Genomic DNA, 55528 nt, shown 5'->3' with positions numbered 1-55528 from the left:
TTGGTGCAGATTTTAGACTCCTTGGAGCCGAGGTATGCTTTGATAGAACCAACTCATATTTGTACTGTCTGACTGGAATTCAAAACTTTATAGCTTTTCCTAATTGCCACACTCAAAGGTCGAATGTAAAGCTGGCTATCGTAGAGAGAGTTGAGACGTGATATTTTTTAATTGTTGGGATAATGGGCCACATTTTCAGGCACTCGCTTCAGGACTTTCAGACATTGGGGGATTTGCATCTCAGCTCATTTCTTGCTAGAATGTAGACTGTCAAAGAAAGAGGACAGGTACACTAGAGCATGTGCCTGAAAGGAAGGTGCTTGCTGTCTCACAACCCAAAAAGCAGAGCTCCAGACTGTGCTATTTTTACTACTTTGTGGCAAAAGCAGCCACTATCACCTGCCTCCCCCCCAAAAAGAACCCCCTTTTATGTATGATTTATGTTTATTCATAAATACTTTAGGAAATGTGGATCCCACGAAAAAGACACTCTTCCACTTTACCAAACAGTCATTACTTCACTGCTTCATGGAGAGTGGATTGCTTTTAAAGAGGTGAGAGGAGATGGATCCATGCCAATTCCCACAGTAGCACACCCACTCACCAAGTTATTCCTCAAAATCCCACTTAGTTAGGCAGGTGAACCCCATGTCTCTGGCCTCAGAAATACCAGACATAGACACCATGCCCTGTGTGATCTCTACAGCTGACTGCATTTTGCACCTGTGCCCTTGCTTCCCAAAAATAAAACTGCACACAAGACCTTGAACGAACTTTCCCTCAAGCCATGTTTCATCCTTCTGTCATCTTTATCATCATCTGGGGTTTTTTTTTCATCGTTCGTCATGTCCTCGTCACATCATTTATCTCTATACTGACCGTTTATCTTGGAGATAGCAAGAATGAAAGACAGACAGACAAGGATAAAGTCCAGGGTTTCCTCCAGAAAAATTGTTTGGCCCAGCGCTCGACAGTACCCGGTCACCTACAGTCATGTAGAATTCCACTTACTGCAACTACTGAGTGTAAGAGAAGAGACAGCAAGAAAAGGTAACTTTTCTGAGCTCTCTAGATTTGCAGATACCTGGTATTTTTTGTATTTTGACTGGATTTCAGGCCTTAGACTCTGCGCTTAGTTGCTCTCTCATATGGCAGAAGAAAAACAAGAACAGCCTGTGCAAAAGAGAAAGGTTATCAAGGCTGATAATAAATCTGGTTTTCTTCAAACAATTTGCAGGTCTTTGACTGCAAAGTCCAGCAGGTCTCTAAAGGCTGCTCCCCACAAGCTTAGAGTTCACCTGAGAAGGTCAAACTGAACAACATTATACTTCAAACATCTAAATTTGCTTTCCAGCTCTTCATCTTTTTTTTTTATCAGCTATTATTGCCTGAAAAAAATGACCACAGGTATGAAATCTGTCATTATTTATCCTCCCTTACATATAGTGTACTGTGCTCAAGAACAGTAGCTGCAGTGGACATCTGGGCCTGTGCAGGGTGCACGGTTCCTCGTCTCTGCATCCACTAAAATCCCCCATTGTGTGGTTGCTGTGTCTGGCAGGAATGCCAGCCTTTGAATAGTGGACCTGTGCCCTATCCTATATATCATTCCTTGACAGCTCATTGCAATTTTCTGTGGGAATCATTATGACAGATGAGATCGTTTGCAAATGCAAGCGCCATATCAGGTGACTGGAAGTGGTCAGAAATGAATTATGTGGTACAAAGAGGTCCTGGAATAATTAAAGTTGCAACAGAGCACAAGCCTCTCCTGCATTCAGTCCTTTCACAAACATTTCATCATCTTAAGCAGTTTGAATTGTGGCTACTACAGTACACTAACAGGATATTTTGTGTATCACATCAGAACACACTTGTTTGTTTTGTTACAACAATCACTTAAGTTTCTCCTCCACAGACTAGCCAGGTTTGTTCAACAATATATACACAATCGCTTCAAACTTAGGCCAAGAAAAGATGTTGATTTGGGTGCACTCCACTGAAGTACAAGATAGAACAACGAGCATATGGTACGATGCTTCTGTTCCTGTATCAGCGCCTAATGAAAACACACAAACGTGGTTTTCTGAAGGCAGACGCTTGTAAACTGTGATTCAACTTTCAGCCTGCATGAACAAAAGAGGCCTTTCCATCTGATTTCACTCTTTCATTCTGTCACTCTTTCTGCCTTCCCTTCTTTTTTGCCCTCCTCTCTTAATTTGTTTTGCTACCCTATCTCCCTCTCACACATTCTCTCTTTGTCTCCCAAACACTTTTTCTACTAACACAACTCCATACTTTTCTCCCTCACTTGCTTTCAATTAGTCCTCTTGTCCGTTTCTTATCACCTGGCCTTAATTCCTCCTCCTCTGCCTTCATCCTTTCAATCCTAGGTTCCTTTTTAATTTTCCCCATTTGATTTTCCGTGTTTGCTGGCACAACTCCTCTCTCTCATCTTCATCCCTTTGCCTCATTATCTTTCTCTTCTCCTCATCTGTCAGTCTATCTCCCTCCCTTCCTTGTTCTGTTTTTCATTCCTCTCTGCGCCTGCCCACCCACCTGTCTCGATTTACTATTTGCACATCATTGCACTGTCATCCAACCATCCATTTCTTCATTCTTTCTTTTGTCAATTCTCTCTTGAGTAATTTTGGTGTTTAAACCCCACAAGGAATTGGGGGGAAAAAAAAACAAAAAACAAAAAAAAACTTTTTTCTTTTTATTTCAAAAAAATCGAATATTGTTTCCAGTCAGCACAGAGGATCAACTGCCATTAATGTCACTTCATGAAAAAAGGATTCAGGAACCTCTCTCTTTGGTTTTCCACGTGTCACAAAGAATCTTTAGATATTTGAAAGACTGAAAATATGCACATTACTGCTGGTGCGCAGTCCTCTTTACAATGTGCGAATTTGGTTAGCGTGTGACAGACTAGCTTGTCCACTGTCAACTTCCAAAGCATGTTTGGAGTGATTTTTGTCCTCAATGATCCTTCACAGCACAAGTAGACAAGAGAGCCAGTAAAAATGTAGATTTTTCTCTTATTTGCATATATTTTATTATACAAGAGTGATGAGAGACATTTAAAATATCCTGCTATGCTTGAGTATATAAATTCAGGTGGACAGTCATTATTACAAGCATATTAAAAAGCTTCAATATAAAGTAGGACAACATTAGTGCACCAAAACACAACAGCCTTATAACAAATAATAACATGGATAAATTAGGTTTTATGAAGAAAGGGAAGCCGCACCAGTATCTGAGAGTACTCTTGTAGTTTATAGTGGTAGGTGGAGGTGAAAGCCTATTATATCACCAGAAAAAACAAAGCAACTACAAGTGATGTGCAAAGGCCAGTTATTTAACTAATTTTTCATTTAGCTGCACATGACAGCAGAGACACTTAACCTGGCACGTTTCCTCCAAAGCCAGAAATGGATAAACACATATTGGAACGTTGAAGTTTTAGGGTTAAACAGTTAAGATTTCAATGATTCATTTTAACACTAAATAGTTACTTCAACTTCTCTGAGATGTAATTAAAGTCCACGCATATTTTAGTGCTTATTTGATTCTAGAGTCCTTCACACCTCCACCAGTCCACCATCATCATAACAAGATCTCAGGTTTGTGACTCTATGCATAGCTGTCTGGTTACAAAGAGAGAAGAATTATAGGAATACAACCAACTTAGAGGCTACACAGACTCAATTGCAGCCAGTCCTCCAAAAACCCGATAGCACAAGACTCCACAGCAGGATGTGCAAACTGAATGACTATTGGTTGATAAGCTAGCCTGAACAGGAAATGCCACCCAGCTACAAGGAAATTATTTTTCTATTAACAGAAACATGAACAAAAGTCACCCATGATGTCAGTTGTTGCACATATTTTTGACAGTAGCAGTAGACAACAATACCATGTGGACATTAAAGTCCCTTACCTAAACACTGTCTCACACACACACACACACACACACACACACACACACACACAGGCCTTCAGCCTATCTTTAACCAATCAAAATGAGCAACAGCATGTAGATATGACTTTTAAGGTGACAAAAATTGACTTTTTGCATTTGACTACTTAAAAAATGAAAATTGTACTCTAGAGACTGTAGAGTTTTATAACCCCCTATAAAGTATTGAAAAGAACTGAGTAAAAGTTCATTCAACATTGAAGCCACACAAAGAGCAGCTAGGATGAAGTTGCTACACTGGACTGAGCTCTGAGTAGCACAACAGGACCAGGTGTCACCCGATCCCCTCGTCCACCTCGGCGTCATGTCTGTCGGATCTCGAAGCAAGCAACCAAGAAATGCATCACTCAGTTCAAGAGCGAGGCTCAGACTAGAGGATGTTTTTTTCCCAGAAAAGCCATCTCACGAGGGCATCTGGTCACAGTTGAGGTTTGCAGTTTAAGAGCGTGACCACTGAATTGCTGTTTCAACATCCAAATTATTACTTGTGTGCTCTGATAAATACAGTGGGTAAATTCAAAATATTACATTTTCTCTTCTTTTTTTTATTGAAATGAGGTCATTTTAAATGATCTATTATGGATATCAAGTGAAATAAGACCTTTAATGATTATGAATTTTCTCATCTTCACTGCCCAGCAGCACAAACAAGTGATAAACTCACTAAAAGAGCACAAAAGTGGTGGTGCAGAACTGACTTCACATAGAGCTCAGTTGAGCTTGTTTTCATTGAAAACAGAGACACTACAGGATGTCTAGCATCTCTAAATGCCGCTGTATGGATGGACATGGCACCTACCACCTATCCGTTTTGTTTTTTTGTATACCTGCTCTTTTATATACGCATACAAGTGTCTGAGCGAGAATGCATCATACATCTGCCCCACTGTGACTTCTTGGCCATTTGAATATTGCAGTTATTTGATCGAGCTGTGGATTTCTCCCAAGTGGAATAATCTTGTGATCCGTTCATCTTCATGTCAACTTCAGACAGGCACAAATAATGTCTTGTGGTGGGAGCGGCACAGCAATTTTGAGATGTTGAGAGTGCTGCAGACTGCACTTACAGTAGCTCAAAGAATGCTACCAGGTTTTATAGGCTATACTTACTGCTTTGATCTGTCGATGTGATCTCTACCTTATACCACAGTGTCATTTAGCTCAAATAAATTCATGAGTAACAGTGAAAATAGCTGGGCAAAAAAAAAAAAAGGGGGGGGGGGGGGCATTGAAAGGTAGCAAGTAGATGACAACCAAGAATAATTTCTCACTAGGTTTTCATGAATTTGACTGTTTGCTCATAAAAATTAAAAGCCTGCACTGAATTAAGGATGTGGGAGGTAATGGGAAAGAACAGCTAAAATAATGGGCTTCCTACCACTTTAAATAAAGTAAGGAAAGTTTGTGGCAAGACAAAGAAAGACGGAGTGTGTGCCAGTGGGCAACGATCAGGCTGCGAGTGATAGATATAATATATGATGGCAGAACCAACTGCCCCACAGTTTAATAAAAGTGACATTTCTTTACACTGAAAATCAAGATATATTGACCTCCAAAAGTGGTGGTGCTGGCTCTCTGCAGTCCCATAATTCATTTGTAGCGGCGTGGTATTATTCTTTATGAACACTGGCGTTAAGTGATATTATAACCAAGCTAAGCTTCTCTTCCCACCTCTGCCCTTATTTTTCTATTGATCTGACACACAGATAATGCAGTGAAAATGTTTCATTTCATTTCATTTCACTCAGTAGGGGGCAGGGATAGCTCAGTAGGTAGAGTGGTGGCCCCACGATCGGAAGGCCGGGGAATTTCCCCATGGGGATCAATAAAGTACACTTTCTTTCTTAATACCTTTCTCTGTTGTTATCCGTTTGCGTCAAAAAAACGAGAGGATTAAAAACAAATTAAGAGAAAAGGCGGCTCGGGTAAAAACAAAAGAACAACAAACTCAGGATGTGACACGAATATCCTATTTGAGTAGATCACATCTACTATGATATCATTCATTCAAATGCTTCAAAAGGAATACCCAATTTCCATGTATGACAGGAACAAAAACCTCATTCTGAACTCAAAGACAGAACAAGAACAGGAAAGGCACTCAGAAAACAGAGGTGAGTGAGCAAGAGAACAAAGCAGAGCAAAGAAGCTGATGCCATCTGTCTTGTTGTTCTTCATTACAGCTGTTGCACATATGTACACACGCCCACACACAAACATCCTCTGAGTACACCACCACCTCCAGCATCTCTCGCTGCAGGACACCAGCAGTATTTTAATGTAATTCTGTCCCGAGATGAACAGAAAGTAGAATATGCCACTTTGGGACTTGATAGAATTGCAAATGGCAGTGAGAGCAGACAGAAACAGACCGGGGGTCACACTCAGAGTTTGTTCGTGGCTTGATCAGTAGAATTCACCGACAGTACGCGCAGCGTCATATGACATTTGCGGGACCTTTGTTAGAAAATGTCATGTTCTGTGTTCATATTAGCTGAAGACACTGTTTTACAGTACCTTGGTGAAGAAAATACAGCGCCATGTTAGTCAGAGAAAAAAGTGCATGGGCTATTTCACTTTTATCTTGTAAATAAAGCCTGCTTCAGCATTTCTCTCTCTATGAGCACCTATGAAACTAATGCTTCTCACTGAGCAGGCTGGACTACTGTAACAGTCTGGCCCCGATCAGCTACAATTAATTCTGAATTCTACTCCCAGGTGCTAACCTGGACCAGAAGGAGTGAATACATTACGCCTATTTAAAGGCCTTACATTGGAATAAGTATGAAACTTCAACACTTAGTCTTTCAGTTGTTCCAAAGTGGTGGATGACAAGATAACTGAAGCAGATTTTATGCTCTGAACCAGTGCTCCACTGCTTTATACCCTCAGTAAACATTTTCTGATGAGTTTAAGGTTTCAATCCTTGTTAAATACATAATGTTCCATTTGTAAATGATGGTCTTTGTTCCAATAAAAAGGAGGATAAAGCAGTGGGTGCACTACCATCTCACTGATAAGTTACCAGCCTAGAGCACAGTGTCAGTTTCTCAGTCAAAACCACACGTTTCTCATGACGGTTTCAAAATTTAAGATAGTGACAAAGACACTCAGCTAGAGGGTACAGAATGGGACTTTGCAAAGGAATGGTGAAACATACTGAAATATTTATAAGAACATTTAAGCACTCTGAAGAGGGTGAAATGCCACACTTACCTGCCAGAGTCACAAAATCATGATTCCTCATAGGTGAAGCTCATTAAAAGAAAGGTAAACTGATGTTAACTAACATACGGTTGGTGGGCACACGGGCAACCAATTAACCAAGGCTTGAAAGTTACTGAAGCTCTCTGTCCGGCAGCACTCAGGGACAACAGTGCCACCAACTCATTCAACAGGATGTACCAAAGAGGAGGAAGCTTGTTATATTAGGTTCGTGGGTATGGTCAAGTGAGGAGGTTCTGGAAGGCTCTATCACGGTGGGGTAGGCCAGTGTGTTTATGAAACTGACCCAACATGCAGACACGGGAGAAATTAACTGGTGTTTAAACAAAAAGCGAGCCTTTATTGTGGCTGATACAAAAAACCCTGAAACCCTGAAAAACAAGGTGAGGTGAAACAAAGGCGAAACTAAACTGAAACCTAAACTGGGAAAAACTAACTATGAAAACAACAACGAGAGACAAGAACATGAAACTGAACAGGAGACAAAGTAACTATGAAATAATCCAAACATGAACCTAAACATTGGGCCGCATAAACTCTGTGACTTAACATGAACACACACAGACGACCCAACAAAGAAAAGCAGGAGACAGAGGACTTAAATACACAAGAGGATAATGGGGGAAGTGGAAACACCTGGAGAGACACAGCTGACACAAATGCACATGAGGCCACAGGGGGAAGTTGAACAAAACACACTGAACATGTAAACACTAGACCCTTCAAAATAAAACAGGAAACATGGAGAGACGTAGACATGACACACAAGCTCCACAACGTGGACACAACTCTGGAAACATGACACATAACAATGGAGACCTAGATGAAACAAAAACTAGAATAAAACTCAACTAAATCCTAACTAATAATAACACAAGAACTTATGGTGGTATAAGATGTCCTTGAGAGGCCCTAACCTGCACAGCTTAGGCCTGGCTGATCACCTCCTGGCCATCTCTGCCAGCAGGAGGCGACACTGCAGCATATTTTCAACTACTGCCAAGGAGCTTGGAAGAGTAATGTTAGTAATGCTTGTAATTCTAACACCATGGCCAAGTTTTTACCGGCATTAGCAGATATCATCTGCTCGGATAAACCACAACAAACAGCAAAAATCGGCAAACCGTATCAGTTTGGTCCACAGAGGGGAGGAGTAGCACCCCCGACACAGTATACAGCGTGGGCTGCTGGCAACAGCAAGAGACTGGCAGCTCCTGGTTGACCTAGAGACACGTGAGGTTCCTGGACATTATTATAAACAGGGAATATGTCCGGGGATTAGACCAGAGGTGGCCGTGCATTCGCCTGTGTTGCACCCTACCTCTGGAATAGTCTCCCTCAAGCTATTTCCGCGTCTCAATTCAAGCTTTTAAATCTTGATTAAAAACGTATTTATTTAGCCTAGCCTTCCCGGCTTCCTAGAGCCCGCATTTGTAAGTGTACTCAAATGTATTTATTTATTTTGCTCTGAATTATGTTTATAATGATTTAACCTTCAGCCTTTTGGCTTGTACCTACTGTGCCTGGTGTATTATTGGTTAGTTATGTCTCCCACCTGTCAATATATTTGTATTTGTATCTGTTATTGCTCTTAATTGGTTCTGTGAAGCACTTTGGCATACCTCTGGTTTTTGAACGTGCTATAAATAAAATTGTATTGTATGTCACACTCAGGCCAGCAAGTCATACTGCTGGAGCTGACCATCCCTTGAAAAAAAGAAACAATTGGAGGAGGTGCAGGAAGGAAAAAAGCGCAAAAATATGTGGCACTGGTAGCTAATCGGGAGAGGCAGGAGTGGATGTGAGCCTGTGGAGGTGGGATGTAGAGGCTTTGCAGGTCAGTGTCTACACCCATACCTAAAGTTCTTGGCAATCTGCAAAGGAGTAAAGCCATCAAACTACAGAAAAGCTTTGGCTCAAGAGGAGTGATATGTTGTGATGTGTACCTGGAGACAAGTCAGGGCCTGATCACCCCCAGCTGTTTTGCCCAGGTGATGTTAAGACATGAAACACCCAATGACTAGCAGGCGCACCATTTAGAATGCGTCCAGGTTGCACTACAAGGTGTAAGCTGGAACAGTAATCGCTGTACCATCATTGTGAGTTATTGTGCGATTTCCATCCCTGCGGTTGATGTCTTTAAACACAAACTTAATTGCTATGCTTTCAGACAGTCAATATAAGTTACCTCTAGAGCTACATCATATAAAATGATACAAAATTATTTATCCAAATTGCTTGACCCTTGATGACGTAGTAACTGCAGTGCTGCCTTTGTAAGCACCATAGACAATTAAACATTCGTATCATTTTGTATATGTAACAACGAGCCAGTTTAAAGTAAAGTTTGTGAAACTTCAAAGAGAGGAGAAGCATTTTTCTGCCGGCCTTCAATTACTTCAGAATCTCTTCTTCTAGAAAGACAGACAAAACCTGTCTCACACTCAACAATGTGATCTACAATAAGAAGCCATGAGGTAGGAAAAAAAGAAGTACAAAGTAATTCTCGGTGTTATACAGCATTGCAGTCTCCTGCAAATTGTTCTTTAAGGACAAGCAGAGTTTTCGCTTATTTCAATTATCTTATCCAAAAAAGAAATTTATCTTGCTTTTTTATATCCCAGAAGGTCTTTTGTTCAATGTGGGGAAAAAAATTCACTTTCCCTTTTAAACTAAATGTCCTAAACAGAAGTGAAATGAATCAAACCTAAGCTTTATTCCAGTACAGTATTTCTGTCCAAAAAAATCTGATATTCTGTTTGGTTTGTTCAGAGAGGAAAAATCTAAACTCTTCTGACCTACTTTTTTTTAATTTACCAGCACTAAGACTGCAAACAGTGCCAATAATTTTAGCACTTTGGTGGCAAAAAAGTCCAATAAATACAGAACGAACAGACTCAAATATGAATTTTAACTGAAATGAATGAGATTCCTTCTTAATTAAACTTGTTTCACTAAGTCTGCAAACTTGTTATTTTAAAAAGCAGTATTATTAGTACTGATAACATTTTGTGGTAGAGATCTAGTAGCTGTTGTAAACCTACACTGTTATCCATATATCTTTAAAAGCCACTTCAAATGAACACCAGTCTTTACTGACAAAGATATATATAGGTATACTGAACCTGAAAATAAACATCATTGCACAAGAAAAGCTAACTTAAAAAATTGTTATGAGCTACACACATCGTACAGAAGAGGTGCCCCAACTAGCTCAAGAAAGCATGCTTAATTAACCATTGTATATTCTTTTGGCTTGGTCTAAAAACATCAACTTTACACTATCTATTGCTGAAGGTGACCTGGAGATCTTTGCACTCATTGATAATTTACTTGCAAGTCTGAGTAATGTAATGTCCCGGGCGAGTCTGGAGTCTATAATGATGAGCACATTAAATGTGAAGCAGTGTAGATGTAGGTCACCAACTTAAGAGTACATCTCACTCTAACAAGAAGGTAATGTCATTGACCTGCTCATCCAGAGCACATAAGGGTGCAGAGTCCTGATCAAGGCCACTTTGGCATGGAATCAGCAGTGAGGAATCGAACCACCATTGCCAGATGATCCACTGTACCACTGGACTTTGCTGACGGTATAATTTAATACTAAAAGATTAGGACAATGGCATTGGCAGCCTCACAAATCCAATTAATAATTCTCAATAAGTGAGCATAGAGAAGTCAATCTCACTGTCAATATTTCCACCATATTAATTCATACAATTATGGTATTCGTCTTGTAATGAATGTACAAGAATGATATAATAGCCAGCAGAGTCAGTTTCCATGCATCTCAAATAAACAGCAGAATGGAAGCCGCAGTAATATTCAGTTTGACTGGTAGAACAGTAATAGAGTCAGTATATATGAGCCTTATGATAAACATCTACCTTATGGCCTCACTTATATATTCAGCATTCTCTCTGGACATTTACCAACACACACACAAATACAGATAGTTTTCCAAACTCCAACACATAGATATGGCCGAACTAACAATTTGGCATAAAATCTGTTTTAAAGGGTAAGAATTCAGTTTATTTTAATAGAAAGCGTTTTAATGTTGGGAATTTTATTTAGAAATTTCAGTAACTGCTTGGGTTAACATACCTTTAGGCTTGCCAGGTCACCATTGGGCCGCTTCTCTCCAGTGTCGTGCAAACAGTTCCCAACCACACCATCTTGCCATGTAGCTGGCAGCGGTAGTCATAGGGAGATCCGGGACTTCCAAAGCAAGCTGGTGGGCTTCTCCAACCAAAACTTGCAGCAGCAGGTGGTGAACTGGTTCACATGCTGTTACACATAGTTTATCAAGGCTGCAGGGGAGAAAAACAAAATCTGAGATGAGAATTGTGGCTCCGGTTGTGGAGTTTGATTAAAGAGCAGAATGAGATCTTTTGGACAGAAAAACTGCACCATCAGTAGAATAAATTCAACCCTAGGATTTTCTCTGGATACTAGTATTGGCAGTGACTGTGTAGAGGCGCATTTATAGCCTGATTCAGTCACTGTAGTTTGCAGTCATCAACCATAACTCTCATAACTCTCCAAGCTTTCTTTTAAAGCTTGGAGAGTTAGGTTTTTCTTTGGATGATGGCTGCTTTATCACAAATTTTGAGTCCAGTTCTTATATCTATCCATTCTTAGAGGGTTTTTAATCTATTATTGAGACACCTAACACTAGCATATGAATCACTGAAAAATAAAAATGACTCCTAACTCAAAGGATGAACCAGATTTGTCTTTACTAAAAAAAATATTCCCATTTCTTCAGTTGAATCTATGAGAAATACCAAAGATAATACAGTTTGACAGGCATAATTTTTTTTCGACCAACAAGGACAAAAAAGTGGTACCCCTATAGATAGATAGATAGATAGATAGATAGATAGATAGATAGATAGATAGATAGATAGATAGATAGATAGATATTTCAAATATATTTCTGGTTAAATCATCATCAATAAGTACAGTATAAATGGTGATCCTCTCAAAACTGATGGAATTAAGAACACAGACAAGTACTGACAGATTTTGAACCACCATCCGGAAAGCAACTGATTGGCAGCAGCTTCATTTTTCAGCATGAATATGATCTCAAACTCACTGCCAAAGCAGTAAAAGCATACCTGGATAGAAGAACATGCAATGGCCTCTCCAGACCCTGGACCTCAACAATATTGAAGCAGTGTGGGATCATCCTGACAGACTGCTGAACGAAAGTTTACAAAAAACAGCTTTGGTTGGAAGCACTTGTTCTTGAAGACAAGTTAGAGATTGCAAAAAAGCTTTCCTAAGAGATTTCAGGCTGTGTTGAAGAATAAAGGTCGCCAATTTGAACTGAACTGAGTTGTACAAACAAAATTTTCTGTTTTCTTGGCAAAATAAAGAAATGGAGGGTGGCTTAATACCTTTGCACACTATTTTATTTCTGTTAGTTGATTTTTATCATTGTTTTTCCTTAATCTAGTATAAGCAGTTCCAAAGAATATTAAAACAAATATGTCATACTGCAATACCAGTAGAGTAAACCACATATGTTACTCAGCTTTATTTAAATCAAATCGAAAAGTGACATCAACAATGGAATCAAAATAGCTAAATTCTTATCAAATCTCGTTCCTAACGGTGTCTCTTAAAAATAGCTTTTAATTTCCGTTAAATTGTTTTCTCAATTACATTTCAAAGGAAATGTTCTAATCTGGAAGGAGTATGACTTTCTCCCAGAGATACATCCTTCTTAGCTCCATATTTGAAGGAGGAAAAACTTGTTCCAAATCGCGTCTCCATTCGGGGTAACAGGCAGGGGGCGCTAAAGACTATCTCAGCTGTCACGAGAGACAAGAGTCACAACAGGTACAGGTCACTAACACAGAGAGCCAGACAGCCATTCATGCTCATATTCACACCTACGCCCAATTTAGAATCACTACCTAACGTAGATGTCTCTGGACTGTGGGAGGAAGTCAGACTATTCAGAGAGAACACACGCGGGAAAAATGCAAACTCAACAATCAAACCTCTTCTTATTCTGATGCTCTTAACCGCTGCCTCACTGAGCTGCCTGTGTTTATGACCATTTATTTTTAAAACTACAGGGCTTTAAAGTATAATGGTTCAAATTAAAATATACCCCCAACAGTTTTATTGGTTGTAGTAGCCCTGGCTCATGTATTTGTTTGTTAGGAGGGTGATAAGTTCTGTTTCATCAAGCTGTTGCCTGGAAAGGAGCAGCGGCAAAGGTAAATTCATTAAAAATGTATTTGTCAATGAACAAATGGACTCCTTGAGTCCTTGAGTCCATTTGTTCATGCTTTACTAAGAAAACCTGCATTTTTGCTGAATATGAATTAAATCCTTATACGAGATAGAGCTGCAAATTGATATCTTGCACAGTTTATATCGTGGCTTGTAGTAAACACTGTTTTGTCATTTTAGTTTTATGGGACTTCCTTTAAAGTTGGTCACAGGTAGAGCAGGGCGATATGGCCAAAAATATTTATCACGATATATATTTGAAAATTTGCGATAACGATATAACTGACGATATAATTGATGCGAGACAAAATACAACTCCACAACATTACTAGCGCAAAAAGACAACCTTCCATTTATTTTCACGTAAACAAGAAGCTGGTTTTTATGTACACTAAAGCTTTATAAAAATGTATCAGTGCAAATGCAAATTCCTTGCTGAAAGTTTAACCCAAAGGCATTTCCAGTAGAAATGGGCTGACATATCCTGAGCATAACCATGTATAATATCCACTGAAGTTAAAAAGAGGTGCTTTGCAACATTAAACTGCAGTGTGCAGTACGCATTTTTCGGACCATAAGGTGCACGGGATTATAAGGCACATTAAGCGAAACAAAGCAGTCAGATAAATCAAACTTTATTAAACTCATTCTTCTTGCTTCCTCCACTTCTGTACCATTGATTCATTAATGTTGAATTCTCTGGCAGCTGATCTATTCCCATGTTGTTGCAGTATATTAATGACTAACCTCGTATTGTGGATGGATTATCTCAGTTGTTCTCCTGACTGAAGTTTGGTCCGTTTACAGCATCCGGACATGCGATTGCATTTGTCTCTAACCATGAGGAACCTTCACGTTAACTTTTATAAGTGGAAAAGTGTTAGTGTTCGTCCTCCAGCTTCACTGTTATGTTATGCTAACATAGCTGTGTCGCTAGCGATCACGTAGCACATCATTATATACCAGCTAGCCCAACTTCAGTAACCCTACAAACGTCACTGCTGTTTAGTTTCCTGTCTTCATTTATGTTGGAAGTGATAGCAGAGCTGTACGTTTGAATTTTTTCAGAAATCTCTCAGTCAGAACGTGCTATATCATGCTTAGGTAACTAGCGAAACTAGCGAGCTAACTTCCGCTAGCTTCCTGCTAACTTCTAACTCCGTTAAATGTAATAACTTTTGTTTTCATGGATGCCTGGAAGTTAAACTTCATAGTTACACCTGGTAAAGCAGCAATGCTGATCGTTTTATTAAAGATGAAATAATTTAGACAGTTTTCAACTCTCAGTGATGCTGCAGTGTTGTTTGACCTGAAGTCAAATATACAGAGTTTGGGACCCAGATTACTCCCAGATTTAAGAGCATCTTAGTCCGACAAATACGACAATAACAACGGCCGCTTGCATGTTCTGCAAAAAAATGTGCTTTGTTGTGTATCTGACGGACAAACACCAAACCAGTTCCACATCATGGAAGTTGCACCATTTTTACAAACCAATTCTGGTTCCTCAACAATCGGCCATGTGCGTATGAAAACAAAGGCACTGCGCATGCGCGTTTTACTCCCATTCTATCGCGATATTTCATTTTCCTATCGTTGCCTAACATTATACCGGTATTACCGTGAACGGTATAATATGGCCCAGCCCTAGTCACAGGAGAGAAAAATATTTGCTGTGTGTGTTGAATGGATTGGAGGGTGCTTTACCTTAACTGATCCTGACCTAAATGCTGTTGGGTTTTTTTTTCTTTAGCACAATCAGACCAAATCGCTGCCCTCAAGCCAGCAAAAAGCCCTTGCTGTTCATAACTTTCTTTCTGCTTGTATTTATTTTCCCTTAGTGTGCTGATCAGCAATACTTGCTTTCCCATTCATCCAGCTCAGTGGCAGTACAATCTTCTTTGGCTTTTGAACATATCTGCTGAAACAGTTGGAAGCTAAATGTTTTTCTCAAGTACACATTAAATGGTAGTTTCAAAGCAATAATTTTTGACTACTAGAGGGAAGAAAATACAACGAGGGCTGGGGATTCCTTTTATGAACTTTTTTATTCATGGAAAATGCATCAAATTACTGCCTGATAATATTTACTGGCTACATCAAACAGAAACAGAGCAACATGGACATCCCACAGGAGTCCGCTTTCTGTCTAACTTTCAAATATACTTCAAGTCTTTAAAAGCGTTTTAGCCCTAGTTTGGTCTACTGACTGCTGGGAGTGCTGAGAAAGCTATCTAAGTCCCCTGGGCTTGCAGGAGCTGTGACTTTTATCACAACACCCTCATTTACTGCAGCACCATTTCATTCTGGACAGATACTGCACAATGAGCAAGCTGGCTGGGAGTGGTTGTTCACATTCTTATATGGGAATCTAAATATAAACATCAGAATCAATAAGCTGAAAGCTAGAAGCTACAGCTGCAGAATGGACAGTGGCATCAGACACCTTTAACCTAAAGTGTCTAATTTATGAGCAATTAAGTAACTATCTTCTGGAAGAGGATGCTAAAGGGGTTAAATTCTAAATTTTGATTAATTAGCATGCTCAACTCTTGCACTTCTATAACCCCTGAGCCACTGATAAACACTCAGAGTTAACATAGCATGTCCATGTGTGTCTACAGCAGGTATTTATTCTCAACACACAGCCCATATGGCTACTAATTATAGTTTGGCACAAAAGAGTTCAGCGAGTCCACATTGGAGTCAGGCATGGATACCTTGCCACTGACTTTTCTGTAGATCTGAGAGGCATCAGCTGTGAATAGCACTAACAATACCCTCTGTGACATCACCTCTGTGATGTCGAGCACATTTTACAGATCATGGAGCAGGACTGTTGAGCTGAGATCACAGCTACTGAGAAAGGCTAAACTCATGCCTGATATAACTTCCTGTGGTCTTTTAGCCACGCCTGCTCCTTTTATGAACAATTAGAGATGTTTTATAAAGGTTTTTCATTGCTTCACCAAATTAAACCCATTAAATCTGCTCTCTCTCTCTCTCCCCTGCCTTGCACTGTGGTTGCTGTGTGTTGTTATTATTGTGGGACTGCTTTTCTCTCAAACTCCACCACCTGAAGGTGGGGGGAGATGCCACTGCCATGTTGACCATATGGCCGGCTTATTATGCACTGGCAAAGCATCTTAATGAGAGTCCACAAACTGACAGACACATTCTTTTGAGCTCACACTGCACGTACATATGGACAAAATGCACATGGACACACACAAATAGACGGACACATTAACATTCAAGTACATGGCTCCATAGCTGCACACATACAGGAAAAAAAAGCACACGAAGATGAAAGTGGCATGGAGAAACTATTGACCCACACAAACATTCATGGATAGAATCCATTTCTTTGCATACACACATGAAACTGAAAATCATTCAAGCATAAGCACAGGATAAACTCAAAGCCCTGTACTGACACCCAGTGGTAACAGTCAAACAGGGTTTCACATGAGCCCAGCAAGAAGAAAGAAGCTCCGTGTTGTTACGTGTTGCTAAAAATGGTGGACTTTAAACCATGTTCAGCCCAGAGATTAAAAACGTTTCCACTAATGTTGAACCCCAAACCATAAATCTGGATTTAGACCAAATTAGAAAATAATAACAGTGTAATTCAACATTCGAAAGTGTGATGCCTACTGAGCTTTAGGTGAAAACAACATAAGCATTATCAGTATTTTTGGCATTCACTGAGTCAATTACAAGTAAAGTAGTTTATTAATTATGAAGTATTAGAGCAGCTCTCACAAAAATACTGGCAACATGTGAGTTAGGTGTATTTAAAAGCTAGATACAACCACAATCATGACATTACCCACTGTTTTGTTTATGGCGCCACTTTCTACAGTAGCAACTGTAGCATTTCCACACTAGCCTCTTGCTATTCCTTCCTTCTGCTCTCCTGTGCCTTCGGTGGTGAGAGCAGCACCTAATTCTTGAAGCACATATCTGTAATATTTTTTCCTTGCTTTGTGGTATATCTGACTATTTGCTGTTGAAGTTGAAACCGCTTTTTGAGTTTCATCGTGTTCTTTTATTCACTTTGTCCGTAGTTTGAGTTGGAATGTTCTGTACTGTTTTCACTGTGCACCTCAGGAAGAATAGTTCTCGCTGCAGTAACAGTCAACGGGGATTTAACCTTAAAATAATAAAAAATAGTAATAAACAGAAACACAGAGGCACCAACAGCTGCAGTTCCTCAAACAGCCACTTGTAGCTTTATCCACATCCAGCTCAGTTCGCAGATGCTCTCATTTTAAACGCAGGATACTGATAAGTAAATTGATAAGTAAATTTATATAGCTGATTCCTATTTCATAATTCCCATAGGGTAGTGACTTTTTTTAGATAACTCAGCTCTTTGGATTTTGAAGTTTTAGCCATCACTCACCTCAATAAACGTAGTCACTTAACTGGACACCTAACACCTATTTCTGCTATTGGTGCCTTTTTGAGGCATTTTTATTGTGAGACAAAAAAGCATGCCCTGACTGATGATACGGCCTGCTTTGACAGACAACCAGTCCAAAAAGTCTGTATTTGTTGAGTGAAATTCTGATATTTTCTTTTTATTTTCATGCAGTTACATAGGACCCATTAGCAGGTTCTAATTATGAAAATTTCACACACAAAGCAAAGTGATTACATTTCAAATCATCAAAATAATAGGTTTCAACATAGTTGTAGACATCTTTCATATACAGCCTTGGTGGTAGCAACATATGACTTTACTTTTTTTTTTACTGGCAGATTTTCTGTCAGGTCATTTAAAAAATAGTAGATTGGCAACGATGGGATGAACCAACATAAATTATGTACATGATCTCTGCTTTCAGTAAAAGGATTGACAGCAGACCAAATATTCAGGTTTACCTCTAATAAGTACACAAAACTCATTCCAAAAATACCATAGCCGACATCTTGGAGTCATATCCCAGTGATGACATTTAGCTGTACTGAGAGGAATTACTTGTTCATCTCATGTAGATGAGACCCTCTAACATATTAGTAGTGCCCCTCTGTGAAGCATTGTTATCGCCCAGGGTTAACTTTAGTCATTATCAGTGTAACAGTTACTTAATGCACAAAGGGTGTGTACACAAACAGTGATCCAAAAGCAGCTGTACGAGAAGTATAAACAGGCTAGAGTCCACATTTGTGCGTACCACTTGAACCTTGTACCACTTTACCGCCCCTCATAAAGAAGTGGATAGATAACCAGAAATTTCTGATCAGTGACAAGCTTTGAGCCCTTTCCATCACCCGAACAAGCAGGAACAAATTCCTAGTTTGTTTAGCTTACTCATGATGAGTGATTACAGCAACCTTTGGTCGTGGTTAAATATCGTCTCCTGCGAAATCCACACAAACTTCCTGGTTTCCATAGCTTTCATAAACTATGATCATCAGAGCACATACATGCGGGGGTTGTGCCTTACTGTCTATATGGGTGTCACTTTCATAAACTGTGATAAGGCACAAAATAAATCAGATGTACAAAGGACAAACTCCCTGACAGACCAACGGAGCGAGGCAGCTGGGTCAGGCCAATTATTAGCATAGGCATTTCTAAATTGAATTTTACACCTGTGTGGAGTCTTGATTTGGCATTTCACATCATTTTATTGATGTTTTACTTCATTTTAAAACAGTAGCTGGTGTTTGATTTTGTATTTTATTTTTTATTTTGGGTTGACACTGAAGGCAGACTTTTTCAAGAGCTTCAGCAGGGTGGATAGTTGGACACTTAAGAAAAGATTTAATCATAGGGCAGTTATCAAGGTAAAGAATCTCTATGTTTTACATTTAAATATGTGTCGATTAAGTCAATGCCAATATTGTTTAAAGATTTTTTTTTTGTCTATGTCCTGAACATGGTTTAATTTAAAATGCGTGCTATAAAGCCAGTTTTTTAAACTATCTTTAAACGATCTATTTTAGGTTCCTGGTTGATGCAGTGGAGTAAACAAGAAGAATGGAGGATCTGAGAGAAAGAGGAAAGAAACGAGAAGGAAGGCACAGGTAAAAAATCTTCAAGAGTGTGTGTTGCATCATAAAGGTTATGTGGTTTCATTTCTGCTTTAACTAATGGCACAGATGTGAAACTGAGCATAATATGTGACATGAGAGGAATTTAAATATGGAAATCACATTTATATGAGTGACAGGCCACGAGTCCACCAACCATGCTTTGATCTTAATTAACCTGCTTGATCAAATACATACAATGGAGGAAGAAAGCGGTCTTGCAGACACTTTCTTTCTAGGCAGTAGAAATCCATCTTCTCCTCTGGGTCTTTTATGCTTTGTGACCCATGCGGTGTTTAATAAAACTGGCTGTGTGCTGTGGAAGCATGATAACTTGCGGTGGGAGGAAAAAAAGAAGGAAAATATGAATAAAAAAAAGAAACAATTTCACCTGATTAAATCAAAAGTAACATCTGTATTGATAGGGTGACATAAAAACAAGAACACAAATATTTTAGAAACATCTCAAAAACGTGTTTAAAATGAAAGATTGTATTGTTATTTATTAAGCCATAAAAACGAAATTCATGTTGAATTACCAAATAGCTCGCTGGACTTCTCTGAGAAGTCGGAAATTAATTCAGTATAACATTTAACCACTAAAACTAATTTTCTATTCAGGAATGGAAGGAAATGACTGTAATTTGGCCTTTTAATCAAAAAAATAATAATGTGCTTTAAAAATATCATTTTGATTGCAGAGCTTGAAGATAGTGGTGAATTAACCTTTACAGAAACATTAAAAATGTGTTTAGTAATTAGCAGTACTGTTAATTTAGGATATCTGTGGCATCTGTGGTCTAATAAATTTCTTTAGCGCTGTATCTTTGCATTTTCTCCTTCCCTTATTATCGAAATTTCGGAATCGTGTGTAACGTAAGCTTTTTGGTTTTAGTCTATGTTCACTGTAAAAACATTGCCTCTGATTTATTTCTACCACAGGAACTTACTGAAGTCAGACAGTTAGTGAATTTGTTTCCTAAATCAGGGTCAGTACATGTTATTCTTTAACTGACCAAGCTGCAGCAGGAACGTGTTTCATGTCATCACGGCGGCTTTAAAGTTGTTTCCTATTTGCTGCGCTGAGAATGAGACAGAAATACATTCAACACCACATGCCACTTTGAACCAGGCAGCTATTCAATTTCCTGTCCCTGGATACGCTATCCAGTTTTATTAACCTCTTCATCATTGTTAGGAGGTTAATTGTTGGTGAGATATGTGTTGGTAATGGATATTACATATATATATATTATTTTTCACCATAAAGTATTGTGTTACCAGGTTTCCATTTGATATAATTCACAGCCAAGAAAACAGTTAATTTGTTCTGTGCACTGCTGTGCTTCGCTTTATTGCTGTAGCTGATATCATCTCCACTGTTACTGCCTGCTGTTAGGGCCTCCATTTCAAATGTTAAATACACGCTGAAGTTGTAATTAAATTCTCCATGTAGGTATATCTGACACAAAAATTATGACACTGTCTCTGAGTTTAGCTTTTTTACACCACCCTTGTTGTGATTATGAAGTTATAAAGAAAAATAAAACAATATTTTATCAGCAACTTTTGATTTGAAAGCCTCTAAACTTCCACTAAACTAAACTAAAGCTAGGAGTGGTGTCTATAAAGTTTTTAAATATTAACTACTTTTATATAAATCATTGCAGTTAATTGTTTCCCAATTTATTAAATGTTACGCAACTTTAGAGAGTAATATAACTTGACTAGAAGGTCACAGCAAAGTGAGCCAGTGCACCAGTTTCCAAACTCCTAACATATGGCAGCCAAACTGTGTGACAGTTTTAATTTTTAATGGGGAAAAAAACCTTACTGAAATAAAAGATTTTTGAGCTTTAATGGGCCATGTAATCGAGTGCACTCTTAAACAGGGGTACGCCTTATGACATTATGATGTGATGGAGCCAAGTTGAATCTGGGTGATTACAGTCTGCAGATAATCATACAGTGTGATAAGTAAATATTGTAATCTGAAGTTTGTTGTCATAGTGAGTCATTCTTGTAAAAACTTTTTGAGTCTGGGGAACTGAAGTCCTTTCCTGATTTTGCTGGTCTTTTCAGCACAAATTGCTCTTCATATAAATCTACCTCACTGACTGGATTACCAAGGCTTCGAGCTGCGTCTTTCCACTGTTACCATCTTGGTGTTTTTGGGGGTGTTTTTGTTTTTGACTAATAACCTGTGATCGACAAAGCTTTGGATAATGCTCCTTTTTTTATAGGGTTAGGGATAATTTACAAAAAGAACTTGAATCAAGTTCCTCCATAAACTCATAAGGAAATGATTTACTGACGTCACAGAGCAACGGAGCTGAGAGCTATTTTTTTAAATACCTCTCCAGAAAGCAGGAAATCTTTTTTGAATAGTTTTCACCATAGGGGGCCGCGGTGGCGTATCCTAGTGAGCTTTGGGTAGAAACATCTGAAAAGTTAAATTTCTTCCATCAATATCGTGTCTAATGAAGACTCACTAGTTTCATAAATACACAAAAAAATAAGTAGCTTGTCTGCTCGTCACTTGCCATTGGGGGAAAAGCTAAAGACAGCAGACTTTTGTTTTCTCACTGCTTTTAAAAAGTTAGATTATCCAGTATATCGATATCAGATTTTTTTACTTCCTAAAAACTGCCACTGTCATTTATCCTAAAAATCCAATAGTTATCAAGCGTCACATAATAATAATAATAATAATAATAATAATAATAATAATAATAATAATAATAATAATAATAACAGCTATAGTGTAATATCATTAGTCCTTATATAACAACCTTCTGCCAGCATCAATCCATTTTGTACTACACCTTGACTTAACAGTATTTCAGTTGCTATGGCAAAGCCAGAGATCACAGTGTAGCATAATCTCAAGGTAAAAAACCCACACCCTGATAATTATTCTGCACTCTGTATTAATCATCGGGGTGGCAGAGATGGTGACGTTTAATGTGCCAGGAAACACAGATATCGAGTGTAATTATGGCCAAAGGGTTGCTTGAGAATCTCTTAGCTTAGATGCCTGTTTGCGTGCCAGTCACATTCTAATCTGGAAGCACCAAAACCATACACTGTGCCTTTCATGCTAAAAGCTTTTGCTATATTTCACACTGACAAGTGACAATCACTGACAAAAATAAACACAGACCCCCCAAAAATGGGTAAAAAGAGAGAGAGATGCAGCGCACTGTTGAAAGAATACTGTTCAATAAAAACTGTACTCTGACCTTTGCGATGAACTGAGGGCTTTGGCAGATTTGTAGATAACAGAGGATTCTTCATTTTGTGCTGTAACCAACACCCAACAGACCATGATCACAATCAGCAATAGTTTGAGGTATAAAATGTAAAACTCTTCACTTAATTCCTTGTTACAGGCTCATCCATTGACTATGCACCCATGGTTTATCACATATTCATTTAAAAACGTCCCTGCAGTCAATTTGCACCTAATAAATGTAGTCATGACCATACAAATGTTAAAGTATCATGATAAGAAACAGTGCTGTGAAAACCTCGCCCCCCTTCCTGTTTTTCAGGAATCAGGAAGATAATTAAATACAATACAATACAACTTTATTTGTATGGCACATTTAAAAGACCAGCGGTACACCAAAGTGCTTTACAATAAAAACAGGAAAATTAAGACATTAAATAAAAGACTATTAACAAAGTACCACATATGTCATCAGGTTAAGGGCACTAATTATACGGCAATAGAAGGGAATATAAGAACAAAGTACTAAGAACAGATATAGCTAAAAGATAAAGTACATAAATAAGAAATTGAACCAAATATAAAATAGGGACACTAACTAGATGGAAAAGCTATGTTGAATAAATGAGTTTTTAAACGGGATTTAAAAGATAAAACGGAGTCTGACGCACAGAAAGCGATAGGAAGGTTGTGCCACAGATTCGGTGCAACCAGGGCAAAAGCACGGTCACCCCTAGATTTAAGCCTAGAGCTAGGCTGAGCCAGGAGTAATTGGGCTGAAGACCTGAGGGCGAGCCCAGGGACATATAGACTAAGAAGATCAACAAGATAACGAGGGGCTAAATTATTTATAATTTTAAAGTTGAGCAACAATATTAGTTAAAGTAATTAACTGTGATTAACCACATTTTTGGGAAACCTGAGTTCAGTTTGATTAGCCCTGCCAGGCAGCCTTGATTACTGACAGACCTGTGGAATCAAGAAGTCACATAAACAGAACCTGTGTGACAAAGTCTCTGACATCTATCGGTCTGGCAAGGGTTACAAAGCCATGGATTCCCATGAACCACAATAACAGTTATTATTCACAAAAGGAGAAAATTTGGAACAATAGTGGCAGGCCCACCAAAATTACTTCAAGAGCACATGGACAACTCATGAATCCAGTACAACATTTAAAACAACAAACAGGCTCAGGGACGGGCGGCCATCTGCTGCGACCGGATAGGGTGACAGAAGGAAAACAGGATAAAAGACATGCTGTGAAAGAGAGACGGGGATTAATAACAAGTATGATTCAATGCAGAGAGGTCTATTAACACATGTTGAGTGAGAAAGGTGACTGAAAAGGAAAAACTTATCATGGGAATCCCCCAGCAGCCTACACTTATTGCAGCAAAACTAAGGGAGGATTCAGGGTCACCTGATCCAGCCCTAATGGGTGAATCCTGCTCTCTACCAGAACTTTCTGACGTAGAGTGTCTGGCCCTCAGTTTATGCCATGAAGCTCAAGTTCACTTGGGTTATGCAACAGGGCAAAGATCAGAAACCACACCACCAAGTCCATCACTGAGTAGCCCAAAGAAGGTCTTGGTGTGCCCTAGTCAAAGTATGAACCTAAATCCTACTTAGATTTTTTGGCATGAATTTAAAAAGGCCATTAGTGTTTAAAAAATGTAGGCTGAATTAATACAATTCGGCAGAGACAAATAGGACAAAATACCTCCATAGCAACGAGAAAGACTCAGTGCCAGTTGTTGCAAATGCTTGATTGCAGCACTTGCTGCCAACTGTTGTGTAACCAGTTGTTAGGTTTAGTGGACAATTACTTTTCTCAGATAGGGCTAAGTTGGTTTGGAGAACTTTTTCCCTTAATAAATGAAATGATAACTAGGGCTGTTTGATATACCGATATATATCGGATGACGATATAAAAACATCTATTTTAACCTATCGTTTGTTTCGTGGTGTCGTAAAATAAACTGTTTACAGCAATATTTTTTCATCGTTTTGATGGCCACTGTAGTGGCTATATTAATTTCCATGAGTTCTCGCTTTCTCTTATATTTAATATAACCACACTACTGACTATCAAGCGCCTGTTTTTACGTGTTGTCGATAGCAACAACGACAATAAAACCATCGCGTGGCTCCGCTGTCCACTTATTTGTTTTCTACATAAACCTTTCACAATAAAGCTCAAGATCCTGTTGAGACTTTTCAAAATAAACTGAATCACGTGAAAGATTATGCAGAGAGTTTACGGATGAGAAGAAAAAAAAAAGAGCCGTCAGGTGCTAAAAAATTAATCTTAGACTCAAACTTTGAAAGAAAATGGTGGCCATTACAACTTATGTCTAAAAATGTATAGTTTCATGCTTTGGTTAAAACACTCGAATCCAGGTAAAGGACGGAAAAAGTGGAAAAAGTTCACGCAAGTCGAATTGCCCAAGATTCACAGAATTTGCAGAAAATATTACATTTTTGTGATTTATATCGTTGTCAGGACGATAAATGTCTTATATCGGGATATGAGATTTTTGTCATACCACACAACCCTAATGATAATTGATAAATAAACGAAATCATCGTTTAAAAACAGCATTTTTTATTTACTAGGGTTGTCTTTGTCTATGTTTTTTTTTATGACGATCTGAAACTTTTGAGGATAAAGAAAATATGCACACACAAAAGACAAAAAAAATCAGGAAGGGCACTGCGCTGTAGTTCAATATCAGTAAACTGAGACAGCTCAGTGTTTTCTCTTTCACATAGATGAAACTAAAAGATATTTCTACTCTATTATTAATTCTCTGTCATCCTTCAACTGACTTTAATAGATTATTAGGTAACCATTGTTTTAGTACATTATTAAACAGTCGTTCTAGTTTTCTGTTTTTATAGTCAACCAATATCTATTTTCCAGGGATACATGGGATCCATTCCAGCTGAACCCCGCAGGAGCTGAGAAGGAACAAAAGAGAAGATGTTTCCAGCTGGCTCAACATCTAGTGGCTGTTTTGGTGGGGTTAGCTGTCTTGACCACTGCTGTTGTTGCAAAGGTAGGACCATTTGTGAGTTTATCTTTTTCTCTCTGTGAAGTTATTCATCTGGTTACCACTGAGGCTGAAGTCCAAGCTCTGGCTAAAAAATGCTGACTTTGGACACAGCAAAATTGCCTCCAACTCCTCAGATTCTAGTATTTTCTTTCATAGACAGACACTTAAAAATCTGCATCTATGGCTTTGTTGTTGTTTTAGTGTTTTTGGTTTTTTTCTTGAAAGTGCTTTGGATTATTTTGATTCATTTGATCACCACTGAACAGTAGTATTGCTTTCTTAAACTCTGAGTCTGTACTGTGTTCCATATATGGAAAATAAGACCACTGTGTACTGTATTAGAGTCTGACTGATATATTATATTAGAAATTTCCCAATTCATGTTGCATAGTTTATCCATCAGAGCGCACTCTGCAAATCAATTTATGTTTTGTATGTCTAAAAAACTCTTTCAGGCATTTCAGCAAAGAACGCATCGTGTGAAAAGTACAAATCATGTGACAACAAGCTTATCTGTCTCTGCCTGCCTGATCATAAAGTAACACGAAGAAGATTCATGCTATTTATGAGAGGACAGAGTTTACAGTACTGAATGCCTTTGTACCCAGCACTCTCTTTACTGGGATTCCCCATCTAGTTCCTATTCCTGGAAATAGAATTTTCTTAACACACAATGATCATATATCCTTTCAGGGCTCCCTGCTGGTGTTGTCAACATTGTCCAGTCCAATGTCCCAGCGCACCCCAAAGGAAAAACAGTTCTACATGCTGATGATGATGTTCTGCCTAGTCTTCCCCAACGTCCTGGTCTTTTTGAAATCGCTGTGGCGATGTTCCTTCAAGACCTTTGTACCACCCAAAATGAAGATCATGGCATTTGTATGTTTTTCTACATATTTTTAGTTTATGTACCTATAACTAGACAGCAGAAAAATGTAAAATTACAAATCGTTACAGACAAACTTAGTAATAATGTTTTTTTTGTTAATCTTTGGCACAAAGTAGGTCCCATTGGGCGCAGTTAATTAATCATGAGTTTATCTTCTAATAGTATTTTCAACAAAATGCTATAAAGAGAATTTTGTCTTATTCTTATTTATGTTGTTCTTGTTTGTGTATTTATTGCCATTTCTGTAAGAATTATACAGACGATAACAGAAAGGTTTATTTAGGTCAAAAGACAGAAAAGAAAAAAAAGTAAAATGTACATTTGATGGTAATGATACAAATTAATGGTGAATATAAAGTATTTTTAATGGCTTCTATTTCCATGTCCAAAACCAATAGAAACACTGCATAAGTGAGGACATCTTTCTGGTTTTGTGTCTTTTCCAGATTTGCCTCATTGAGGTCCTGGTCTCTCTCGGTACTTCAGTCCTCGTGCTGGTGGTTATGCCTCAGTTTGACGTCCTGACTAATCTCTTCATCAGTGGAGGAGTCTGCATTGTGTCTGCAATTATGCAGATAATATTCAGACTACAGCGAGATAACTGGAAAATTGTGTTCCCAATCTGCTCCCTCATACTCACCTCTATTGGTAACTCCTTTTAAATTAGCTTCTATGTGCAAGCTTGTTTCCCTGGCTTTCTTTTTAGCTTTGTCCCCTGAACATTCATAGATTCGGTGTGGTGAAAACACAAAAAACCGAGAGCCGCTCTACAAAAATTAAATATAATATAATCCTTAATTACATTTTATGATAATTAGCTCACAGCAGGTATAGTAGGAGGTTTAACAGTCATGTTGGCAAACCTTACCTGCTCACAAATTAGGGGTAGGGAGTGAATGAAGCAGAAAGCAGTAGAGTCGACAGTTATTTTCTTAGTTCTGTACGTCACTCGTTTCTCCCAATTGTTTGAACACTTCTCAATCAAGGTTTGTGTTTTCAGGCTTTGACTGAACTGATCTGCTACTAATTGTCTGTCAGCTCTTTTAAACTATCATTCCATTGTTGTCTTGTTTATCCAATTCTGACACAGTAATTCTGTCACCCTCATTACAACAACTGCCTCATATAAATGATATAAAACGTCTTAACTGCCAAAACAACAACTCTGTCAAGTTTTGATGCTTAAGATTCAAATCTAGCACCAAGCTTGCAAGCTCCAAGTTCCATGATTGATTTAAAAAAAATATGGTGTATAAAAAATGTATAAATATTGGCAAACTTATATTAAACTTTGCCAAAGTTTCAAGTATTCGGAAAAAAGAGAGAGAAGGTACCTCAGAATGAGATAAATAGGGATTATTTTGTAATGAAGAGTCCAAGAATAATATTATGGAGCTGAAAATGTGAGTGATAGGTGTGTTTTTAGGACATTTGGATAGACAGTGGATACAGCGTATTCCATATACACTGTATCTACTGATATAAGAGAAAGTTTAGATATGCATTTATTAACTGACTAACTTGACCAACAGGTTACTGCATGCTGGGAATTGACTACTATGTCCGTGTAACGTCATATGTGGACAGACAGGGTTCTGACTGCTATATCTACGTGGCACTTGGAATTTTCTCTTCCCTCCTTGTCTCGTTGTGCTGGTGGGAAAATTCACTACAAGCAACCAACCGCATGCAGGTACGCTGTTTTTCTATAGTGGAGCTTCAGCTAGCTTGCATTCTTCCAAGTCTGTATGTTTATGATAAGGAAACTTTTTTTTTTTTACACGATCACTGAGGATCTTTTTTCCTCTCTTATCCCACAGGATACGTTGTCACAACTGGATGGTTTCAGAGACTTTGTGTTTGTCATCAGCAGCATTCTGAGGATATTAGTGATAGGTAATTATTTGCCATCAATGTCTGTATTGACGCAATGAATGGAGAGGAGAAAAAAAAACATGCTGGCAAAATTACACCCACTCTGCACTGGACGCGTGATGAAAAATCTAATTTCCCACATTCGCACTGGAGAACAAACAGATTTCTGTGATGTCAGGGGTGCAGATGGATTGCAGAGGATGTTCTCCAGCTGTGATGAATTCTTCAGTTGTTGTTTTCAGTATTAGTAAATCTAGGTTTTCTATTCTGCACAATAAACCACTATTAATATGTTCTCTTTTATTTTTATTTATTTAAAATCCAATGTATTTCTTAACTTGTAAAATTATTATTGCAAATGTTCTGATACATGGGCTGATTTTTATAAAGTGTTTTTTCTACTGTAACTAAGCACTGCAAGCTAATGACCCAGTTACACCCAAATCAGGGGTCAGGGTTCAGTATCTTGCCTACGGATAGTTAAACGCAAGCTTCCGATTGGTAGATGACCCAATCTACAGAACAGTGCAGATTTATGTTATCTGTACCGTATCTCTGTACACGTTGCAGATTAAATTGTTTCTTCTATCACTGCAGGAATTTAAAACGTTACCACTCTTATTATTTACAGTATTTTTTTTAAATCAATGTATTTCTATACCATAACAATATTTACTTGACCACAAACAAAGAACAGTGATAAAAAATAGTTTCATTGTGAACTAAATGATTTGAGTGAAAGAGGGGTGCATTTTTAAATGTGGCAAGCATGTAAAATTAAAATTGTTTTTGTCTGTTCTAGGGGCCGTATACCTGATCTACCACAAGCTAATTGCGAAAACCATCATATGGGACAATTTTATCCTGCGTGACGGAGAACTCCTGAAAACAGGACTAGTGTTGTTTTTCTTACAAGTAAGTAGAAGGAAGAGAGCATGCAACATGTATTAAAATTACTGTAGGAAGACTAGATGCCATAAATGTAGAATCTGATTTATCACTGCATGTAGCAGACAAAACTGTGTCTGATGGTGATTTAGCAAAAAGCACTTTTTCCCCATTATTGCATTTGATCATTTTCTTTTTATGGCTCTCAGCAGGTTTAGTCTAGATTAATTACTTAATAAGACAAAACTTACTTAAACCAATCAAATCTCATTCACACAGACTCTTTAGCAGCCGCAGGTTTAATCAGTCAGGGGTCTCTGTATCCACTACTTACTTGCCCGAGGCATGATAATGATCACATGTTCCAATTATGATCTGAGTTTTGAAGTGTAAAGCACTTTTTTGCACTTCTTTCTTACTTTTCCACAAAGAATTGGTTCAGAAACATATTTTAATGGTGGTAAGATGGTCTAACGTGTAAATTAAGTACATTACAATCTTAATTTTGTCCTTATGACTGTAAATTAGGCTTAATAAATATTGCCCTCATCTTCTGTCTCAGGCCTTCTGCTCAGCAGCCTGCCACTGGTTTGGAGTTGTGGCCTGTAAGATTCATTCTGTCAGGATGAGTTTTGCCCTTCCTCTATGTTGCACTGGACCTGCAATGCTACTGCTGGGAATAGTGCTGTTTTTTACACTGGGATGGAAACTGGATAATGGGACAAAAGCAGAAAGCATCATAGGTGAGTTTTCCCTTTTTCTTTATTCTTTTTTTTTAGGTCAAGACAAATTGAACTACCTTCATAAAAAATTCACTTGCAATAAGTTTTGCATTCAGTTTTTAATTGTTTAATGAGTCGCTTCAGCACAGGGGAGTTTCCAGGAATTTTAACGTTGTTTCCACTTAAGTAGCTCAATATTTTCATCATGAAAATACACTTTGAAAAAATACACCATGACTCCTCTGATGCACTGTATCATTTATATGTATAAATTGTTATAATTATAAATAAATTAGTTATTTAAACTACATGTAATAAAGCTAAAAAAAAAAAAAATGTTTGTTTTATTGCAGAATTTTGTGACAAGTTGCTCTATCTGAACTCCAAAAACACGTCTGCGGTCTTACTCGAGCTTACTAGGAGCATGTGTCGGACTTCACTAAACAGGTGTGTTTGTATGCTGAGAAATGTGTTAATGAAACGTAGCATGTGAGTTTTTCAAGTCACTAATTCTTCTTACACTTCAAGCAGCCTGGTCATTTATAATTTTTTTTTAATGCGAATAAAATGGAAGTATTTATTGTCCAACCTCATCTGCCATGTCCTATAGCAATATATTAAGTACAGATATCTTCTGTATTTCTTATCTTTGCACACTTCACTCAAAATATTTATTTACCATTTGATTGACAGCCACTACTTTCAATGGCCTTTTGCCATGCTGGCACTGGAGGGAGTGTGCATGTGGTCAGGCCTCGTCACATGTACCTACTACGTATGGAAGATCAAGGTATCAGAAAAAAACACAGCGCATATGCACACACTTTCACTCAATTGGCTGTGAGAAGATGTATGCTTTAAATGAATTCAGTCATTTCTTTATTTGGAAGTTTTATTTTAACTCCCAGAAAAGCCACACCACAACATATTAAAGCATATTTTTTTTGAGATCTGATTTTTTTAAAAATGACATACACTTAAATAGCTTTGTGGTTCACCTTCCATTAGGTCCAGCGTATAGAAAGAACATCTCAGCTCTTTGTTCGTCGATTGTATGAATCTGCTTTCATTGACCTGTCTCTGCTACTCAACACCAAGATGAAGGTTCCAAAAGCCAAAACCCAAGAAAGGTCAGTGTGATCTGAGAATAGCTTCCCTGTTGAACATTATTTCAGTGTGGCCATAAATTAACCTAAAAAAAAAAAAATCAATCATAATGGGTGATAACTTTTCAAATGCAGTAGAGGCACAGACATTTCTTCAACAGGAAAGGCAGTATGCAATTATGCAGTGAATAATTTATTTGAAGTATAGGTAGAAAAAAATGCATTTGAAGTTGAGTTCATGCAAACTGTGTCGCTAGCAGAGCACGTCTCAGTGTAAAGACATACACACAGACATGACCCAAAAACAATTGATGTTCATCTACGACCTCAACAAAATTGGAAACTCGCTTATTTGCATCCCCAAATTCACTGCAGCTGCACATGTGGCACATTTTATGAAGCCATTTCCACAATGGGTGTATAACATTAATGAGCCTCCATAGCAGATGCTTCTAAGATGTGCGTGTTCACAGCATGAAATGTTTAAAAATTCTGCTACAACTTCTCCTCTCCTTAACAGCCATGATGAAATGCAGAAGTGTGTGATCTATCTGTGCGCCACCATGTGGCATGAGACCTACGACGAGATGCTGAAGATTCTCACCTCCATGTTCAGGTTAGAGCCAGTACCTCTGAAAACATCAGGGGCCAGACAAATAAATAAGTGTAGGCACAAAAACATGCATGTGCATACCCCAGTCACTATGATGAGAACTTCTTATCACATTTCTTATCATTATATATTTTATCTGCACATACAGACATAAAGTAGATCAGGCTGCATACAAATCCACAGTGACTGAGATTTAACAACAAGCATGCTTAAGCACGGCTTTATAATTCTGATGAAAATAACGAGTTTGAGTTTAAAGCATCTAGCCCCAGGTGTACTAGTATCACATACACAGCGTGGGTTTAATTTCTCTTTTACATATCATTAAAGAGCAATATAACAGCGTATTAAAATATGGGTTTGATTTACCTCCACCTGTTTAATTTCGCACCAGGCAGGTGTCAGTACACAGGTGAAATTTTTAACCAGAGAGGCATTTAGAGCCTCTCAGTCTGATGTAAAGTGGTTCTTAAAAATGTAAATAAAAGGTCAAATTCATTAGCTTATGACCTAATATATTCAAAGGCCTAAAATGCCAAGTGTTTGGGCTGCTTAACATTTAAAAAATGCATTTTCCTGTCATTCTTGTTATTTCCTGCTGTGCACTGACTGTTCACACTTAAAAATAAGACCTAAATGAAAAGGCTTTTGCTGTGTTATACAGTCATCTGTTATTGTTTCAGGCTGGACCGTTATCGAGGGGATCCAAAGGAAGATCACAAGGACTGTTTTGACTTTGAGTGTCACATTTTAATGGACGATGCCTTCATGACTGACGATGACACAAACAAGAGGCTGGTTAATAGTTATGTTAATGACTTGATCCATGTTGTCATTGAAGTTTACAGGTGAGATAACCCCACAGTTAAATATATGTGTGTACATCTGCATGTCTCTCTTTATCCATCTTTCAAACTGATCACCTACACATCCCTCCGTTCAGGGTCTTCACCAACAAAGAGCCTGACGATGTGTCGATCATTGAGACTCCCTACGGTGGCAGGTTGATGTTTGTTCTGCCAGAAGGGAACATGCTCTATGTTCACCTAAAAGACAAACTACTCATCAGGAACAAAAAAAGATGGTCCCAGGTACAGATTAGCTGTGAAAGTTTCTATCTCTATATCCCTATTTATGTGTATGTGATTGTGAAATACACTAAAAACCAAGTTCTCTCACTCAAACATGCAGACTTGTTTTCTTTTTTCATGTATTGGAATTGTATGAGCTTGAATGGACCCATCATGTGTATGGTCTGATTCTACTATTCTATAACCTCACACAGTGGGACGGGTTCTTCAACACTCATTATTATTACTCAAATGTGTCAAAAATATATGTTTTACTCAAAAAACTATTTACTATTGAATATGGGATAGAAAAGCAGCAACTCCAAAACTAGATATTTTTATATATATATATATATATATATATATATATATATATATATATATATATATATATATATATATATCTCTTAGGCATGAAAATAAATGGCTGAAATCATTTCAGTGCTGTTCAGTATTTCAAAATAAGAAACTGTGTTGCTCTATTGTGCTGCATGCCATTATTAATAATGATTTGGACTGTAGTAAATATACTGAGATACTGGAAGTGCTGTTAATTAAATGTGTGTTCAACTCTAATTGTAAATGTATGAAAATGCTTAGTTAAAATTTAAAACATGCTTGCTAGTATTGCTGGTATAATCATTCTGTATTTTCTACCTGTGTGATAAAAGTTTAATTAATTTGACAAATCACCTCTGTCAAGTCATCTAGACTATTAAACAGTGAGTCTCCAAAAGGCTGTTCTTGGATTTTAACATTCAATACTGCTGTTTTTTTCTTTTTTCTTAGATAATGTACATGTATTACCTGCTTGGCTGGAAAGGCTACATTGTGAAGAACCCTTCAAAGATCCCAGTAAGACTTTTCAGCTGTTCGAGTCAACTTATTTTGGCATTGTGTATAATTTCTTATAATTTTTCAATGACCTATCTTTTTTTTTTTTTAGCAATTGAATAACTTTTCCAGAGCCAGTTTGGTCTCTCTGGATAGTGAGACTTTCGTGTTGCCTCAGTATGACAACGACAACAAACGCAAGTTCATCTCAGACGACAACACGTATATTCTTGCTCTTGACGGAGACACTGACTTCCACCCTAAAGCTGTGATTCTGCTTGTAGACAGGTGAGCAGCAGAACAGTCAACTTCTTAAAATCTGTCATGGCTCAGTATTTACATCATTTTCCTCCATAAATCACTGATGCTATTGTAGACAACAAATACCACAAATACTCATTTTATGAGCTATTTAGTCATCCAGTTAGAAAGTGTCGATTTTAGTTATTGTTGCTTGTCAAACATGTCAATTCATAAAACATATTTGTGTTCACAGGTTGAGGATGTATGACAATGTAGGTGCAGCATGTGGTAGAATCCATCCTACTGGCATGGGTGAGTGGGCATTTCATATGTATTGCCACTGATGTATCATTAAATGTATTTCATTTAAAAAATAAACATTTAAAGAAAGCCTTTTGATAAACTGGAAATCGTGTATATTTCATAGTTCCACTCTAGTTCTTGACATTCCCTACATCAGCATTTAGTGGGATTTTTGCTTCTGCAGTGTTCTTTTAAGCTCTGTATATATGATGGACTAACTTAGAAACAACGTACTACATGTACTTTTTTCCAAATGCCTATTATTCTTCAACCTCCTTTGCTTCATCTCTCCTCTCATCTGCCTCTCTGCCATCCCAGGTCCCATGGTGTGGTACCAGAAATTTGAGTATGCAGTAGGTCACTGGCTCCAGAAGACAGCAGAGCATGTGTTTGGTTCTGTGCTGTGCAGTCCGGGATGCTTCAGTCTGTTCAGAGGGTCGGCCCTGATGGATGACCATGTTTTAAAAAGATACTCAACAACTGCACAAAGAGCTCAAGAATATGTGCAGTATGATCAAGGTTGGTAAACGCAACCAAAAGGATCAGTAGACTTTTTTACCTCGTCTAGTTTGTACTCTTAGTGTTTTGACATTTAAACTCTTGGTGTCTCGTGTGTGCTCTTCTAGGGGAGGATCGATGGCTGTGTACTTTGCTATTGCAACAAGGCTGGCGAGTCGAGTATAATGCTGCTTCAGATGCATACACCAACTCACCACAGGAATTTGAAGAGTTTTACAACCAGAGGAGACGATGGGGACCTTCAACATTGGCTAATACACTGGACCTTCTCCACAGGCTAGTGTTACATGTTATTAATAATAGCAGGGTTTCATTCTATAGCCATCCTGCTTTTTACTTAAAACATTTTAAAAAAAAAAAAGAGAAAATTTTTCATTCTTAGTTTGATGGTTTCCTGGTTATGTTTGTAGGCTATAAATCCTACAAACACTTCTACTGCCATACTAACTCTTTTGTGGTTGTGAATCTTAGTGGTCCAGAGACAGTGAAGAGAAACGAGTCCATCTCAGGGATTTACGTCTTCTACCAGATGTTCACTGTTGGATCTTCTATCCTGGGACCTGCCTCTGTAACTCTCATGATAGCAAGTAGGTTTAAGTCTAGTTAATGACTCTAACACATTTATCACCATTATTCATGCCATTAAGTTGCAGTTTATCTCTTATCCTTTCAGCTTTCAAACACTTTTTTAGGTTTTGAAATATATAAAAAGTTCCGTTAGGGAAGTAAATCCTACAGATTCTCTCAGAAACCCGTGACTGTCTTTAAATTATGCTACTCTGCAACAAGGAAACAGAACTAAAGTAATTGAGCAAACACAACTACAATAGATATGGTATAGTGGTTTCATTTTAAGACCGCTCCCATAAAGTAAGCTGTATAATAACTTGTTTAAAGATTTGACTGAACCAAATTCAGATGCCTTACTTGTTCCTTATGGTGTCAATAAACTTAGTTTTATCACCGGCAAATGGAAACGCACAAGACTTGTTAAAATCCTTCTGATCCAGTTCACTGCATGTCACACATTAACATCTTTACTGTATGGTATAATCTTTGTTGCATGTCATTTTATGCAAATTCTTTATACCGCACTTACCAGAACTGGCGTTTACAAAGTTCCTTATTAGGGTTCACATTGTGTAGTATGGTAGACCACACTGATTTCATTGTTTCAATCCACTGTTTAGCACGTGAAATATTATTCTTCTATCATTTGTTTAAACTTGTCTGGGAAATGTTGCCATAATTAATTTATGTATTTATTTATTCTGAATTATGGCTTGGTGGCCTGTTTGAGGTCCTAATGACCTCTGACCATTGCCTACCAAATTCAAGTCTGGGCAGATGTTTGTGCTATATTTTTTTAATAGAAAATTGCCACATTTGTACTATTCCAAATGCGAATACCTGTATGCATCCACAAAAACAGTAAAAAGGACAAGAAAAAAAAGGATGAAACATTAATTATGTAAAGTGAGTTTAAAAATTTGAGTTCTCGTGGTTTGTAAAGATGTATCCTGGAAGCAAAACCTGGAACAAATATTTCTAATCTGAACTTTAATGCAGTCATTAATGCAGGTAACTACAGTGTGAACCACCAGTTTTCATTAAACACTTGGCTTAACTGAAGGCAGACTTAGTAATAACTTGTAATGGTAACTACAGGGAAATTCACTTTGCCAAGCCCATCTGCATTAATAATTTTTGTGCATTAATAACTTTACATCAGTCATTTATTTCTCCTTCTCTCCTCCCCCTCCATCTTTTCCTTCCAGGTGCTTTCCAGTTTGTCTTCAGACTCACTGGTACACTCTCCATCGTCGTCGCGTGCGTTCCCCCCGTGTTCTACATCCTCATTTGCTTTTTAACCAAGTCGAATACCCAAATAACCATTGCCGGCATCATGAGTGTTCTGTATGCATTCCTCATGACTGCGTCCTTCTTTTCCATCATTGGTGGGTAGAATCGTTTTTTGACTGTATGTTGTTGCAGTCTCATATCTTTCAAATAAATGTCCATTAAATGTGCAAATGCCTTTTTCTCTTTTAGGTGACATGGTGATTCAGAAAACCTTCTTGACCCCCACTGGATTGTTTTTGATTTCAATGGCAATCATGTACTTGATAACAGCTTTACTCCACCCTGAGGAGTTTTGTATGTTCATTATTATTGTTCTAAGCATTATTTCACATTTTTTGTGTGATGTTGCTTCATGTCATGTGACATTTTTTGGCTTTGTTTCCTTTTCTTTCTTGCAGTCTTGATTATCTATGGTCTGATGTATTTCATCTGCATCCCCAGTGGATATCTCCTTTTGACCATCTACTCGCTGGTTAACATGAACAATGTGTCCTGGGGCACAAGGGAAACCAACAAGTAATGCATTATTTTAGACCACTGTTTGTTTAATTAATTATCATGAAATAGCAATAATATTATAGGGATCAAAATAAGAATGGAAAATTATAACAAATTCAAATCTCAAACAGAAATGTTGCATTTCCCCAAAACGCAACATTACTGTGTAAAGTTCATAAGATCTGAAGAGTCGGTGGAGGAGCTGCTGTGCTTACAGCCAGAGCTCTGGACCTAAAATGACCATATCAAGAATATCGCCTGTCTTTGACATCATAAGGATCGAAGAGTAGAAAAAAGCCTCAGCCTTTAGAGAAGTCTTAGCCTGAAAGTGTGTATATATAGTCGTGCAGAACTTTTAGCTGACCAAATCCATTAGTTCATCCACTTCCTGTTCCATATTTGACACTCATCCATGAAACAAAAACAAATAAGACAGCAGGGAATTGATTTTTTTTTTTAATCTTGTCATATCAATCACTCTTTGTGACCATACATCCTCATATCTGTCTGTCCATTAGGGGAGGTGTAGAGCAGAAGAAACTACACAATCTTCTCTGTGACAAAACCTGTAGATGCTGCTGCTGGGACATGAAGATACAGGTATGGTTACAGTTCCCGACATACCTGACAGCAGGTGATGGATGAATGGATTAATGAACTCTGTTGCTTTACAGATAACCCAGGAAACAGAGCGTCTGATATTTCAGCAGCTCGCGGGTCAGATTATACAGCACATCCCAGCCAATCCAATCACCCAAAACGAAACACCTCTACACCCAGCCTTAATGCTGGAGCCTCACACCAAACAACACGCCAAGAAAGAAGAAGCCAAGGAAGAGATTGCAAGACCTCTAGTTGATGATTTGAGGAAGAAGGCAGCAAAGAGCAGTGACCTGGGTTCCAGTAGCAGGTAGCGTTCTGTTGTTGTTGTCGTGGTTGTTTCTCCTCCTTTATTTGGTCAGTCATTTCTAATGTTGTTCGCTCACAGGCTGATCTGGCCCTATATAAATCAAATTGAATTTAATTAATTATTTTACCAGAAATCCAATATACTACTGGCCTTGAAAATAACACAGTTCCATTCAAGTCTCATACTGAACACAGCTGTTTATAAGGACAAAATGAGATGTGCGCTGGAATTAAGAAGCTCACAATAAGTGCATGTGTGCTGTGTGCAGTGACAATGGTGCTGAAAACAGGAGCATGAGTTCATCTGATGAAGAAGACAGTGATCATGATGATGACTATATGATTCGTGAGGCAGAGATTCCCGCCGCTGGTGAGAAGCACTCTAAATGCATTTAGGTCCTGAGTGCACCACACTGTAATTTCCAGCTATACATGTAGCTGTGGATCATTATATACTATACATTATGTAGCATATAAAACAGAGTAATGATGCTATCCGTGTGTGTGTGTTTTCATGTGTATGCAGACTGGGTGCACCCAGTGAAGGAAGAATTTCTGAAAAAGCTGACATACTTCAACATGAAGAGAAATCTACAAGAACAAATACGGTAAATAATAAACATCATCCAAGTATTTGCATGTTTTTGTTGTTCACTTGCAGGCATTTTTACAAGAATAATTAACATTTACACTAAAACTACGTTTGTGTAAGATGCTGTACAATTACCCCGATGGCAAAGCTGCAGTTGTGTAGTTAAACTGCTTTTGTTCTCCTCAGATATGCACTCCGTAACAAAGATTACGATGAAGTGTGCGAAGACTTGGTGCTGATGTTAACAGACACACTCAATGTAGAGCTCAATTCAGTGGGGCCTGAAGACGTTCTCTCAGACTATCAGCTGGAGGAGTTACAACTTGCGCTAAACAGACAGGTGATGACAACTTTGGTGTAAATAAAATAATGACATGTTGCTTTTAAAACAAAATGAAATTAATTTGAGAGGAAACCTGATTTCCAGAGTTTCTATTCTTCTGAAAACTTCTGAAAACTGCTGCTGCAGAAAATACATAACTGACCTGACTTCTCTCTGTGTCTCAGGCACGGCAAACCCTTAAGACCAATCGAATGGAGAAGTTGGAAAAGAGAGTAAAGCTAGCCATTGAGAAAACACTCGCTGCCCCACAAGTGCAAAAGCTAGAAGAGGTAAGATGTTTATTCAGCTGTCGGGTCTGTGAGATAGAGGTAGATACAAAAAGTTGTATTTAAAATGAGTATTTAAACACAGTATTACTACTTCACAATGCACGGTAGATGTAAATGTTTCTAAATTTTGCCGTTCGTTTTCAGTAATTAAGGTATAGTGAACAAAGCAACCGCCCTGAAATGTTATTCATTAGCAGATTTCTGATCTTCTAAGGAAAATAAAATTTATATTTGCTAAATGGAGTTAGTCAGTTAAAAAAGTGATCAATTAAATTTTTTTTATTGAACTGTGTGCATTTTTGTGTGTTTAGAATGAGAACGACTTCTGGAACAAGCTAATCGAGCGCTACCTGAAACCAATCACTCACTCTAAAGAACATCAGGAGGAAGTCAACAGAGAACTAAAGTCACTGAGAAACAAGGTCAGCACTCTGATGATGACAATGATAACAAATGAATGATCCCAAATCATTATGAAAAAATACTCTGATGCGTCAGGTTGCAGGTTGGGAGTGAAACCTTTAAAAACAATTATCCACTTGAAATGTGGCAAAACGAAATCAAATATTAAATTCTCTTACCTCTCCACAGGCCGTCTTCCTGTATTTCATCATAAACGTGCTCTGGGTGGTAGCTACCTTCTTCTTGCAGGCCATTGGAAATGATGTCATCAGCATCAGGATCCCAAAGTATTATCCCAATGGAACTAAAAGTGATGAATTCCTCAAGGTTGGGACCCACAACAGACACTCCTAAATGCATGTGCTGCAGTTAAAGAAGGATTGTGATTCTTTTTAAATAATTGTTTGAACTCCTGTAACATCTGATGTAATTAGTAATCCATTCTATTGCTCTTTTTCTGACAGGTGGAGCCTCTCACTTTGATGTTTCTGTTGTCTTTTGCTATTCTTCTCATTGTGCAGTTTCTGGCCATGTTATATCACAGGTAATAACATCATTTCACATTTAACTTTTATTTTTTTCCTCACAGGTTGTACTTTTTGACTAATTTAGTGACCTTGAAAATGAAGCAGGACAATCCAGCAGGCTTGATTGAGAAGCAGAGAAATTTAATCAAAGTTATTAATCTGGCACTGAATAACCCCACCCCCCACCCCCCCACCCCGCAATCATGAGCAGGGAGTCTTTGAGTTCTGTCTTTATGGAGAGTTATAATGGCTTTGTCCTTGTCACTGTTATCCATCGATTTCTTCATTTTCATTTTCCCACATTTTCCCCTCATGTTTCATCCTTGTGCCTTTTTGTTTTCAGAGTCTACACCCTGATCCATGTGGTGTCCTATCGCAGCTCAGAGAAAAACTACAAAGAGAAAGACGAAGTAAGTAATTACACTCAAAAGCATACAAATAATCATGAGGCTTGATTATGTTCGGCCACTACGTCACATGGGCCCCACACATACCGGCAGTAAAGCAAGAAAATCAAACTGCAGCCGACTTAACATGATTAAAACAACAAAATAAATGAAAGAATAACTGCACAAATCCAAACTTCACAAACGCTAAAAACATAATAGCAGCTACATCAGGCTGTCAGACATGACAACAAACATTAAAATGTCTTCCTTTCTTTTTTTAAATACAAACTAAAGTATTCAAATTAAGCCTGGAGCTTCACATAGTGCAGACCAACACAGCTGACGTTTAAACAGGTTTCACATACAGTACGGTTTAATCACAATATAGCAATTAAGTATTTGTTTTAATCGTTCTGTACATTTCAGTCAATTTACGATGAAATGAAATGTTTTCATCTTGCTAGGAACAGTTCAAAACTTACCAGGGCCACAATAATTAATTAATACTTGAATGAAAATAACTAACTAGTTTCCATATAATTTTCAACAAATAGATACATTTAAAAATAACATAACAACATAAAAATTGAGAGCTTTTGGGTTTTACTTGCTTTTTGTTAGTTCAGTTACTTTTGTGTCCCTGCAGGGAAAAGAAGCTATTAAACCATGATGAATTCTTTATAGACTGCAAAATATTTAAAATAGTTATTAATTATTAATAAAATGATTCGCATTTATAGAAGCATATGGCATTCGTAGACACACAAACGTGTTGTCTTATGACTTTGTTTCTTAATTAAGTGACAAAAAATGTATTTATGTAAACCAGATTCATAAATTATTAAAAAAGGTGAAAGTGGGTAATAATCAGTACTATACGAGAGAAACTGGATGTAACTGTAATGCACGTTTTTAATAATGCACCATTGTGAAAAATGTTATTAATACTTGTAGAACAAACATATATGAAAGAAGTATAAACTAAACTAAATAATGTAAACTTGTAAGCAATGTGTAATTTGTGTAATATTCACAACTATTACTGAATTTTTTTTAATACTAAAGAAATCTTAAAAATCTGATGATCGTACATGATGAGTTCTGACGAGTGCCCATTTCTGTTAAATTGTCTTTTTGGCATAAAGCTTTCCTTACAACCGTTACCTCTTAATAGCCAATTTGGGACGCAAAACTTTTCTAAACCAGTAAACATGAGGGGGCATTTGCAGCGCGCAGTGTGGATCATTAAAAGCATTTACTGGAGACGGAATTGAAACGTCTGGGGAGAATAACATCAGCAGATGTGGTTGAAGCAATCAGACCTTTAAATTAAGTAAAAGTAGCAATACAAGAAAGTATTAGTCCTATCAGCTACTGACACAGTCACGTTCAAGGCTAACAGTTATGCCACAGACGACGAATTTAGCGCATCAAACCATTCCAAGATTCCACCAGTGTGGTCTCAATGAAACCTGTTAACTGTCCATAACACTAATCCAGACACGGGATCTTCTCAAAGCTTAAAACATAGAGACTCCTGTATTTTGGAAAATGCTGATTGACCTTTTTCCCTGTCATCCAGGACGACACTGGTGATGACCACTTCATTATGGAGAACCCCGCACACAATGAAATTTTCCTGACAACTGAAGACCTGTAGTCAGAAACAAGAAGATGTAGCTGCAGAGACGCAACAACAAGCCGAAAGTGGCATCATTAGCAAGCTTTTTCCCACCTCAGGGCTGTTTCCTCCACTGTGGTTCATTTTCCTCAGGTTTCACTGTGCATTAAACACGGTACATTCTGGTCATGATCATAGCACACACTGTCACACAGTCCTTGTAGACATCCCATGTCTTTAGCTTTCCATCACAGGAAATAATTTACTTTTTATCTATTATGTAGCAGCTGTTTTGCCTCCCGGTATAATCCAGCAGGGGAGGCCAAATGGCACAGGGGAAATCAGTCAGAACAGATCCAATAAACTTTGTTTGTCATTGCACAATGAATTATTAACATGTGAGAATGGGACCTAACACAATAATATCAAAGGATGGAGTGATTTTAAAGATCGGCTGTTTAATTTTAATATAACTGCTTGTAAGATTGCTGTTTTTGCTATCAGAACTATAGTTGAATCCATCAGGTTTACTGATTTTGCATCTCACTATAAAACAGATTTTTAAAAAAAAGCTCTTTGAATAAGATGGATTTTAAGTTTACTGAAAAATCTGTGTAAATCCTGTTATTGTTCTTCTTCAACTATTGCATCCAAATCAATAAAACTACAATACTGGGCTAGATGTAGAGAGGAGTATAATATTTTCACCTGTCTGGGTATTTATGAAAAGTGTATATCTAAATCCTTGGTCAATATTAAAATATTGACAGGTACTTGAATGTGCAGGAAACAGTGCCAGTAATGCAATATTTGCACATAGACTGTTAAGAAATTCTTTTAGTTTATTTTATATTGTGGTGTAATTAAACTGTGTTGCCCTTCCAATATTGTGTCAGTATATTGTGATTATGTTTGCCAAGTACAGCGATGCGCTAGACAAAGTGGACAAAATTGGTACAAGTAAATTAAAAAAATATTGTGGGCAATAATATGCTTGTATTGAAAAAAATTAAATAACGATCAAACAAAATGTCAAGCTGTCTGTCAACGATATAACCTTACAACTTCTGATCTAACGATCCAATACAGTAAAATGAATATTTATGTACTGTGACTCAACTTTGTTATTTTATAGCAATGTTTGGCTCATTTAAATAATTAAACGTACATCATGCAGATTTCAGATTGTCTGTTTTTTGGTGTAATGCAGAGTTATAGTGTTGCTCTGGTTGTGTGCTGGGTAAAGGAACCGAATCAGTGGACTAACCCTGCAACGTTTAGTTCTGTGTACTTGTTTCTTCTCAGTGTGGTGTGAAAGTCTCACTGCACATAAAACACAGCAGAAACAAAACTGTTAATAATCCACCCGTGCACTTAGTATTATATTTATTTACCACATGCTTCATTAGGCCGACCTTGCTAGCACTGGGCTGGACCTCTCGGCATAGATTCAACAAGTTGCTGGAAATGTTCCTCAAAGATTATGGTCCACATAGCTGCACATCCATGATGTAAATGCACCTTTTTATAGATTCAAAGGTGCTCTATTGGATTGAGATCTGATGACTGGGGGCCATATTGAGATTATTTGAGCTTTGCGTGGTGCATTTTCCTGCTGCCGTGGTCACAAAGGAACAGAGGTAGGTTGCAGCATTTAAATGTTGCTCACTTGGCGGTCCAACGCATGCCAAAAAAAACATCACCTAGACCAGTGGTTCTTAACCTTGTTGGAGGTACCGAACCCCACCAGCTTCATATGCGCATTCACTGAACCCCTCTTTAGTGAAAAATAAAATGTGATTTTTTTACTGGTGCACAAAATGAGCCATGCATGTCATGGCGGAGGCTCTGCCGAACCCCTGAGACCGACTCACCGAACCCCTAGGGTTCGATCGAACCCAGGTTAAGAACCACTGACCTAGACCATTACACCACCACCCATAGCCTGAACTGTTTATACAAACTAAGATGGATCCATGTTTTCAAACCGTTTACGCTAAATGATGCATCAGAAATCAAGACTCATCAGTCTTTCAAGCTTTTGTTGCCCAGTTTTGGTTATTCTGTGCGAATTCTGGCCATTGTGATAGGAGTGGCTATCGGGGTGGTTATTACAGTCACTGCTGCCTTCCTATCAACTCTGGGCAGTTTGGGACCATTTCTCTCTGACCTAGCATCAACAAGGCATTTTCAATTGTAGAACTCACTGGATATTTTACTCTTTTTCAGACCATTCTCTGCAAATCAGAGATGATTGTGTGGAAAAGACACCAGTAGATTAGCAGTTTCTGAAATACTCAAACCAGCTTGTTTAGCATCAAAAACCACACCACATTCAAACTTATTTGAATCTCCATTCTCATGCCCAGTTTAAACTTCAATGGGTCATCTTGAAAATTTCTACGTGCCTAAATGCACTGAGATGCCTTCTTACCACTAGTTAATTAGATACTTTACTATTGAAGTGCTCAGTGAGTGTAGTTTATTGCCAGTCTGATTCTGACAGAAGACGAATGCCTTAAACTATTTCATAAGCATGTTACGTACTTATTTTACCCCTTTGGAAGGAATAAACACAACATGACTTGACCTTTTTAATGAAGAAGTCATTTCATTCAAATGAATGGAAGCAGTAGACAAAAGTTATTAAATAGAGGCGATTGCAAAGCAATCATCCAACATATTTTTGGGGAGAGAGGTTTCAGCTGAGGGTAAGGCAGCAATCTGACACTGAGCACATTTGTAAAGGTCAACACCATCGCTGTTCTCTGCGGGTGCAGAGTAGAACCATCTCAAACGTGACAGTGCAACATACTGAACAGGTTTGATAGCACACTCGTACATCAAATGTGACGTGAACAAGATTGTGCATCTTCCATTTTGGACAAAAGCCTTAAGTGTGACTGCTGCCAATGTTCCCCAAACACTCATAAAAATGAACACTTTACCTAAAACCCAATAGATGACATTTTCCAACTTTAGGTCATGTTATTGAATATTGCCAAGATTTCAATATAGGTTATATAACCAGTAATTACATTTGGTGCTTGTTTATTTAGTTGCAATGTCATTCCAAAAGTTTCAGCTAAAGTGCCACCTTAAAGAAATGCACATCAGGCATCGCAAAAATGGCTGCCAGTCTTAGTTTTGTATATATGGTACGGTACACAGATTTTCATTTTAAACCATTTTTAGATAACTATCTGTAAATTAAAGTAACATCTCACCCCCCCCCCCCCAAAAAAAATCTCCTCTGTCCTGCAGAGTTATGTATCCATCTGGAATATTTTGGTGGGATTTGCCCAACTCTGGAGATGTGTGGTGTAAAGATGTCCGTCTTTTCTTGAATATAACGGGACTAAAAGACACGTGTGCTGTCCTAAATGGGTTTTTAAAAAAATCTGAACAAAAAACAAAAAACAAAACACTACCTACATTAAACAGCAGCCCAGATTAAATGAAATTTAGTCACATTATATTAAAGAGAAGGCAAACATTTCTGCTACACATGCCTCCAAACCTGTGCAGATGAGCCAAAAAAAATAAAAAATCTAGATGGATGACATGCACAACAGACCAGAGGAAATAAATATCAAGCTTTACGGTAAACTGCACCTTTAGTATTACTCTTCCGATAGCACGTTTTGTTAAAATTATGTCTCAAACTCTGTAATTCAATTAATTCTATATGAAATTACACAATTAAACTTGTTTAATGATGGAGAATGTTGACCAGCCAGCCAATAAGAACCACTGCCACCCCAGCTGAGTGACAGTCTGTCCTATCAGTCCACACATTAGTACTTTAGTAATCAAACGCTTGGTTAAATGTGCGTTTGTGTCCCCCTCTGTTGTTGCCGTAGCCGCCGCCGCTGCCGCCGTTCCGGAACCCGTTGCCACGGCCACCGTTTCCACCGAAACTCCTTCCCCTGCCGCCTCTGAACCCTCCTCTGTCACCACGGTTACCACTGCCAAAGCCTCTGTCACCACGGTTACTGAACTGCTTCTCCTCCAGCTCTGGCAGCTCTGTGGCCACAGTGAGCTGCCAACGGCGACCGTCCTGCCATGTTTCCTAATGGAAGAACAAGTTTGGAGACAAAGGATTTCAAACAGGACTGCCAGTCTGTTGAAATATATATTTTCACTTTTTTTCACATTTACAAGAAGTCAACTACATATGTTGAACAGATGTTGGGGTTATTGTTGTTCCCACCTGAATCTCCTTGACTTTATCAGCTGGGACGTCAAAACAAACTCCCTGTTAGAAAAACAATAAGCATGAGATGGCGAGTTTTTCAATGTCTGTGTCAAACAGACATGGTCACATATGTTCACTCATACTAACAGATGTCTCTCTGTTTACATGCTGTGGATAATTAGCTTTGTGCTTATTGTGCGACCAGAGAGACTCAATTCCCATACAACAGGACAATACATTATTAAAAAAAAAAAAAAAAAAAAAAAAAAGACATTTTACTCACTACTTCTCTTAATTTGCATTTTCATTTACCAGTGAGTTTCCAATTCACACTTCCATTTGCTATCATTCATGTGGCACGCTGGGGTGTGGTTTTTTCACTATTTTGCAAGAATGTACAATTTATAAGAAAGTAGAACAGTCGCTGAGCCCAGTCCTTTGTAACTGTACACACGCAGACATCCATCAACATACAACCTCTCCCCCTCTCACACAGATACCCATTATTTTACAAAGGTCTAGCATCTATGTATACACTAGCCACAGCTCACATATCTACATATTGAGTGTGTATACATACTGTTCTGCCTTTGAGGAAGGTCATTCTGTGAATGTGGTTCTCAATCTCCTCTCCTAGCTGCTCTTTGATGGTTCTCCAGGCGTAACCCAGATTATGCATCTCCTGGGAACACACCAACTGCATTGTGCTGAAACCCTGCAAAAAAACAAAAACAAAACAGAAACAACACATTAGGCAGAATTACAGTTATACATCACCTAAAGGCACAGCGCATTTCTAACTAGATGGAGGACAAGCACTATACTTAGTGGGTGGGCAGGGGCAACATGTTAGGCCTGCATGAGAACGCCCACGGGCTTTAAAACAAAGGGCAGACACAAATCTATCGTCTAGGAAAGCTGTATGCGAGGGTGAACGGTGCCTAGTACGACATAATAGCGAGTTCTGTACGCATGCATAAATAACTTACAGCATCAGAGTTGAGCAGTGACCTCTGCTCTAGACTTGTGGCTCCAGAAATGTGGGCCAGGGCAGCAGCCAGTGCATCAACTGCTCCTCTCTCCTCAATCAGCTTCTCAGCTGATGCTCTGAAGTACCCGATAGCCGCGACTGGAACAGAATCCAGAAACCTGGACACAGTATAGGAAAAGTCAACAATCAAACTCTCGCAGTCAGGAAAGATTTTTCACATTCAGCAGTGTCATGATTAAGGCAGAGGCTTCGTGGGACCACCAAGCTGCCAGTACTAAAGCATCGCCCTTGATTATTAATAACACCTTGTGGCTGACTGAATACAAGCTTTCAAATAGTAAACAATTAAAACTATTTCATACTCCTGTAACAAAATATAATTGCTTGCCCTTGGCTCTCACTCCCCTTAATTACCTACCTGACAGCATCCTTGCTTGATGACTTAATAATATCGTTGGCAGTGGGAACGCCAACTCGCCTGAATGTGATGCCCTGAAATAAGAGCAAATAAAAAATGGTTAGTTTAACAGTCACATAGGAAGGCCTCATTGTCACAGATTGTGTAAAAAGCGCCTTTATTTAGCCGGTGCCTCTTAAACACCCTCCTCCTCTACCTTTCTGTTCTTTTCCCTTTGGATCTTATCCATTTCCTTCTCACACGTAAAGAGAAAAGACTGAGTAGGACTGATTGTGTTCTTTTTTCTGATTTTTTTACAGCTTCTTTTTTTAAAAAACAAAAAGGTAAGCCCGTCACTCCTGTTTGCCCAAGTGAGCATTTCAAAAGATACCTACTGCTTTGTTTTCTACGTAGCGCAACTGGTCCTCTTCTTTTCTTTGATAGAAGCAGATGCAGACTCCAGTCCTGCCTGCACGCCCTGTACGTCCTGAACGATGGATGTATGACTCCACATCCTGAGAATAAACACAAAAAAAAACTTCAGACAAAGTAAAGATTTGAGGCTTCATCATTTTACAACATTTCTCCCTTGAAGGCATGGAATATGTCAGGTCTGTTTGTTTGTTAGCAGTGTAGCATCTGCTGTTTCCAAGATATCCTGTTCAGATTTTATGTGATGTTAGGTACCAATAACAGCTGGAGCAGAATTTATTTTAGTGAAAATCTGGTCAAAGTCATACCAAATGTGAAAAATCTACAAAACTGTTATTTTTATTGAGTCGTCAAATTATATAAACTATATACAAATAAAAATGGGTTTGGAGGACACGAGTACCTAGATCAACCTTGACAAAAATTAATTTGAATTAGTTATTAAAGTTTCACAAAAAAAGGAAAAAAAAAGAAAAAGAAAAAAAATCACACTACATATCTCTGTGTGTGTATAGCAATCATATATATCTTAAACAGCTTATAGGACCCAAAGCTTTTTTCCAATTCTACTCCACGTGTACAGATCCATAATAAAGAATATGAACAAAATACACCACTTTAGTATGGAATGCTTCAAGGTCATAGGTCAAAGGTCAGACATCAGCGTGTCGTTATAAAAATCAGGCTGACTTCGGCAAGTTGTAATAAAACATTATAAAAACACCAAAGTGTTAGCAGCACCTTTGCCGTTCTGGGGCAGATGCGCTCTCCCAGTGATCTTGTTGTGTATAATCGTGTGAAAGTGTGCAGGTAACATCCATGCACCGCAACTTAATCACTCATTTTCATCCATCATCTTCACAAGTATAAAATCAACACTCTTACAATATTTAAACAAATAAATAAATATAAAAGGCATAATTAAGGAATTCTTATAGATAACTGGAAACTCTTCTCACCTTGGGTGGAGAACACTGGACCACCAGGTCAACTTCAGGGATATCTAATCCACGGGCTGCAACATTAGTGGCAACCAGAACCTCAAAGGCGCCGTTCCTAAATCCCTTCAGCGTCATCTCTCTCTGCTTCTGGGGGATATCACCATGAAGAGACTGGGTGCTCTTAAAAAAAAAAAAAAGAAAAGAAAAGAAAATTACTGAGGATTTTACCAATTTAATGTGCAACACATCAGTCTGTTAAATGTGCACCATGCAAGTATGTGCATCTACCTGTTTGATGGATGCATTCATGGAAAGCTCATTGGCCTCTTTCTTTGTCTCACAGAAGACAATGGTTCTCCCATGGCTGCCACTGTACACCTGAATCACGTCGCCTATCACTGCCGCACGCTGTGACCAGTGACATGTTATGGCTAGATGCTACAGTAGAAAAAGAAACAGAGACAAATGATTCACCAGGGCGGGGGAAAGCGGGGCGTGAGAGGAGAGAGATTTTCATTAATCCAACTGGCAGGCTAAAAACTTGTACTTTATTACAACTTCACTGAAGTGGATGATGATAAATACAGCAATTTTTACTGCAAATGAACTTGCTGGGTTTTCCTGGTGGAGATGTATGCGAGCTCATTTTACAGTCCGTTACTTTAACTGGCCCTGCATGCAAGCATCTCTAAGCAATGTAAACCAAAGACCCAAGACTGCTGTAACGCTTGTTAAATTGCACCAGTCTCAGCCTCTACGTCTCCCTCCCACACAAACACACTTACTTCCACAGTTGTCGCAGCTTTCTGAGTTTTCTTGCCAATCAGGTCAATATGTTTGCAGTTGGGTCTCATGTATTTCTTTGCCACTTCATACACCCAAGGTGGGCAGGTAGCCGAAAACAAGAGAGTCTGTGGGTTGGTGTCGGCGTCTAAACAGGAGAGATGTGCACGACATTAAAATTTACATATATAACCAAACTAAAACAATTACTACTTCAGTAAACAGTCGTGTAAAAAGGAGAGGACTCTATGCAGTCCTGTGAGAAACTAAGTACACCCTTGCACCCTAGCAGATAAGAGGCTAAATAGCAGCAAGGTGCTGCTAATCACATTCACACTGGATTAACTGATCATCAGGAAGTGTGAGCACCTCTACAAAGGCAGACGTTTTGGCAGTTTGATAAACAAACTAAAACACTATCAGCTCATTTTGGCCTATATACATATTTCAACATACAAACCCAGAGACTGAACTTTACCTTTCTTATACGATGAACCCAAAATCTCTTCGACCTGTTCTGCAAAGCCCATGTCCAACATTTGGTCCACTTCATCCAAAACAACATGTTTGACTTTGGTGAGGTTGAGTTTATTGTTCTGGATGTGGTCCTTGATGCGACCGGGGGTTCCAACTAATATATCAATACCATTACGGATAGCATCAACTGGAAGGAAAAGGTTAATAAAAAGAGTTTTATTTCATAACAATATATAAAGCAAGCTGAAAACAGCAAACAGAAACTGCATTTAAAAATATTCTGACATCTACTTAAGAATCTATTTCTAGAAAAAACAGCAGTGAAGGAATGGTCTCAGTTACCCTGATTATCATCGACATTTTACAGTCACTGAAACTGAAGTCATGATTGAAGCAATCCCAGTTATTAAGTTAATTTGCAAATCCCATGAATCATACACTACAAAAAAAAAAAAAAAGCCCATGCGCTGTTCCAGTATACAGTCCTGCCACCTTGTGTCTGCCCTGAATTACTGCAGTCAAAAGGTTAAAAGTAGTGCATTTGAGGCATTCAAGCAAAAAAGGTGGATAGAACCACAATTTTTGCTAAATTAAAATGTGTAATACATGTATAACATCCCTCTTTTCTAACTGGAACATCCAAAACTATTTGACTTAAAGAAAACTGTGTTGTTGTATGTGACATACTCTGTGGGTTGTAGGAGCTGCCTCCATAGAAACAGGCGATAGATACGCGCTTAGCGATGTCTTTGAAGTCTTTAGCAACCTGGATAGCCAACTCTCTGGTTGGAGTCAACACCAGAACCTATAGTTAAAAAAAAATAAATAAATACTCAGTCACACAGAATCACAGCGTCCATAAATATTCACTACCTCTGCTGTGTATGGGCGTGTACCTTGGGAGGACGGCCTCTGGCCATGTCCACTGAATCCTTCTGGAGCTTCTCCACCAAAGGGATAGCAAAGGAGAAAGTCTTTCCTGTTCCTGTTCGGGCTTGGGCAATTACGTCCTCTCCATCATAGACATGATTAAATGTCTTTACCTGAATGTCAAACAGATAAGAGACTCCTCGGGCTAAAAAGGGACAGTAATAGTGTGGAACACAGAGAAAGAAAGAGAATCAATGGTAATTAGTTATTAGTTAATTATTTAGCAAACCTCGAAGCACTTCAACAACTCCTATGCCCATGTTAGATTAGCCCTAGAAAGCTTGCAGAAGTCTATAAATATTCAAATAAATTCTGTAATTCTTCATTACATAAAAAGCTGAAGTCAGACTTAACAACATGACTACCCAAAACTATGACGCACCAAGCATGTCAAGAACTTTGCATGTGCCAGTGACCTTCTAATTCTGAGGCACTGTATAAAAATAAATAGAATTAAAAATAAATTAATGAAAATAGGGTAGAAAGTTCTGACATTACCTTTCAGTTTGTCAATAGTGACTTTAGAGATCCTAAAGTTGGAGAATGCACCTTCCTTCTGCTCTGGTGTCTCTTCCTAAACAAGAAAACAAAGTCAGTTTTGTTTTTAAAACCTGTAACTGAAGCCAGAAGATGTGCTGGGAAAAGCAAAAGACATTCTCTCTGCAGATCTTACCGTTTCTTTTTCGCTGTCACTGGCCGAATCTTCGCTCGACTGGGATGGTGTCTGAACCGGGGTGTTTGGGGTGGAATGTCCATTGGTTGCTGCCTCTGCAGTTGCCTTCTTTTGCTTCTTCTTGATTTTCTAATCCCATGAAAAGAAGTGGATCAAATATTACAAATATTACAGAGAGATCACTTTATAGGCAAAATTATTATATTCCCCTAATATAAACAGGATGTATTAATATGCCCATAAACTGTCCATTAGTTCCAAAATTAGACCTTTGGCTAAGGACAATCAACACTGACCTCTGTGTCTGTCTGTTCTTCAGTGCTCTTCTTAGTCTTCTTCTTTGATGTTTCAACACCATTGCTGTTGCCATTCATATCAGTGGCCTCATCGAGGTCTTCGTTCACTTGGTCTGCCGCAAGCTTGTCTTTTTTCTTTTTCTTTTTGGGTGCAGGAGGCTCGCAATCTGGATCCTCCTGCTCTTCCAGCTGCTGCTGCTGCTGCTTCTTCAGCTTCTTGCCCTCTTTGGTCTTGTTCTATTTTTTTTATTTTTTTTTTTATTTCATTTTAAGACACAAAACAGTAAGAAATTCAGGAACCCCAAGGACTCTGTAGCTACTCAAAGTTTAAAAGTGTTCAGTTCAGTTCCTCCACACATTGTTGGCTAATGTTGTGCTTTTTGTCCTACTATCAGCAAAAACGTCATTTAGATATTGCAGTGGTTAATGTGCATCTGCTGTATCACACAACCTTTCTGCTGGCAAAATATTCAAAGACTACAGTTATTTGGGTGGTTTTTGGCATTAAAGTGGTCTGAAGCTACTTCCAGCTGCTCTCTTATTCAGTAGGGTCCACCTCAGTGGGCAGCTCTGCATGTCTGGCTGATTTTTACGCTGGATGCTCTTCCTGACAACACCAAAATAACTAGTGTCTCCTCCCTGCATCATAACAGGAATATTTTGCTTAATGTAAACCACTGGACTATGAAGCCACTTATAAAAATGAGTGACGTTGAAAACACATTAAACAAAAGACAAAACACTTCTATATGGATATCTGCGTGGTGACTGACCCCAAATATTGACATTTTATTGAATAAATTAATGACTTAATGAAATAAAAAATAAAAAAAGGAATACTACTTTAATAACCAGACATGAGCCCGCTGCTAATAAGACGGCTCCTCTCCTGCACTGCCACCCGCAGATAACATTAGCCGAACAAACTTATAATAAATCATTTCGACCAAAGAACCAGCCAAACTGTGTTTCCCAGTTTAAACGGTTGATTTATTAATCCTGACCTGAGGTTGACAATACGAACACTAATCAGCCATCTACCTTGTAAGTCTGACAAAACTTAATTCTAGGCGGCCATACAAACTTTAGCGAATTTAGTGTATTTAGCATACCAAAGTGATATTCGGCAGCACCTATAGTTATAAGTAAAGTGTTGTTTACTGTTTTACGTAGTATTTGTTTGGGGTTTTTTTTTTTTAGAACGTCTGGCTATAAAGTAAACAAAACTTAGTTCGTGTTTACAGCGCGGATGTATACTCCAATGTAAACAGTTTCGTCAGACCACACGATCAACTCTCAGACACGTGGGCATGCCACGTGATCTTCTCTTAGCTATGGTTAAATGGCTAACACTCGCATTGTGTGGTAACATTAACTTAGCTCACCATCGGACCACGTTGCTGCTCTTCCGCTTCATTACAAAATTTAAGTTTAAAACAGCACGGGACATGAGCGCAAAAATACGTCACTGCTAAGTTCGCTACACACTGTTATCTTATCTCTCTCAGTTTTCCTAACAGTTAAGTAGAGTTAGCTGTCTGGTTAGCTAGTTAGCATGTTCAGCCACATGCTGCCAAAACATGGAGGAGCCGAGCCGCGAGTAAAACCATTTTTCTTTCTTTCCAGGTCGAGACGACCTGCTTTGCTCACCTTTAGGGTTTTAGTTTCCACGACAGTGTCTACTTCTTCGTCCATTGCTTGATCCTCAGTTTCAAAAATGATCTTTGATGGCATTTCTCTTCCCTGTTGGAAACCCTCAGCGTAGACACAGGTAAAACCCACGGGCACGCGGACGGAAAGGAACGCGCAGGGCGGCGCAACGACGCGTGTTCGCGATCCGGGTACAGAAATAGACCTCATAGACACTATATCCAGTCTCCGGATAAGCAAAAGACAAGAAAGAATATTAGTAACAATTTTCTTACGAACGTGAAATAATTACAGCAAAATCACAACGAATTATAACAATGAAAACAAAATCAAATGTTAGGTAAAAAATATTTTCGGATCTCAAGAGGGAAAACAAATCTTAGAATCAAGTAACTGAAATGGTGAAAAAAGTAGCCAAACAGCCCTAACAGTATTTAATTGAATTTAATCACAACCACATCAACATACTTCATATAGAGTCTGTAGTAGTTTCACATTGTACACTGTCTATTAAGCCTATCAGTATTTTTATTCGTCTTTAGGCATGAAAAGATGAATAAAAATACTGATTGAGGTTGTCATAATTCATGCATGATGGGGTTAAATAACAATAATTGCAATGAAACACGTCATACATCTATAGTAATATTAAATAACCAGTGGGTGGCAGGGTATGGAGTTACACATCAGTGTCCAATGTAGTGGTTTATGTCCAAGTATACCATCAACACTGACACAAATGCAAGAAAACATCCTTTGAATAGCTGTCCACTGTAGTGACCACCAGAAATGGGCAGTAACGCGTTACTTGTAACGCGTTACTGTAATCTGATTACTTTTTTCAAGTAACGAGTAAAGTAAGGGATTACTATTGCAAAATCGGTAATTAGATTACCGTTACTTTCCCGTAGGAACGCTGCGTTACTGCGTTACTAAAACCGTGATTTTTTTTGCGAGAATGTCTCATGACAGTGACGTAAGCAAGTGCGACGTTGGTGACAGCAGCTGTGTGCAGATCAACAATGGATAATATATCGAGTGCGGGAGAGAGTATGAGCGTGCAGCGTTTAAAGTGTGGAAGTACTGACCTTACTTTGAGTTTGATTCCATAAAAAGTGACAAAAACATTAGCGTCCATCGTGCGTGGGAAGAAAACTTCTTTTTACAGCGAAAAAAACCCCTAAACTTCCGAGCAAGCACCGAGTAGCTACGACGTGATGGGAAACTCACAGAGACACTCGCGCGGATTCTTCAACTGACCGCAGCACACCTACACCAGGGTAACCCTCCGCCTACCCTGCTCCTGCTTTACAGGTGAAAATAGAGCAAAAGGACCGCTGAGTCTTTGACTTTATTTATTTTCTGCTGTGTTTTACTTGCATCTGTTTGAAAGAGTGAGTGAAAACACAAAAAATATTTTATTTTATGTGCTGGAATGTGTAGAAAATAGGTTTAAATGTTAAACTAATTTATTCAAGTCA

At 38.3% G+C, this 55528-nt stretch overlaps 2 protein-coding genes across 2 annotated transcripts; one reads left to right on the top strand and one right to left on the bottom strand.

Annotated features, from left to right (window-relative positions):
- Nucleotides 1–19133: 19133 nt before the first annotated feature.
- On the top strand, nt 19134–43231 carry chs1 (chitin synthase 1). Its single transcript, XM_085400399.1, has 35 exons — nt 19134–19267; nt 19427–19507; nt 25672–25807; nt 26498–26683; nt 27140–27341; nt 28226–28386; nt 28514–28589; nt 29371–29483; nt 30019–30199; nt 30532–30625; nt 30872–30968; nt 31187–31308; nt 31805–31900; nt 32581–32745; nt 32841–32988; nt 33757–33822; nt 33914–34089; nt 34298–34356; nt 34666–34866; nt 34974–35142; nt 35338–35453; nt 36645–36824; nt 36919–37023; nt 37128–37245; nt 37746–37827; nt 37902–38137; nt 38406–38506; nt 38663–38744; nt 38915–39068; nt 39236–39340; nt 39652–39762; nt 39932–40069; nt 40207–40286; nt 40613–40679; nt 42241–43231. Exons 2-35 carry the CDS (start codon nt 19461–19463, stop codon nt 42316–42318), a joined length of 4248 nt encoding a protein of 1415 aa, XP_085256525.1. The 5' UTR covers nt 19134–19267; nt 19427–19460; the 3' UTR covers nt 42319–43231.
- Nucleotides 43232–44860: 1629 nt separating this feature from the next.
- ddx21 (DEAD (Asp-Glu-Ala-Asp) box helicase 21) lies at nt 44861–54272 on the bottom strand. The gene is made up of 16 exons (XM_085400412.1): nt 54048–54272; nt 52398–52634; nt 52102–52230; nt 51927–52002; nt 51395–51573; nt 51186–51303; nt 50500–50685; nt 50024–50169; nt 49527–49676; nt 49257–49418; nt 48261–48380; nt 47887–47960; nt 47467–47626; nt 47058–47192; nt 46493–46537; nt 44861–46351 (listed from the first exon to the last, which is right to left on the bottom strand). Exons 1-16 carry the CDS (start codon nt 54255–54257, stop codon nt 46085–46087), a joined length of 2394 nt encoding a protein of 797 aa, XP_085256538.1. The 5' UTR covers nt 54258–54272; the 3' UTR covers nt 44861–46084.
- Nucleotides 54273–55528: the final 1256 nt, after the last annotated feature.

This window comes from Rhamphochromis longiceps, linkage group LG1 (assembly GCF_057381845.1).
Source record: "Rhamphochromis longiceps isolate RC_006_pf linkage group LG1, R_longiceps_female_GT1.1, whole genome shotgun sequence".
Taxonomy (NCBI): Eukaryota; Metazoa; Chordata; class Actinopteri; order Cichliformes; family Cichlidae; genus Rhamphochromis; species Rhamphochromis longiceps.
Note: the sequence above shows the minus strand (reverse complement) of the source record. Positions and strands in the feature narration are given on the sequence as shown.

Excerpts from the sequence above, each read along its gene's own strand:
- chs1 (XM_085400399.1), top strand. The coding sequence starts at position 19,461 with ATGGAGGATCTGAGAGAAAGAGGAAAGAAACGAGAAGGAAGGCACAG. Across the intron at positions 28,387-28,513 it reads AAGCAACCAACCGCATGCAG|GATACGTTGTCACAACTGGA; the intron begins GTACGCTGTTTT and ends CTTATCCCACAG. Across the intron at positions 33,823-33,913 it reads AGAACCCTTCAAAGATCCCA|CAATTGAATAACTTTTCCAG; the intron begins GTAAGACTTTTC and ends TTTTTTTTTTAG.
- ddx21 (XM_085400412.1), bottom strand. The coding sequence starts at position 54,257 with ATGAGGTCTATTTCTGTACCCGGATCGCGAACACGCGTCGTTGCGCCG. Across the intron at positions 49,677-50,023 it reads AAGCTGCGACAACTGTGGAA|CATCTAGCCATAACATGTCA; the intron begins GTAAGTGTGTTT and ends TTTCTACTGTAG. Across the intron at positions 47,627-47,886 it reads TCAAGCAAGGATGCTGTCAG|GTTTCTGGATTCTGTTCCAG; the intron begins GTAGGTAATTAA and ends TACTGTGTCCAG.